This window comes from Juglans microcarpa x Juglans regia, chromosome 3D (assembly GCF_004785595.1).
Source record: "Juglans microcarpa x Juglans regia isolate MS1-56 chromosome 3D, Jm3101_v1.0, whole genome shotgun sequence".
In the NCBI taxonomy this organism is placed as follows: domain Eukaryota; kingdom Viridiplantae; phylum Streptophyta; class Magnoliopsida; order Fagales; family Juglandaceae; genus Juglans; species Juglans microcarpa x Juglans regia.
In genome coordinates this window covers 32,033,049-32,105,137 of record NC_054598.1, presented here as the reverse complement: position 1 = coordinate 32,105,137, position 72,089 = coordinate 32,033,049, and the positions used below count along the sequence as shown (strand labels likewise).

At 36.1% G+C, this 72,089-nt stretch overlaps 2 protein-coding genes across 11 annotated transcripts; both read right to left on the bottom strand.

Annotated features, from left to right (window-relative positions):
• Positions 1-31,871: 31,871 nt before the first annotated feature.
• Positions 31,872-36,350, bottom strand: LOC121256379. 4 transcript variants are annotated; one of them, XM_041157158.1, is made up of 6 exons: positions 36,270-36,350; positions 36,156-36,222; positions 35,540-35,675; positions 32,969-33,062; positions 32,314-32,394; positions 31,872-32,222 (listed from the first exon to the last, which is right to left on the bottom strand). In XM_041157158.1, the coding sequence occupies exons 2-6, from the start codon at positions 36,187-36,189 to the stop codon at positions 32,088-32,090; spliced, it is 480 nt and encodes a 159-aa protein (XP_041013092.1). In that variant the 5' UTR covers positions 36,190-36,222; positions 36,270-36,350; the 3' UTR covers positions 31,872-32,087. The 4 variants fall into 4 exon arrangements, with proteins under 4 accessions (XP_041013092.1, XP_041013091.1, XP_041013089.1 ...); XM_041157157.1 differs by having other exon boundaries at positions 31,872-32,225; positions 36,270-36,346; XM_041157155.1 differs by lacking the exon at positions 36,270-36,350 and adding an exon at positions 35,738-35,755 and having other exon boundaries at positions 31,872-32,225.
• Positions 36,351-46,674: 10,324 nt separating this feature from the next.
• On the bottom strand, positions 46,675-65,438 carry LOC121256342. 7 transcript variants are annotated; one of them, XM_041157110.1, is made up of 15 exons: positions 65,402-65,438; positions 62,128-62,269; positions 61,783-62,034; positions 61,198-61,275; positions 56,461-57,168; positions 56,044-56,367; positions 54,872-54,957; positions 54,651-54,748; positions 54,043-54,543; positions 53,291-53,803; positions 52,348-53,137; positions 51,972-52,202; positions 51,699-51,823; positions 49,076-49,491; positions 46,675-47,833 (listed from the first exon to the last, which is right to left on the bottom strand). In XM_041157110.1, exons 3-15 carry the CDS (start codon positions 61,849-61,851, stop codon positions 46,841-46,843), a joined length of 4,932 nt encoding a protein of 1,643 aa, XP_041013044.1. In that variant the 5' UTR covers positions 61,852-62,034; positions 62,128-62,269; positions 65,402-65,438; the 3' UTR covers positions 46,675-46,840. The 7 variants fall into 7 exon arrangements, with proteins under 7 accessions (XP_041013044.1, XP_041013045.1, XP_041013046.1 ...); XM_041157111.1 differs by lacking the exon at positions 65,402-65,438 and having other exon boundaries at positions 61,783-62,055; positions 62,128-62,346; XM_041157112.1 differs by lacking the exon at positions 65,402-65,438 and having other exon boundaries at positions 61,779-62,034; positions 62,128-62,346.
• Between the last annotated feature and the right edge of the window lie 6,651 nt (positions 65,439-72,089).

Here is a 72,089-nt window from a genome sequence, read left to right as displayed (position 1 = left end):
ATTCTACGTTATCTAAAAGGTACTATTGATTATGGACTTCTTTATTCATTTTCTAATGAATTTAAGCTTGTGGGGTATAGTGATAGTGATTGGGCCGGAGATTTGGATGATTGGAAGAGCACTACTGGTTTTGTGTTTTATTTGGGAAATGTGGCATTTACTTGGAGTTCTAAGAAACAACTAATTTTAACGCTCTCCACATGTGAAGCTGAATATGTTGCTGCAACATCTTGTGTTTGTCATGCAATTTGGCTGAGAAGGTTATTGAAGGAACTACTCATGCCACAAGAGGAAGCCACAGAGATTTTTGTTGATAACAAGTCGGCACTTGAATTGGCGAAAAATCCGGTCTTTCATGATAGAAGCAAGCATATTGATACAAGATTTCATTTTCTTGGAGAATGCATTGTCAAGAATGAAGTACAAGTCAAATTTGTGAAGACTCATGATCAAGTTGCAGATATTTTTACGAAGTCTCTCAAGTATGATACTTTTAACAAGTTGCGAATGCTACTCGGAGTTACCAAGAATTAAGTTTAAAGGCAGGTGTTGAATAATAAACTTAAATAAAGTTGTTTTTTAGTATATTCATGAACTAAAGTCTAGGTTCATCTTGAAAGAAGTAATTCATGTATTTAGAGATTCATATATTTGAGATATTCATGTACTTGGGTATTTGTGTACTAGGGAAGTTCATGTATTAGAGTAAATGCTAGGTGAATCTACAAGCCTATAAATACCCATGTATGCATTGGCACAAAGCAAGCCATTTGAGAAGTAATTCACTTAGAAAAATTTCAGAAATAGTCTCTCATCTCTCCCTCTAGAATAGAATATCAGTTTTTCTCCTCCAACAGTCTTCTCATGGAAATGCTTACAAATCGTAATGTTGAGAGAATAGGGCAAGTACTAGGAAATCTCATTGAGGTAGACAAAGCATCGGTTTTCGGTGTTGCTCTCAGAAGGTACCTTCAGAGGAAGGTTGAAATAAACACTGACAAACCTCTTCCAGAAGGTTTCGACTTACCTAGTCCCAACAATGGTTTGAAAAAAATCTTAATCAAATGTGAAAGACTTTCTGATTTTTGTTATGCATGTGGATGCCTAGGTCATCTAGCTCAAGCTTGCCCTTAGTTTTCGGTAATACCAGAAACTTCACAATATGGGCCATGGATGAGGATAGAGAACACCACATTTGCAAAAAAGAATGTAGAACAGATCCCACGCAAAATTTCTTTGCCACCAGTCCGAATTAGTGAGCAGCCCAATAATCGGTCTGCCAAAAATCAAGCTTGACCAAGTTTTTATCTTCACAAGGGAGAGGGGAAGATGTATGAAAAAAAAAAAGTGCAGGCCATTGTGCAGAAGAAGATATTCACAATGATGAAGATCTTATTGAAGCAAGGACAAGAGGCTTAGATCAATGGAAAGGCAAGGAAGTTCTCACTGAGATGCACGCAAATGCTATAGGAAAACATGCAGGAAAAGGTCTGGTTGAAGATGAACAGTGGCCAATGAAAGAGTTGGTGGACCCATTTATTGCAACCAACCATATTAAAGCTAGCAGCCCATCCCACACGTCTGAGGTCTTTCACCCATCGCAGCACCACAATGTATTTTCCCAAATTAATTCAAGCATTGCAAATGGATTTTTGACAGGCTCATTTAGTCAGAATAATCTGACAATCCCGTGGTTCTCAATGAAATCAATGAAAAAATGGCCACTCACGACCAACAGCCTAAAGCCCACATCCTTTGTGAAGACAAAGAAATTCTCATCCAACATCCCCTAGAGATAACCCAAAAAAGAGGAAAAATACACTTTCTGAGGTAGAGATACCACCAAAAATGAGAGTTGTGAATTTACTTGCTTTAAATCCCCACAAAAATAATACTTGCAGCTCAGAAGACAAATTTGCTAACAGGGATGAGGAAACAAGGCTGTTGGAAATAGCACAAGCAGAAGGAATTTCGAAAAAAAATGACAGTCAAAAGGAAGTCAAAAGGAAAGGAGATCTCGACCAAGGCCTCAACTGGTAACCCCACTCAGACTCAATCACATATTGTTTTTGTTGTTGAATTGGCTAAGGTGGCAGAGCCTAATCTGTCACTCAATCAAATATGAGAGTATTAAGCTGGAATTGTAGAGGGATTGCCCGACCCTCTGCAATACGTTCTTTGAGGACTCAAATCAAGTCACACCAACCTGATATAGTTTTCCTAGAGGAAACACTTTTCTCTGATGTAAATACAAATGATGTTGTTAATAGGTTAGACTTTTCTATATTTCTACATGTTCCTCCCCTGGAACAATTTTTTTTTTTTTTTTGGGGGGGGGGGGGGGGGGGGGTCTTTTGCGTATGTGGCATCCTGGATTAGATATGAAACCTATTTATATTTATATGAATGTAATGTCGTTTATGGTGTATTCAGATTCTGTGCATGTACCATGGTTGCTTATTTTAGCTTATTGGCTTGCTAATCACAGAAAAATATCTACTTTTTGGGACCTGTTGAGTACCATCACTTACAATTTCTCTGGTCCAATCTTAGGGATAGGTGATTTTAATTCTATTCTAAATCAGTCTGAAAAATAGGAGGGAAGTCCTTTGCTTCATCCTCCCACCCAAATGGTCTGAAACTTTTCGTGGACCAGCACGACTTAGCTGATTTAGGCTTCACAGGCCCCAAATTCACCTGGACCAATAAAAGGCACAAAATCTCCCATATTAGGGAAAGGATAGGCAGAGGAATTGCCAATAATGGATGGGCTATCCTCTTCCTTTATGCAAAAATTCTTCATCTCCCAATTTAGGCTTCGAATCATGCCCCACTTCTCCTAGATACCTTGAGTTTGAAGAATACAAAAAAATCTTTCAAATTTGAAGAGTTTTGGGCCAGAGACCCACCGGCATGAATGTAGTTGCTAGAGCCTAGGGTAATCCCACCATGGGCACCCCTTCTTACATCTTCTTCCAAAAGCTTATTTCAATCAAAAAAGCTTTAAAAATCTAGAACACAAATCACTTTGGGAATATTCAAACCAAAATAAGAGAGCTAAATCAGCATCTTATTGCGGTTCAAAACCAGCCTCCTTCTGACAATTCTCTTGTCATCGAAGAAAATATCGTTCTTTGCCTTAATGAGAATCTCAAAAGGGAAGAGATTTTGTGAAAACAAAAATCTAGACTGCAGTGGCTCACAACCACTGACCTCAACACGACACTGTTCCATATGACCTCCACCATGAGGTGCAGAAGAAATAGCATTCACTGTCTAAAGAATCAGGATAACAATTGGACTCAAGATCCCTCCGAAATTCAAAGTACGTTCCTAGATCATTCTCAGAACATATACAATTGAAGGGGATCATTGTACTACATGGGATCTTAAAGAAAAAAAAAAAAAAAAAAAAAAGAAGGGGTAGAAAAAATTCAGACCCCTCCCCCTTAGATATGTACTTTATTTCTTTTGACGTGGTGGTAAGACCAAACAGAAGCACTCTAGTAGCAATTTGCAGATCACACAGCAGGGAGACAATCTTCAATCTTCACATAGTGGCAGACCAGATAGGAAGCTGTAATCCAAATCTAGGGGAGGCAATGACAGCTTTAATAGGAGTAAAAGAAGCACATTCCAGATAGTTATGGAACATCACAATTGAAGGGGACTCTCAAAGAACAATATTAGAAGTGATAGAGCCAGAAGAAACTCAAGACTGGATAGCAGAAGGCACCATAAGATATGCAAGATTGCTTCTGAACAATTTATTAAAATGGGAAGCAAAAAAAATACATCATTCTCAGAATCCATATGCGCATTTCATTGTGCAATGGGCAGCTTCCAATAATTTTACTGGGAACATCCCTTTGACTAGAGTTCCACAATGTCTGTTGGAGTTTCATAGTGGCAAAGATCTGCATGTTTGTAATATTTGATGTTTTTGCATACATTTGCTTATTTATAAAAGTCTTTTTCTGAGAAAAAAGAAGAAGTCATAGATGAATTTTTGAGCTTGCAAGCATGGTGAGGATATTGTAAACTTGTGCAAACCCAACAAACAGCTAAATAGCATTTGCACTGATTAGGCAAAATACATAACTCATAGAAATTTAGCTAAAAGTCGCTTATTTTTACCCACATCAGATTAGCTAGCTATTGCTAATTAGCTAAGATAGATATGAACTAAAATGCCTCTTTGAGCTATAGGAAAAAGCTTTTATAAATTCTCTCTCTCTCTCTCTCTCTCTCTCTCTCTCTCTCTCTCTCTCTCTCTCTCTCTCTCTCATGTGGGGTACAATAAAAAATTATTTTTATTATTTTGGAAGAAAAAATAAGTAACCCTATGTGAAGTACATATCAAGTGACTTAGCCAAAGTAGAATTTAAGCTAATCTAATACTAATGGGAGAAGGAGACAAAATCCTAAGTAGTCTACGCTTGGTTAAATAGCTAGATCATAAGCATATGAGATTGTATGTTTTACCGTATTTATAGTTCATATCATATGATAAATCTGCATTTATCCGAATTAATTGTATGTTATTCCAATTGTACGATTAGGGATATTGCCCGCCCTAAATATATGGAGAGCAACCCGATCGTCGCCTAACTCGGTGCCATCTCTTTCAAGCACATTTTTAAAGATCGAAAACAAATCGGTTTTATTGAAATAATTCTAAATACTCATTAATTACATGACATTTCAAATATAAACATAAACAATAACTGCATACGAATAACAACCATCCCATCTCATGCATCATTGTTGGAAATTTTAATAGTATTGGTAAATTTATATTAAAATATTATTATGCTACATATTTCAAAAAGACAAAAAAGTGTATAATACATCATGTCCAGGAAAAAGAAACTCATCGAAGGTAATGAAGCAAGTTAAGGCTGTATTTGATTTCACAGGCAAAAGAGCCAGATCTTAATTAAAGGATTGGCTTGCTACATCTGCAATAATACTAATGAAGACCGCTGCAACAACAACGAGGGAGATTCCCAAGATAACTGCATTGATGATCTTCTCATATTTTTCATTGACTTCTTCTTCGTAAATTGACATATGCGATTAGGAATTAGCTCGATCAAAGATTGATGATTGACACAAGCAACTATGATGATCTGAAAATGCTGCTTATATTTTCTATTGTTTTATGCGCGAAATGATAATTAAACCCTTGGGAGGAGAAAATCAACAAGAGTTGAGACTTTCAAATATGGGGCAAATATGGTAACTGCTACTGGCAATTTTTAGGTGTAATGGATATTTTTACGTAGGTCTGATATATAGTAATAGCTACCTGGTTTACTTGGTCAACAACATAAATCATGCATACTCCGGCCATCTTTTTCAGCTAAAATAAGCCTAGATTTTACTTAATTAATTCAATCTGGAAGGTCAAAGAGAACCACACTATTAATTTCTAGACAACCATTTTTTGCACTTTTAACTTCATTTTGATCCATTGATTCTTGATGAATGGTATATACATATATATATATATATAACTATATTTTGAGAACTAAAACACAAATAAAACTATAGATTACAGGAGGCAAAGTTGTCCTTAACTAATAATCACCATGCTAAACTCGAATTTGCCTAACCAACAATGGCGACAAAAGCTGGTACATGTCAATAGACAGTATCTAATAAACACGTATGGAGTACGCAAAGGAGTAATAGCAATGAAAGGTGCAGAATGTAAATTACCGGCCTAGAAATAAAAATGTAAGTGAGCAATTTTCATTACTAACATTCCCTGATGTAGTTAGACGCTTTTCCAATCGTACAAGATTACAATCAATACAGAAAAAGTTGTTTGGGTGATAATTTAAGGGGTCAAGGAATAGTTTTCCATAATAATAATATTGATGATGGTCACAATGATGAAGATATTAAGGATGAGGATAATGATAATAATGGCAACGATGATGATCAGAAAAAATTCATTATAATCCAATGAGGGTTATGAGGTGATAATGTTGGCAATGGAATCTGATAACGACAAATGATGATGATTAACTATGGGGATAACGATGGTGATGAAAATTATGATAATGAAAATAGATTATTTTTAATGACGATGATATGATAATGATGGTGATGAAATCAGGATGAGATGAGATTAATGATGCAATGATATGATGATTACGTGATCATCGATGATGATGATGTGATATGATGATAATAATGTATGTTGATAATGACATGATGATGATGATGGCGAAAATAGATAATGATTAATGACGATGATATGATAATATTGATGATGATACAGTCCATGATGAGATGAGATTCATGAGGCAATGAGATGATGATTAGGTGATGATCAATGATGATGATGAAAATGATGATAATGTTGACGGTTGACGATAACGATAATGATAATGATATAATGATGATGTCATTGCTAATTCACAATGATAATGAAATGAGATCAATGATTATGTTTTAATAATGATGATTAATTACATGACAATGAAAATAGCGATGACAATAATCATATGATGGTAACGGTGATTAGTGACAACAGTTATGTTGACAATTTGCATCGTATTCTAATAATTATTTATTTCATATATCGTGAGATTAAAAAAAAAACTAACATTAATAAAGAAGAAAACAAGTAAAAATAACAATCATGTTCCTTTAATCTCGTTATAGAAATTAGAGAAGTTGATGTATTACTCCAACAATGTCACCTAAGATGAGAAATAGTAATTTTAAAGATAGCAATGCATAACTAAAAAGAATGGCATATCGTCGGCTTTTGTGGCCACAAGAAGTATTTGCACCCATAATTCAAACCTTAGAACTAGGCAAAGCACACCTCTAGATTAAAACATTTACCCAATCGAGCCAATCTCAAGGGAACTGATATCAGTTTATTAATAATATAATATTGAAAAAAAAGTAATAACAATGATAAAATTATAATTAAGAAAAAAAACAATATACCTTTTATGGCTCTCTCCATGGTTTTCTAGTCGATGCAATTAGACGTGAACAAATACATCTACTTCCAGGATAACATATAGCACATAAATCAAACATCCAATGCAAATAATCACTATGCACTCCATTCGCTATGATGAAGTGCCCAAAAAAACAAAACATATATATAACTGTATTTTGACAACTGAAACACAAATAAAACTATAGATTACAAGAGACAAAGTTGTCCTCAACTAACAACCATCATACTTAAACTCGAATCTGCCTAACCAACAATGGCGACAAGAGCTAGTCCATGTCAATAGACAGTATCTGATAAACATGAATGGAGTATGCAAAGGAGTAATAGCACTGACAAGGTGCAGAATGTAAATTACTGGCCTAGAAATATATATGTAAGTGAGCAATTTTCATTACTAACATTCCCTGGTCTACAGTTAGACGCTTTTCCACCATATATTTAATTGTACAATATTACAGTCAATACAGAAAAAGTTGTTTGGGCGATAATCTATGGGGTCTAGGAATAATTTTCTATAATAATACTAATAATGATGGCTACAATGATGAAGATACTAAAGATGGCGATTGTTAACGTCGTGTTTTGTACACCTTTAAGCCAGATTCTGGAAACTTAGGTCTTCAGAATTGGGCCTGCAAAAATAAAGAAGAGAGAAACTGGAGGAGAGGGTGGCCTTGGGGCTGAGGAGTCTCTGATGCCAAAGTTAGTAGAGTATTTTGGTAGTTTGTAAATAATGAAAGAGTCTAGGGATTAGAGAGAGTTTCTCGAACCTAGTAGTGGCTATTTATATCGGGAGTCTGGGGGAAGGGGACAGATCGTGTCTGCCCCCATGGAGTCCGTGTCCTTTCCACTGTTCTTTTTGTCAGAGTACTTTAATGCGGTGTGAAGCTGCGACGGTGTCATTAATGTGACGTGTAGCTCGGGTAGTGGTATCATTAATGTGGCACAATTCCCTCATTTATTTTACTCTGCTGGTGTCTTCAGTGGTCCATCAATATTCCCATGTCTGAAAATCAAAGGTTCTCTATCTTTCATGTTCTGCCCTGTACAAGTCCCCATGAGCAGAGTGTGGCCAAGCAACACCAGAGCTGTCCATCCCATCAGCCATCATTGTTTACTTTTCTTTACAAGCAACTTATTTTTAGGGCAAGGTCCCAGGTCGAAGCCCAATAGGCTTATGAAGTGGGGGGAAATCCCCTTCAGGTTACCCCCGACAATTCTCCTCACAGGTCCGAAGGGAATTCTGTCTTTCCTTCTCGATTTTTCAACTTTTACAATTGTGAATGTGCGGCCTTTTCTTTCTCTGGAAGGGGGTTTGCGGATTTCTTGGCGCTTGTGTGTTGCACTTCTGCTCCCCGGCTATATCCGAGTGGCCTTTTCTTCTTTACACAATATTTGGCAACATTTCACCTTCAACTTGTATGGTTGTACTTTGACAGTTTTGTTCCACATTAAATGGAGCCCTTTCTGTCCCTTCTTCATTACTGCATCAAACGGTTAATTATTTCTCACGTCACATCACTAGATAGGCTCTGCCGGAATCACAGCATTCGTGGGATTCTAATACTCCGTGTGGCGCATGGGTTCCTATTGCCTCAGGATATCAACGTCAAGCTTGCTTATATAAGGCTCATTTCCTTCTCCGCAATGGGTTACTTTGCTTATTATTTCTTCTGCTAGATATCTTGTGTTCCTCTTCCACTTTCAAGCATTTATCCTCGCGTTGTTTCCCCCGACTCCTCTTATTCTTTCAAGCACCCTTGCATTGTCCTTTCCAATTCCTTTACTTTTTCCGTGGTTGCTAAATTCCCCCAAGAAATCCTTGCACCCTTCTGGGTTGGCTAGATTTTTAGACACTATCCGTGCTGCAGATGGACACGGTGACACTGCCCCAGAGGAGTTTGCTGGTTTTTCGTGGCATTCAGACGTGACTCCCGTTGAGTTGGAGTCATTAAGGGAGATCTTCAGAGTCGTTAAGGGAGACCTTTAGGGTTCCTCAAAGTTTGGAACTTGAGGTGCCTCCTTCTACCGAAGGGGCAATAGATTCTGAGGGTTACGCCTCCAAAGTGGCGATGTACCCCTCCATGTTCTCTTGTGGCCTCAAGCTACCCTTATGTCGACTAGTGTGAGAAGTGTTGGATTTTTTCAAGTTAGCACATGCTCAGGTCCCTCCTAGTACATGGGGGATCCTTGTGTCATGCCATGTCATCTCGCGTCGTGTATTGGAGGAGGTCAGGGACTACCTGGATTTTACAGCGTGTGATTTCTTCCTCACCCACAATCTTCTGAGGCGAGGTCATCACACTTATGGCTTCAGACCAATCCAGGCGTTGGTTCGGCTAGAGCTGCAGTATACCATCGCGAAGGGTGGAATCGCCTGTTCTTCTTTTTGTCTGGCAAGGGGTGGGAGTTCCCTGTCAGCCAAGCCAATCGGTGTACGTTCCTTGTTTGTGCTTGGGTCGTGGGCGATGACAAGGGTTGTCATCCTACCGCAACCCCAGTTGAGAAACTCAAGATCGAGGTCATCCGTACTTGGGCGAAAGCCCATCCGAACGACATTCTTTCAGAGGTTCTGCAAGCCGAGGACAGCCTTCGTCGATATCTGCCCCCCAACCAATTTGCTCTCCAACATAGCCTTCCCACTAAGGGAGGTTACATCTCAGGCTCCCAGCCACTCTCCCAGCTCGTCGGTGGAGGGGAAAGGGAAAAAGTCCCAGAGGATTTCTCCTATCCGAGGTAGAGGCTACAAAAGTCTCTCGACGACTGTTAGCACAAGCTTGAACAGCTGCAGGCCGAAAACTTGGATCTGCGCAAGCGGCAAAACTCCGACGATCAGTCGTACAAGTGGCTGATGAAGCTGTTAGAGAAGACTTCCTAGTCTCTGATGGACAAGAGAAAGGCCCTGGAAGACAAAAGGAAACAGAGGGATTTGGAGACTGATCAGGCAGAGGCAAGGCATGCTTTAAAGGCCCAGGATACTACCATCTGGGGTCTACGGGAGGAGGTGTCGTATGCTCGTGGTGTCCGCGATGATGCCTAGTACTTCAGTTATATTGACAGCTTGGAAAGGATGAAAACTTATATCCTCCAGAATCCCAGATGCAATCTGAGGGCTCTGAGTTTGCAGGAACTTCCTCCGAATGAAGTGTTTGTGGAACGGGTTGTTCTCCTCGAGAGGGATCTAATCTCAAGCGCCCTTAGGGGTAGCTCTGAAGGGCATAATCCCGCTTGCTCATGGTTCATTCTCCTCGGCTGTATCCCTACCTGCTCCTCTGACGGGTCTTGATCTTCTCTGTTGTTCGCTCAAGGTTCTGGTTTCAAACCTCCTCTTCCAAAGCTCAACCTCACTTTTAGCCTTCATTTTTGCACACTCCAACGCACAACACCTCTTCTCACGCCCCAAGATTACCCTCCTATCGTCATCTCACCCTCTTATCTTCATCTCGCCTTCTTGTCTTCACTTCCTCCAACAGTTTCTCGCGCCCTCCTCGGTAGGCGAGCGACTCCTGGCAGCGTCTTGGTGGTTGTTGTCACCATACGACTCAATTAGTTGCCCCATTACATCCATGTTGATTTTCTTTAAGGTAACCTCTGGCGTTATTGGCACATCGTAATGATAGAGATCCCCATTCGCCACTTATACTGGAATATGATCTGATCAGGCTTCGGTTTGCATACACCTTTACAACTTTATGTCGTATCTAGTTGACCTATGCTGCATGTTGCTGTAATTTGCCTCTTCACGTTGTAACTTGTCTTATTCTTTGTAACATGTTCATTGTAAGCTTGCGGCTTCATGTGGTAACTTGTCTTGTTCTTTGTAACTTGTTGTTTCACGTTGTAAGTTCTGAACATTAATGAAACTAGCTTATACTTTGTTATGTCAGGCTGCTTGTCTTTCCGCATTCTTTTCCAATGTTTCCTTATTCTCTTTCTCTCTTTTTTATGGTCAGCCTGGTGGGTTTTGTCGCAAGAAATTATGGGCTTATCGTCAGGCGGGGGGGATTTCTGTCATACAGAGCTTTATGGTCCACCCCGCCAACCCCTAACCTATTCCTGGCGACCCTGCTAGCCGACGGCTCTTCTGCTTATTTTGCCTTCGTTCGCCTTTGCTAGGCAGTTGTCCTCATGGGGCCTTTAGCAATTTTGTTTGATGAGGCCGATGTCTCTCTATTTTTTCCTTATGCTGATTTCCTCCTTCTTATCGTCTGTCACTTGGATGCATTTTACCCTGCCTAGTCTTTCAGTTCATCTAATTTGTGCTACCGTGCTTTATTTTGATATGTAACTGGGAAAAAAAAAAAGGCGTCGTCAACATTCGTTGGCCTTCGATCCCCCCAAAGAGTTAAGTCACATCAGAGAGACTCTAAAGGTGGTCAATCTCGGTGTTGAAGGACAGAGTAACGGCTCACAGTTGGTCTCAAACAGTTCTACAATATCTCCAGAAGCGATTACTACTGTTTCTAAGGAGCCATTAAATACAGAGGTGGTGGATAACCTGTTACCAGCGCGCAACAGTTAAATGGGGGGGATTAATGGCAAAAACATGGCTACAATGGCAGAAGGTGAAGCAGTTGATGAGGTGCTTGATGTTAGGGGTGATTCTTGGGTTTAAAAGGAAGTTGTCATGTAGAAGACTGCTTCAGAGGGAAGTAGTTAGAAGGTGATGGGCCAGGATTATTCTCATTTTGAGATGGGCCGCTGTGATATGGGCCCATTACCTAATAACCTAGATAAGGAACTGCCTGTTGTACAAGGCCCAGCTCAGGCTTCCTGAAAATGCAAAGGGAAAGTGGTTAGGCATTTGTGCTCTAAGGTTCCCGATCCACAAGTCACATAGGCAAAACGGCACTCCACTATGAAATTGAAGGAGGTTCCAGCGAAGAAGGGGAGAAGCATTTCTAAGGATGTTTAGATTTGTGTTCTCCATGAGGTACCAATTGTGTCAACGGCAGAGGCTGAATTTCAACCCTACCAACAACCATCAAAACCAGCTACTGGAATTCACGTGGGCTTGGGAACCCACAGGGATATCGAGCTCTTTGTGATTTAATCACAATAGAAGGGCCCTAACCTGTTGTTTTTGCAGGAGACTATGCTTTCAGCGTGAGGTATGGAAGCTTGTAAATATAAATTGGATTTTACAAATTGTTTTTCTGTTGATTCTGTGGGGTGTAGCGGGGGCTTGGGTTTGTTGTGGAATTCTAACATGGGTGCTGAGATTAAGTCTTTCTCAAGATATCATATAGATGCTCACATCAAAATGGAGAATTTAACCAAGTGGAGATTTATGGGTTTGTATGGTAACCCGGAAGCCCCGAGTAGATTTTCTACCTAGAATATCATTAGAACACTTAATTCCTTTGAGCAAATTCCTTGGTTGTTAAGGGGAGATTTTAATGAAGTGTTGCATTTACATGAAAAGTGAGGTGGGAGACCATGATCTGTAACTCAAATTAGGGCTTTTAGAAATGTGTTGATGGATTGCAATTTGAGAGATTTGGGTTTTAAAGGACCTGGTGGAATGGGAGAGAAGGTAATGCTAATATCTCTGAGCATCTTGATAGGTATTTGGGAAATAATTTGTTGTGTCAATTGTTTCCACAAGCTGTGATTAGACATGGAACTGTTGCATATTCGAATCATTTGCGAGTTCTATTTGAATCCATATGTTATAGGGATATGCAACAAAAAAAAAAAAAAAAAAACAATTTCGCTTTGAGGCCATGTGGGTGGGAGAGGAGCGGTGTGAGCAAATTATTGAACAAGTTTGGGGCAATAGGGATGGCAGTCCTGGTATGGAAAGGATTTTTAGTCTCATTAAGGGATGTGGGGAAGAGTTGATAGTATGGAATAGAATCTTGTTTGGGCATGTCAGGAAAAAGCTTAATGAAGATAGGAATCAGCTTGAGAAAGTGCAGTTTATTGACTCTTGTAATCCAGATCCTGGTGGTCTCAGTCAAGCTAGAAGGGAAGTTCAGTTGTGGCTTGAAAGAGAAGAGGTGATGTGGCAACAAAGGTCTCAGGTGCAGTGGTTAAAAGAGGGGGACCAGAACACACAGTTTTTCCATTCTAAGGCATCTCTCGGGAAGAAAAGAAATTTAATAAGGGGTCTTAAGGATGAGAGGGGAATATGGCATGAGGGTGTACAGCGTGATGACCTAGTTGTTGATTTTTTCAAGAACTTTTTTACTACTTCTGTGTAGGGTGACCAAGAGGCTGTTTTAAGCTTTGTTGATAGAAGAACTGATGAAATGAATGTTGAACTCACCAAGCTCTTTGTAGTGGATGAAGTAAAGCTAGCCTTGAATCAAATGCAACCTACAAAGGCACCTAGGCCTGATGGCATGTCCACTTTGTTTTTCCAATCACACTGGCGCATCATGGGAGATTCCATTACAAATACAGTGTTGGATTCTCTTAATACAGGTAAGCTGCCCTCTCAACTCAATCATACACTTATAAGTTTGATTCCTAAGAAGAAAACTTGCGAGCTTGTTTCTGATTATCATCCAATAAGCTTGTGTAATGTGGTTTATAAGCTTGTATCTCGATTTTTTACCTGATATCATATCTGAGTCTCAGTGTGCTTTTGTGGGGGGAAAGACTGATTAGTGACACTGTATTGACAGCTTATAAATTAGTGAATTATCTGAGATATAAAAGGCATGGAAAGAAAGGGTATATATCTCCTAAATTAGACATGAGTAAGGCGTACGATAGAGTCGAATGGGGCTTTTTAGAGAAAATTATGCTCAAATTGGGGTTTGCAACTAGATTTGTTAATCTTATTATTGAATGTACTAAAACTGTCACTTTTTTAGTTTTAATTAATGGGAATACTCATGGTCTCATTTTGCCTACAAGGGATATTAGGCAAGGGGATCCGTTTTCCTCTTACATTTTTCTCTTTTGCACTAAAGGTTTAATAGCCTTATTGAGAGATATTGAGGTTAAGAGGAATTTGATATGAATGAAAGTTTGTAGAGAGGCTCCAATGGTGACACACTTCCTCTTTGCTGATGATAGCATAATTTTCTGTCAAGCTAATGTTGGTACAACCAGATTTATTCAAGGTTTGTTAGATAAATATGAAATGGCTTTTGGGCAAAAGGTGAACAAAGGGAAAACAACCATGGATTTTTCAAAAAATGTGGATGCTATTAAACAAAGAGAGCTGTTGCAATTATGGGGTGTCAGTACTTTTCAACAGTATGACAAATATTTAGGATTGTCAAATTTTGTTGGGAGATCTAAGGCTCCAGCATTTCAAGGTACTATGACTAGGGTGTGGACAAATTTGCAGAGTTGGAAAGAAAAATTGCTTTCTCAATGGAGTAGAGAGATTCTTATAAAAGTAGTGGATTTACCTATACCCACATACTCAATGAGCTATTTTAAATCACCTTTGACTTTGTGCCAGGAACTTGAAAGGATGATGGCAAGGTTTTGGTGGGGTCAAAAACAAGTAATGAGAGGAAAATTCATTGGTTAAGTTGGAAGAAATTATGCATGTCAAAATTTAGAGGTGGGATGGAGTTTCGGGATTTACACATGTTTAATATGTCATTATTGGCTAAGCAAGGGTGGAGGTTGTTGCAAAATGAGAATTCACTGATACAAAGAATATTTAAGACCAAATATTACCCTAACTGTACATTTTTCCAATCTTTTTTAGGCCCTAATCTTTCCTATGCAAGGAGATGGCTTTTGAAAGGGTGTAGATGGATTTGAAAGGATCCTTGGTTACTTGGCCTTAGACTCTTACAACTTGCTCTGGATAGCAGAAATGGGACAATTGTTGATGAAGAAAATATAGTGGACAGTTTAATAGATGCTACTGCTAAGACATGGAATGCACAGTTGGTTAGAGCTCTCTTTAATCCAAGTATAGCTAAGGAGATCCTAAAGATTCGATTGTCACCAACTCAGTGTTTGGTTAGGTGGATTTGGGATAAGGAAGCAAATGGAAAGTTCTCTATCAAGAGTGCTTATAAGCTCATTCAGAATTTAATGGCCAATTGTGATGGGGAAACATCTTTGCAAATGCAAGATAGAACTCTTTGGAGGAGAATCTGGCACATGAAAGTTCCTAGGAAGATTAAAACTTTTGCTTGGAAGGCTTGCAAGGATATATTGCCAACTCTCACTAATCTCAAGAGGAAAAAGGTTGATGTGAAGGCTCAATGCAATTTTTGCCCCGTTCATGAGGAAGATATCAACCATGCAATGCTAACTTGTTCTACTAATCATATTTTGTGGCAGAAATTCCTCCCAATGTTACAAAATTTTCAATCCTCTTTGAGTTTTATTGAAACTGTGAGAATGGTTATGATGCAAGGTAGTGAAGCTAAGTTAACTATGTTTTTTATTCTGTGTTGGAGCTTATGGTACAGGCGAAATCAGTTGTAGATGGAAAACAATTTGATACAACCTATTCAAGCAGCTGAACATGCTTTATCACTCTACAAAGCTTTCAATGATGTACGAGCAATAACAGTAAGGGATTTGCATAAGCTTTCTAAGTGGCAAGCTCCCCCATATGGTTTTCTCAAGGTAAATGTAGAAGTGGGGGAATTGTGATGGCTGCAAGTAAGAATGAGTTAGAAGTGAATGAGGCAGCCACAATTGAATCCATTGCTATTTTGGGAGGGCTATAGTTATGCCTCCCACTTGGTATTCCAAAATTAATTATCGAAAGTGATTGTCTTCATGTGGTTCATGAGCTACAATCCATAGGAGAATTTTATGTAAGTGCTGGTAATTTGATCAATGAAGCCAAGAATCTGATGATGCATTTCCAAGAAGCGCAAGTTCAACATGTTAACAGGCGGGGGAATGGGGTAGCTCACTCTTTAGCTAGACATGCTTGGAACGTTGTTGATAACAATGTATGGTGGGAGCAGATCCCTTCTTTTGTTAATCATGCTCTATGATTTGGTAACAATTGATGTATTGATGCTATGTTCAATTGAATGAAGTTCTGTTTATCAAAACAAAAATGTGGGGTACAATAAAAAAATATATATTTTTTATTATTTTGGAAAAAAAATAAGTAACCCTATGTGAAGTACAGATTAAGTGACTTAGCCAAAGTAGAATTTAAGCTAATCTAATACTAGTAATGGGAGAAGGAGACAAAATCCTAAGCAATCTACGCATGGCTAGCTAGATCATAAGCATATGAAGATTGTATGTTTTACCCTATTTATAATTCATATCATATGATAAATCTGCATTTATCCGTGTTAATTGTATGTTATTCCAAAAGTACGATTAGGGATATTGTCCGCCCTAAATGGATGGAGAGCAACCCAATCATCGCCTAACTCGTCGCCATCTCTTTCAAGCACATTTGTAACAATCGAAAACAAACCGATTTTATTGAAATAATTCTAAATACTCATTAATTACATGACATTTCAAATATAAACATAAACAATAACTACGTACATATAACAGCCATCCCATCCCATGCATCATTGTTGAAAATATTAATAGTACTGGTCAATTTATATTGAAATATTATTATACTATATATTTTAAAAAAGACAAAAAAATGTACAGTACATCATGTCCATGAAAAAGAACCTCATGGAAGGTAACGAAGCAAAGTTAAGGCTGTACTTGATTTCACAGGCAAAAAAGCCTGATCTTAATTATTACATTGGCTTGCTTACATCTGCAACAACACCAATGAAGACCACTGCAACAACAACGAGGGAGATTCCCATGATAACTATATTGCCGATCCTCTCATATTTTTCAACGATTTCTTCTTCATAAATTGCCATATTCGATTAGGAAGCTCTTTATATTTTCTATTGTTTTGTGCGCGAAATGATAATTAAGCCCTTGGAAGGAGAAAATCAACAAGAGTTGAGACTTCCAAATATAGGGCAAATATGGTAACTGCTACTGGCAATTTTTAATTTTTTAGGTGTAATGGATATTTTTAGGTGGGTATGATATATAGTAATAGCTAGCTGGTTTACCGGGTCAATAACAGAAACCATGCATATTCCCGCGGCCATCTCTTTCAACTGAAATAAACGTAGATTTTACTTAATTAATTCGATCTAGAAGGTCAAAGGGAACCACAAAATTAATTTCTTGACAACCATTTTTGCTAGGATTCTTTGCAGTTAGAACATAAGAGACATTGAGAAAGCTTAGATAGAAGAGCACATTGCGTTTAATCCATCTCTTGAAATGGATTCCTTTGGAACGAAAGGGTTTGTTGAGATCTCCAATGCTTTCCGTGGATTTTTCAGTTGCAGACTCCATGATGAATCTCCTTAAAATTCTTGGTGAAATACACAATAATAAAATAAAAATTACAATGAAATTAAAATTAAGACGAAACGTATTGGGACTGAGGCACGGAAATCTTGCTTTCTTTAAGAAGATTCAAGTCCTGATCAGTGGTATACAAAGTTTTTCAAATAAACCAGTACAACAGAACTTCTCTTGACTTATCTCTTCTAAAATACAACAACCAACTAATCGTCATATAACTCAAACCCTCTATGCACAATTGGTTGAAGCCCAACGTTAATATGTAATAGGTGATCTTTTTCAAATACAAGAACTGACAAGTAATGAAAACCTCAATGAAGCTGCAAGGAGTTATGAGTAATTAGTGATTGAAACGTACAAGAGGCCATAAAATCGATTTTTACTATTTGTTTGAAAAATAGACACTCACGTAAAGAGTTTTCGAAGGCTAATATTCCAGCTATGAGGAATTAACACCAGACGTGAAACGTTCATTTACAAGAATAAAAGGACAACGGCAACAAAATAATTGAGAAGCCAACGTTAACACATTACAAAAAACAATTAAAGCTAAAAACCGCCTGGAGTTTGAAAGAGTCTGCTGAAAGCAGAGTAAGAAATTAAGAGCATGGTTACACATTGACCAACGTTATCAACCATAAATTTTTTTTTTCAAAAAACTGATCAACTTTAAAAGACACTTAATCATGGTCAACAATAAATCCAAGGTAACTCCTAACCTTAATGGCTTAAAAGAATTTCAAAAAACACCATTAGTACTAGACAATAAACAAATGTACTTACAACTAATATTTATTAAAAAAATACCAACAAAATAGAGAACCCAAAACCAAGTATAAGATCAGGAGGCAGGAGCCTTAAGAGCAAAACCCAGACAAGAAAGCCGATTGTTGGAGTGCATTTGCTGGAGGAATGTATTGGTTTGGACGGAGTGTCTGGCTTCCGTAGGTAGGGGATGAGGGTATTTCTCTACATTTTTGTTCTTTTTTATTTTTAATCACTTCAACACGTGGCATGACCAGATCATGAAGCGGTAAGAACGAGCAGTAAAAATGAGGCGGCCTGGTAGCAGCTCTCATCTATCTACACAGTAATTTTTACACATACTCGATTAAACTCGATTCAACTCTGTTAAGGCTCGTTTAAGGCTTGCTCGTTCATGCCCGACTCAGCTCGTTATCTTGACTCGATTAGAGCTTGTCTATAAATCATTGAATATATATAATTTATTTATATATATTAGTATTCTTATACACACATATACATGTTAAATTTAATAACATAAGCATAGTTACCTTTATAATTAAATATGTAGTATGTAACCCAGTTACTTATGCCTAGTCATTTATACCTACATATTGAATATAATTCATAATTATGTGTTAGTTAATTAAGTACTTAAGTGATTAATTATAGTATATATTTTATAATGTGTAATAGTTAGTTTATAGGACTTGGTAGTTTCATTATATACTACAATGTATAACTATATAAGAAATATATTCATAAAGATGTTTTTTTTTTATCGATAATCAAGGTATTTTAATCATAAAAGTAGGCAAATCCCAAATATACAGAGAGTATATATGAGAAATACTTAACTAGAGTTTACAACTGATAGTAAAAAGTCATGGAAATTTAGTCTGTTACAAACAATGATCCCCACTCATGAGACCAATGTTTTAAAGAAAAAGACTTCCAGCTCTTCCATTGTCTAGACAATCCACCAATCTAAAAGGCATGACCCACAATACGCCAAGTCCTGTAAAAAAATAAAAATAAATAATCCCACAAAGTCCTCGCCACCTCGCAGTGTAGAAATAGATGATATACTGATTCACTATCTTTCTTACACATGTAACATCAATCCAATACCATTATATGATGTATTCTTAAGTTATCTATGGTGAAAATCTTGCCCAACGCTATTGTCCGAAAGAAAAATGCAACTTTAGAAGGAGTTTCGTCTGCCAAATGCTTTTCCATGGAAATGTGTGCTTGCATGGGCTCGTTAAAACTTTGTGGAGTGACCTGGTAGTGAATTTACCTTTCGTGGAAGGGCTCCAAATCATCCTATCCATGGTACCCTCGGTCATACATACGGAATACAGTGTTGCATAGAACTCTGTGATCACCTCCAACTCCCAATCTTAAGCTGCCACAATGAAATCAACATTCCATTGAGGGGAGACGATAGAAAAAACCAAGTGATCTGCTATCGCTGCATCCTTCACTCGTGCAAACCCAATATGGCAAGGAAAGTGTCTTGGAGACTTCGTTCACCACACCAATTATCATACCACAATCTGACATGAGAGCCGTCACCCACTACAATATATGTATGTTTTCGGAAGAACTGCCAACCCTTCTTAATTTATTTCCATAGGCCCACCCCCATATGGGCCACGTACCTCATTCGAACACCAACCACCCCATGCCTCCCTAACCTGTGCATCTATAACATTCTTTCACAAGGCCCCACTTTTGTGTTGATACCGCTACATCCATTTACCCAATAGAGCTTGTTGAACTTCATCAAGTTATGAATCTGCAGTCCACCCCCAAAAATTGGAGTACAAACCATTGACCAATTAACCAAATTGAACTTGAACTTGCTCCCCAAACCACTCCACAAAAAGTCTCATTGTAACTTTTCAATACGGTTGGGAACCTTTGCTGGTAGCGGGAGCAAGGATAAAAATAGGGTAAATTGGAAAGTGTAGTTCTAATCAAGGTGACCCTACCACCTTTAGACAAATACAAACTCTTCCAAGATGCCAGTCTACATTCCACTTTCTCAATCAATATGTTCCAAATCTACTCTGATTTAAATGGAGCACCCAAAGGTAAGCCAAGATACTTCAGAGGTAAGGAATATACCTTACATCCTAAGAGGGAGGCTAGAGCTGTCGCTTCGGGAACAGTCCCCACCAGTACCAGTTCAGACTTTGAGAGGTTAACTTTCAAAAACTCGAGACAGCTTCGAAGCAGAGAAGTAGAGCCCTCAAATATTGGATATGCTTGAGATTTGCTCCGCAGAAGATGAGAATATCATCCGCAAACAATTGGTGAGAAATATCGATAAAGCCATAATTACCATTCCCCATTGAAAAACCGTAGAGAAACCCACCTTTCTCAAGACCCACAATTATCTTGCTGAAAGCTTCCATAACAAATAAAAAGAGTAAGGGAGAGAGCGGATCCCCCTGTCTCAAGCCACAGGAGTCGTCGAAAAAACCCACTGGTGAACTATTCACCAATATAGAAAAGCGAACTATTGAGATGCAAAATTCTACCTAATTCAGTCATTTCTTACCAAAACCAAATCTTGTAAGTAGATAAAGTAAGAACTTCCAATTTACATGATCATAGGTTTTTTCCATATCTAGTTTGCAAAGTAACCCCGGTTCTCAAGATTGAGTCATCCATCCAACACTTCATTAGCAATTAAGACCGAATCCAGACTTTTTCTGCCTTTGACAAATGCATGTTGCAATTTTGAAATTAACTTGTCCATCACCGTACTCAATCGGTTCGCTAGCACCTTGGATAGAATCTTGTAGACCTCATTCACGAGGCTAAGAGCATCCTCATTGGCTTGACCAAAGTTGAAGGATAGCTAAAATTTAAATAATCTGTGTTAAAAAGACCCCACATTGGATTGGGCATCTCTAAAACAATTTGGATTTCAGCTACAGTGCTTCACCAAATATAGCTAACCACAATTGCTCCATCAAATATTAAAATATTAGTTTCTCTCTCCAAGCAAACAAATTATATTAATTGGAATATAATTAACATTTAACATTTAGAATATAATTATTATTAACATTTAATAATATTTTTTTTAATATTAATTTAATTAGAATATAATTATTATTAACATTTAATTGGTAGAACTACAAAATGTGATAAAAATCAATTTAATTAATTAATTATTAAAATAATAATATTAATTATTATATAGAGAGTAAATAAATCATCCAATGTGAGAATTGAATTTAAATGGAATAGGCAAATGTAAATTCATGTGATATTAGCTAAAATTTAAAGATGCATTTGGCCAATACAATGAGAATGCTCTAATGGGACAATAGACTCAAACATCCAATGATTCCACCTTTTTAGAAATAAGTGCTAAAAAGGTAGCATTCAGACTTTTTTCAAAACTAGCATGATTATGAAATTCTTGAAATACCTGCATAAGGTTGCCCTTTAAAACTTCTCAACAGGTTTGGAAAAAACCCATTGTGAAACCATAAGGGCCTGAGGCCTTGTCACTAGCCATACCTCAAACGACTTTGCATACTTCCTCTTCTTCAAAGGGCCTCTCGAGCCACCCTGCAGTCCTGCACTCTGTGGATCAAGTTCAAAAAAAGTCAATCCACCTACTCTTGGTCTCCATGGTTGTTGTTCAACTAGGAGATGTTCATAATATTATGCAATGTGGTTCTTGACAATTGATCGATCCAAAGAGACTGCTCCATCTATCACCAACATATCAATAGCGTTGTTCCTCCAGTGTGAATTAGCCACCCAATGGAAGAACTTTTTGCACTTGTCTCCTTCCTTGAGCCATAGTGCCCTTGATTATTGTCTTCAAGAGATCTCTTCCATCAATATGACTCTTTCAAGTTCTGTAACTGTCTAATTCTTGTGAGTTTTTTCAGATTCAAAAAGAGTTTTAGCCTCCTCCTCAACCTCCAGACCCTGTAGCTCCTCTAGAAGTGAACGTCACCATAGAATTACATTGCCAAAGACTTGTTCATTCCATTGCTTCAAATCTTGTTTCAACGCTTTTAATTTTTTTTGCCATTATAAAGCTTGGAAATCATAAGAAGACTACCATTGTAGTACCCTGTCCACAAAACTATCAGATTTCAGCCACATATTTTCGAATTTAAAATACCTTATGCCTCCACAATCTAAGAGGATGGGGAAGTGATCTGAGTATACCCTAGGTAGTCTTCACTGAGTTACATCCGGAAAATGTAACTCTCATTCTGGAGTTAGCAAAAATTTATCAATTCTCGACCATGGTGGGAGTTCACAAGTGTTAGAGCAGGTGTACGAACCTCCTGTTAACAGAATATCCATTAGTGTCTATTTTGAAATAAGTGCATGTTCACAGTTGTTCATATAGATGTTATAATTTTATAGTTCAATATAAAGTTTATATATTAATTGTAAAAATTTTATTAGATTTAATATTTTGTTTTGTAATTTGGTATTTTTAATTATTCAATTCATTCAAAATATATATATAAGAGTACAAACAAAACTCGAGTAATAACTCGGCTCGGCTCAGGCTCATTAAAGAGTACAAACAAAGATCGATAAATAACTTGACTCGATTTGAGCTCGTGTTATTTGAGTCCAACTTGACTTGATAATCCAAAAGCTCAACTCGGCCCAAATCGATTACAACCATCTGACTCTACATGGTAGTGCATGTGTCATGCTCACATGGTATGCTCACATGGTATGCTCACATGACACAAGTATCATGCCACATCACCATATAATTAAAAATTATTGATATAGAGTAATGTTACATGCAGTCATAGAATGCACAAGTGTAGTGCAATCACTTTAAAAAATAATGAGATTCACTATTAAAAAATTAATTTTTTTTATTTAAATCTCGTATATATTCTCTTTTTTCAAAATGATTGTACGGCGCTTATGCACTCATGACTAGAACTATCATTTCTCATTGATATAACATATCAATCATTCTTATACCACTGTCTGGTGCCACGTCCACCCTTGCATGATCTGTGCACTAAGCACTACTCCTATATTATGCCCATCAATGTCAGGACAGCTTTGGCATGGTTGGATTTTGTTATATAAAGAAAAGTTTTATTTATCAATTTTACATTATATATTTATTTTTATATTTTTTCGTACTTCAATAAATATATAATGTAGTGCTGCTAAATAGAATACTATAAAAGCGTTGCATTTGCCAAGCATTCAGAAACTTCTGATTATTGATGTCAAAAAAAAGAAATTCTGATTATTTAGGTTTGTTTAGAGCATTCTCATTTGGTTCCTCATCTCTCCCTCATCCCCATAATTTAGGGATAATTTTAGGATTTTGGAGAAAAACCTTCTCCATCTCAATCTTCATTTTGCGGTTTGTGTTTACAATGTGTACAGTCGTTCCCCATTCCCCATATATGGGGAACTACTGTACATCCCATCGCATTCGGTTTCTTCTTCGTCCCGCATCTTCTTCTCTCTCAGTTGGCTCCTCCCTCGCAACACCAACGAACGCAGCCCCTCTCCATCAGCAATTTTTGTAAGTTTGATTTCGGTTTTTTCAAAATCAAAACCGTTTCTCTCTTCCCTCATTTTCTTGTATTTTTCTTGGAATATCTCTCTCTTTCTCTGTTTCTCTCTTCCCCTTTTTCTTCCTCCCGACGCCATGATCAAGGTAAGTTTAAATAGAAGGTCTTCAACTCTCTCTGTATTGACAATGTATTCGTTGTTTGGCTGCCGAGAAACTTATGGGAATGCTTTCAATGATTTGCATTTTTTTCACTCTCGTTTAGATTTATGATTTTGGGCTTTATTTGAGAAAACAGCTTCTCATTTTTATTCTTGCATTGCCCTTGATTTCTCTGTATTATTTTGGCTCTCTTTACTGTTTGGCTGCCAAGAAACTTATGGGAATGCTTTCACTGATTTGCATTTTTTTTTTCACTCTCGTTTAGATTTATGATTTTGGACTTTGCTGGGGGAAACTGCTTCTCATTTATATTCTTGCGTTGCCATTGATTTCTCTGTATTATTTTGGCTCTCTTAAGTGTTTGGCTACCGAGAAAGTAATGATGCATTATCTCTTCTTTTTTTTTTAATTACTTTATTTCTCTCATTGTGAAACCAACTGTTTGGCTTGATCTAAACATTCAAATGAATTTTTTTTTTAAAATATGTTTCTCTCATTGCTATCCAACCAATTTTGTTGATGGATTGTTTGTTCTTTGCGATTGTGGCTTATTGAGGATACTCTGCGGTGGGTTTCTATCTGTGAATGTGGTTGGCTGTGTTGACTATTGAAATGCCTAGAATTTGATGATACTATCACACAGATTTATTTATTTTTTAATATGTTCCTCTCATTGTTTTCCAACCGTTTTGTGAGGTTTTTGGTTTTGAAGAGAATTTGGTGGAGTTTGTGGTTATGGAATTTGTGGGGTTATTGGTTTTGGCATGATTGGCACGATGACTGTCCATTAGCCTCGTCATTAAGAACAATATTCAACTCATCTTCAGAGGATAAGTATGTTAGCAATTTGCGAAAGAATGTAAAAGTCATTTGATGAAGGGAGTGGGAGATCAAGGAAAACTGTTGAAATTCAGTTCTTTAGATGAAATGAGACTTGAGATAGTGAGAATATGAATTAAGGCAAAATGCGTATTTATAGAGGAAAAAGTTACCGTTACATATAGGACAAAAAATGTTACCGTTTGAGACTAGAGAAAAAAAGTTACCGTTGAAGAAAAGATAAATTTAGTTACCGTTAGAGGTAAAAGTTCAAATTGATATATTTTGAGAAAGTCTTCAAAATCTTACCATTAGAAAAATGAGAAAAAATTTTACCATTATAGAAATTTTAAAAAAAATGTACATATTAAAAAAATTTACTTTCTTTATAATACGGATTTTGGTTTGAAAAATAATACTATATCTGGTAGTCAAAATCTATAAGTATTTAGTAAAATGTGATATTTGAAAAGAAGATAATAAGACAAAAGAATTAATAGTTAATATTGTAAATTGAAGTGGGGGAAAAAAGTAATAAAAAAATATTAGAGAAATATTATTTAATAGAATAGAGATAGAGATAGAGAATGGGATGTATGAGATTTTTAAAAGATGAATAAAATTTAAGAAAAATTTTTAAAAAATATAATTTTTAGTTAAATTATAAAAAATTTATGAATAATCCAATAAAAATGCTCTTAAGTAAAACCGCAAAACATTCAAATCAGTTAAAGATATCACATCAATACAAATTACGCCTTTATACACGTCACTTGAAAGACCACACGTGCACCATGCATATTAAAATAAAATAAAAAATAACTTAAAAGGTTAAGAAAAAGTTATAAAAATATTTTGAAATCCCATCAATTTATTTATTTTAAAATAAATTAGAAAATAAAACAATAAACCAAAGAAATAAAATAGAAATTAATCAAGAAAAAAAAACTCAAATAAAAATGACATCAAATATTACAACGGGATAAATCTAAAAGATATTAAACTAAAAAGAACCTAAATACACAACATCTTAAAATAAAATAAAAACATATATTAGAGATAGCTTTGCTTCAGTTTAGTTTTTTACTTCACTTACTTTAGTTCAAGTTTCACTTCTGTTAGTTTAGTTAGATTTTTTAAACTTTATTTTTTCCCGCTTGTATGCTGGTATATGAAGCAACATTTCTACTTCTTGTAAAGTAAAGTTCAGTAATACAATTCGACGCTCTACATCTTCTTGGCACAAGTCTTAATATGGTATAAGTTTGAGTAACACTTTCCTGCACAAGACATCATGTCTTCCTCATTTGTTTCATCCTCCTCTTCCCTTCCTACTGATCCTTCTAGTTGATACTATCTTCATCATGGTGATAGTCTAGGATTTGTTCTTGTCACTCAAATCCTCACAGGTGATAATTATCACACATAGCGTAGATCTATGCTCATGGCCTTGACTGCCAAGAACAAGGTGTGTTTCATTGATGACTCTGTTACTAAACCATCCGACACCTCTCCTCTTTTTTCATCTTGGACCAAATGTAATAACATGATGTTATCCTAGATTCTCATTTCTCTTTCTAAATAGATTGTTGCCAGTGTAATAGATGTTGAATCTGCCATGGAAATGTGGTCTGACCTTCGAGAAAGATTTTCTCAAGGTAATGGACCTCAAATTTTCCAATTGTAGAAGGTTATTGCTTACCTTATGTAGGATAACCTCTATGTCAGTGTATATTTCACTTAGATATAGGGTTTATGGGATGAGTTGATGAATTATAGACCCTTACCTATTTGTTCGTGTGGAGGTTTGCATATGTTGACGGATATGAACTAGCAAGAATATGTTATGCGATTCTTGATGGGGTTGAATGACTCTTTTTCTCAAGTTTGTGGCCAAATTCTCCTAATTGATCCACTTCCTCCTATCAACAAGGTTTTCTCCCTTGTTCTTCAAGAAGAGCATCAGATAGATATTGGTTCAATGAGGCTTCCTAATATTTGATCATCTGCTGCACTTTCATCTTCATCAAAACCTATCCATCAGAATAAGTCTTCTACTCAAAAAGATAGACCTATTTGCTCCCATTGCTCTGTTCCTGTGCATACCATTTAAAAATATTTCAAGTTATGCGGATATCCTCTTGGATATCGCTCCAAATGGAAATTTTCCAATCCTTCATCCTCAGCTCATCAAGTTGTTGCTGCAGATTCTCCATCTTCATGTCCACTTACACCACAACAATGTCAACAGCTTCTAGCTCTTATCAATTATGAGTCACATGTTTCTCAAACAGCAAATGTGACTTCTCCCATTGACCACCTTTCGGGTAAATCTTCTTTCTCTTTTATTTTTTCCATCAAAACAGTATCCCCTTCACATATTATTCATGAAGATTGGATCATCGATACTAGTGCTACAGATCATATGATCCATTCCACATCCATTTTTACCTCTTTTCATTCTACTCATAATTCATTTGTTAAAATGCCTAATGGAATTTCTACATCAGTTACACATATAGGATCCATTCATCTATCCCCACAGCTTATATTACATAATGTCTTGTGCGTACCTTCTTTTCAATTTAATCTCCTTTATGTCAGCCAACTAACCAAATTAGCATCTTCTTGTTTGGTTTTCTCTGGTAATGCTTGCTATATACAGGACCTCACCCACTAGAGAACAATTGGAAAGGGTAAAGCTAAAGGAGGATTATATCTACTGCACAAACTAGATAATCATGTTGCTCTTTCCAAAGATTTGTCTTTCAATTTTGCTCGTTTCACACTCTAATCATTCTGCATTTGATGTTTGGCATAAAAGGTTGGGTCATCCCTCCTTTTCTAGAATAAAATTGTTGTCTCATCTTCTACCTATTGTTTCTAATAATAATACCATACCTTGTTCTGTTTTTCCACTTGCTAAACATAAAAGGTTGCATTTTCCTTCATACAGTCAACATAGTTCCTCTTGTTCTTTTCAGCTTGTACATTGTGATATTTGGGACCCCTTTCAATCTCAGTCAATGGATGGTTTTAAGTATTTATTAACCATTATAAACGACTTTTCTCATAGCACTTGGGTTTACGTAATGAAGTATAAATCTGATGCTCAAGTGTTACTACAACATTTCATTACCATGGTGGAAAATTAGTTTGATTCTAAAATAAAAACTATTTGTACTGATAATGGTAATGAGTTTGTTATGCCTCAATTATTTTCTTTTAAAGGCATAGTTCATCAATTGTCTTATGTAGCCACTCCTCAACAAAACTCAGTGGTTGAAAGAAAGCACCAGCACATTCTCAATGTTGCTCGTGCTCTTCTCTTTCAATCCAATGGTCCTTTGATTTTTTGGTCAGATTGCATTCTTATTGCAGTATATCTTATTAATAGGATTCCTTCTCCTTTGCTAGGAAATAAAACTCCATATAAATTTCTCTTCCAAAAACCACCCACATATTCTCATCTTAAGGTTTTTGGTTCTCTTTGCTATGCCTCTACACTAGCTCATAACCGACACAAATTTGCTCTTCGAGCTAGGAGATGCATTTTTCTTGGCTACCCTCTTGCCATTAAAGGCTACAAACTTTATGATATTGATAGTCATACTGTTTTTGTTTCTCGAGATGTTGTTTTTCATGAACACATCTTTCCTTTCCATTCAATAACTCACAATATTAATTCTTTACCATATTCCTCTCTTGTTCTTCCTAAACTTGTTTTTTATCATCTTGATCCTTCTATTTCCACTCCAAACCAATTTGTTTCTTCTCCAAACCCATATGTTTCTACTCCTAATATATCTCTACTCCTAACCTGTCTCATACAGAATCTATTCCAATTGATTCTTAATTACCTGATCCATATCTTCCTAGAAGATCTTCTAGACTATACAGGCCACCTGGTTACTTGCAAGACTTTCTGGCATCTTTACAGGCTTACTCTTCTCCAACTTCAATTGGGAATTATGGTTCTATATCAGGTAAGCAATACCCTCTATCAAATTCACTTTGCTATTCTCACTTGTCATCCAAATACAAAGTTTTTACCTTAGCTCTTTCCATTTTTTTTTTAACTCAAATTTTATCATCAAGCTGTTAAATTTCTCCATTGGAGAGTTGCTATGGCTCAAGAAATTAAAGCCTTAGAAACTAACAACACTTGGACATTAACTAATCTTCCTCATGGAAAGAGTCCAATTGGATGCAAATGGGTTTATAAAGTCAAACTTAAATTTGATGGAACACTTGAAAGGTAGAAGTCAAGGTTGGTTGCCAAAGGTTTTACACAACAAAAATGAGTGGATTATTTTGATACATTCCGTCCAATTGCTAAAATGATAACTGTCAAATGCCTCCTCACTATAGCAGCTACTAAAGGTTGGTATCTAATTCAATCAGTTGTCAATAATGTCTTTCTTCATGGAGACTTGTTGGAGGAGGTCTATATGTCTTTGCCTCCTAGATTTGGTGATAAAGATGATAAAAGCGTTTGTAAATTAAAGAAGTCTTTGTATGGTTTGAAACAAGCTTCAAAACAATGGTTTGCTAAGTTCTCTTCTAACATCATTGAACTTGGTTTTACACAATCTAAAATAGACGACTACTCTCTTTTTACACGGCTTTAAGATACTAGTTTTATTGCTTTATTGGTATATGTGGACAATATCCTTATTGCTAGAAATGACATAAAATCTGTCAACATTTTCAAAGCCTTTCTTGATCAGAAATTCAAACTTAATGATCTTGGGTCTTTGAAGTATTTTTTAGGCTTGGAAGTTGCTAGAAACAATACTGGTATTTCCCTTTCTCAAAAGAAATATGCCTTAGAGATCTTATCAAATGTTGCGCTCTTAGGTTCTAAACCTGTTAAAACTCCCATGGAACAACACCTTAAACTCTCTCGGGTTGATGGCCCTCTTGTAGAGGATCCTAATGCATATAACGATTGGTGGGCAAACTGCTTTATCTTACCATCACAAGGCCAGATATCACTTTTGCAGTCCACACTTTAAGTCAGTTTATGGACTCTCCTCAACAGCCTCACCTGCATGCTACTCAAAGAGTTTTGCAGTACATTAAAGATTCACCTGGTCAAGGCTTATTCTTCTCTGCTAGTTCCAATTTTCACTTGACTGCATTTGCTAACTCGAATTGGGCTGGATGTCAAGACACCAAAAGATCCATCACAAATTTTTGTGTTTTTCTTTGCACATCTCTTATCTCATGGAAATCCAAGAAGCAGCCCATAGTCCTCAGGTCCTCAGAATATCGTGTCATGGCCAATACAATTTGTGAAATAGTGTGGCTCATTTCTTTGCTTCTTGACTTACAAGTACCTCATTCTCAAGCTGCTACTCTTTATTGTGACAACAACGCTGCCATTCACGTTGCCACTAACCCTATTTTTCACGAGCGTACAAAGCACGTAGACATATATTGTCATTTTGTACGTGACAAGATTCAAACAGGACTTGTGAAGCCCTTTCATGTTTCTTTCTCATCATCAATTAGCTGACTACTTTACTAAACCACTAGGCTTTCCTCTATTCTCTTAATATCCAAGCTGGGCATTATTAATATACATGCTCAAGCTTGAAGGAGGGATATTAGAGATAGCTTTGCTTCAGTTTAGTTTTTTACTTCACTTTACTTTAGTTCAAGTTTCACTTCTGTTAGTTTAGTTAGATTTTTTAAACTTTATTTTTTCCCGCCTGTAGGCTGGTATATAAAGCAACATTTCTACTTCTTGTAAAGTTAAGTTCAGTAATACAATTCGATGCTCTGCATCTTCTTGGTACAAGTCTTAATAACATGACAACAAATTTAATTAAAACAAAAGATAAAAATAAATAAAAATAAAAGGGTATATAGGAGAGGGTCTCCGACTCTCCCCTCCTATCGTCCAATCCAGTCTTTCTAGCCACATGATGTGGCAGCCCATATTGCATATTTGTATCCAACATTACTCGGTTAAAAATTAAATGTCTACTCAGGAAGAAAAAATGAAAAAGAAAATTGTAACTTGTATGTATGTCATACACCCACCGCCAGCTGAGAAACTCGCAGCCCATTTCCAATTGGTTCTTGTTTAAAACATCAAACATGGAATGCCCTATTCCTAAGGTATATCTCTGTCGCAAAGCAATTATGCTACTAACAAGTGCCACTGCACAAGCAGCATGTAACCGGGGGATGTGGCAAAGCTTATGTAAGGAAAAAAAATCAAAAAATCAAAAATCAAAAAGAGAAAGGCGAGAGAAGCATACCATTCGAAATCAGCCGACGTTAGAACATAGAAAAACTGACCTTTCGATGAAATGCCTCCGAAAAACATCTCTCCACCAAGAAAAACAAACCCATTTCTTAGATTTCATCTGGAAAAGAAGAAAAACGCTGGATTTCATGATTAACAGATTTCTCTCAAACCCATTTTCACGATTTTTCCCAAACCTGTTTATGTTGTTGCTTGTTGATTTCTCTGTAATTAACATATTTCTCCGTTTCCCTTGCACACTTCTCATTTGTTCATGCAACTTCATTTTTTTCATCTAAATCTTCTTATTACAAGGTGCTTTTCCCCTTCTCTGATTGACCAAAGAATCTACTAATTCATCAAAACTTCCTATACTTTTTTAGATGGCATGCAGTGGTTTATGAAAAGTTGCCTTTATCATGCTTTATCTTCTTTTTTTGAATGATAAAATAGTGTGAAGTTGCAGTGTATAATATTAGAACTGATTGCGAAATAGAGAAGGTCTTAGGGTTACTAATGGAGTAGGAGGCCTTAGGTTTACGAAAACGAAATGGAGAAAGATTTCACGAAACACTGTTTTTCTCCTCAGAAAAACGCAGATGAAACACAGTCGTTTTATTAAATGACATGGCCCACCATGTCAGCATTTGCACGCCAGTTGTGATCTGGCCGCTTGCATCCAGCGTTTTTCTGTTATTAAAATTATTCATATAAACACTAATTTCTAATGATATATGTACAAACTTCTGGATTACAATTACTAAAAAATTGTAATTTCAAACTCATGCACGCGTTTTATTTTGGACAGCAGTACTAAAGGTTCAAGCTTCAGAACCCCATACATATAATTAAATGCAGGCTCCATAGATACAATAGATGGCCGGGATCACTATTTCAATTCGAGAAGTTAGCCAAAGGCAACAGCAAACTTCCAAAACAAACCTATGCCATGCAACAGAGACGATACGAGACTATCATCCAAAAACATCTTGAGGTTTAAGTGAGAAAGCATCTAATTGCACACTATTTTCATCACCATCCTCTAATTTAACCCAAAAAGAACAATTTAGATTTTTTTTTTGTTCGTAAGAACAAAATTTAGATATTAAAAGTCCACAAACAACCTCCATTCAAAAAAAGGGGGAAGAACCCAAAAAACTTAGATATCTAACTCCGAACATATATGCGATAGTTGAGATTTAAAATCTATTATCCAAGTACCTTTGATTCAAAGACCATAATTTGGTAAATGGAAACAAATCTCACACGGTAGCTTCCACTTCAGGATCAGTTTCAACTGGCACCGAAGGGACATTATTGTTACCCCTTAAACGTGAAGATACATTATCAATGGCTGAATTGAGTTGGCTTATCTTTGCATTCAAGGTCTGCCGCGTCTTCTGGTTTCCAGGAAACAAACAAAATGGAGTATTAAATCTATTCAATTAGCCGGAAACAATGCATACGGGGTCATTAAAAAGTAATTACCTCCAAACCTTTGTCATAATAATACGGTCTCCTGGCCTTTTGGAACCCATATTCATCTTCATTCAGCAAGGATCTTCTTATCTGCATAAAACAGAGCAAACCAGGATTAGACCCAAATTTAAAACATAAACCAAAACCCAAAAGAATGAAACAGACCATCAAACATATTTTAAAGCCCAAAGGACAACATATTCATTCCAATTGCCTCCCCAAGAATCATAACGGATGATACACAGATTATCCATTTTGCTTTAGAACTTGAGATAGATTTTCAATAATGGATAATTATGAGACATAATTACAGGGATTAAAAGGGCTGCATGTACTCATTGGCATTAAAGAGAAGGAAACTACCACTTGTACAACCTTTTCATTCATGTAGATCTGGGACCACTTTGATGAGGTGCAGGAAAAATAATCAAACTTGTAAAATGAAGGCAAACAAACTTTCCATGGGATAAAGTTAAAATTAGAAGTAGCATAGTTTTGTCTATATACGAGTTGGTACCTGTAGTTTGCATGGTAATTCATAACGAGATAAATATTTGTTTCGATTGGTACATAATGAGATAAATATTGCATGCGCTTGATATTCATCAATAGAAATATTTCATGAATTCTGGTTGTTAAAACTAAAGGTAGGATATCCATTCACCTGAGGAGCGAAAATATAAGCTAGAGTTCCAAATACAGCACCACCTAGAAGAAAACCAGCAACAAAATCACCCGCACCACTTCCGCTACCATCACTGCATATATTTGAGACAACAAAAGAAAAGACTGATAAATTTACAGTACCATTAGCACCGTCAAATGATTAAAATAAACCACCTAGATACCAGGGTCTGACCATTTAGGCTCCTGATACTCAGTAAAATATTTTTTTTCAGTGATAGTATCAGTAAAATTATCAAATTAGCAAGTCCCAAACTCTATATAGCCTCTCGTTTTATGATTTTTTTTTTTTCCTTTTAATTAAGTTTTCAAATCCACCTTAACACCTAAAACACATTCGTCAACTGACCTTTAATATTTTGATTCGCATTTAATAAGAGTGAATCCATAGAACTCAATAAATCTATCACAAACAAGGATTTCTTGCTTGTACATGAATGTGCAGTGATTATAGTGAAAAAAATAAAAGATAATTAAAACCGACTGAAACAGACAATTCCAGAGTTTCTTTCTTGCTTGCTTTTTCTTGATAAGCAAAAGCCATTAAGCAAGGTAAAGTAGTCGACCGCAAGCAGAAGCATAATAAAAATCATTGATGCTTTCCAAATTTCGAAACTATGTCTTAAATACAACTATCCAACAGCTTCCCGCCAATTGAAGTAGTTCATAAAGCGCATTTAAAGGGGGCATTAACACCACTTCTGAGTAATTCGCACCTTCCCTGTGAGATAGGACTTATCAACACATGGAGTGGGAATGTACGAAAGCTTTAGAATATCATCTTAGGACACTAGAACAAAACCTTTTCTTACCCCAAGCTTCAAATAGTACAGACATTATTTGTCATTACATGTGACTATAGAAAAGAAGAAAAAAGAAAGAAGGAAAGTGCAAATCTGGTAATAAATTATAAATACTAGAAGCTGCTTTCTACAAATCATATCTATCATGTTTTTATTAGCTGTAGCAAAATATGGGAAATAAACTTCATAGAAGTTGAAATATGAAAAAAAAAAAAAAAAAAACGCAAGCCTAGAGTTTTTTTGTCTATGGATAAAGAAAGGATCTAACCAATAGAATAAGCATGGCAAAAATCAGTGAGGTTTTAGCCTACATAATAACAACAGTTTACTTGCGTCACGATATAAGAAACTATTTAGGAATCAACTCGTGTAATAGAGTCGATCACCTAGGTATTGAGCAGCAGTGTAGAATCAAATCCCAAAAATCTTTTTTTTTAATATATAAGATCCCAAATATATTAAGTCTTTTCTGAAAGGTAACTATCTTGATTTCATAAAAAAATTCCAATAGAATTTTTGAAGAAGAGTTTTTTTATGAGATATTTTCTTTGTATATATTACTTTACTCAATCAAGGATGTCAAGCGGTATTACTCATCCAAAAAAAAAAAAAGGATGTCAAGCAGTATTAAATCATTGTTTTGACTTTCTTTCCTAAGCATAATTGCTAAAAGAACATTACACTACAACCTACCGGTTTGGTGAAAACACAAGGCCACTTAAGCGCAAATGTCATCTAGAGCCTAGGCGCAAAGTGCAAGCTCATGCCTAAATAACTAAAGAGCACATTTTTAAATATGATGTAAAGTAACAAAAAACCAATAAAATACATTAAAAAAAGCTTTAAAAGGAAAATGGGTAATATATTTAGCCTATTAACTCAATTTATTACTGTATCATGCACCATATAAATCAAGTAATAAGCTAATTACATATAATTTAAACAATACATTTTAAATAAATCTCTTGTGCTTTAATAACTATACATATCTATGATATTGATAGACATAATAAATTCAATCAAAATATACCAAGAAGGCCATGAGCAAAATAGTTCAAGAATTGTAGATATTGACTTCTATTCTAACATAAGCAACAAAAAATTAATCCATCTAGAAAGCCAACTTGGATTATTATATTAGGTTCAAAACATATACATTACACATGACAACATTGGTGCCATGGCACGTAAATGATCTTCAATATCAACTAAGCTACTTAAGATTATTTGAGTACTTTATTTTTGGGTCTTACACTGATTTATATATAAATTTCCCCAAAAGAAACTACAATAGCATGATTTTCTGCGCTTTACGCTCACCCAAAAAGCTCGCTTAAAGTGCACTTTTGCATATGCACTTCGCTTTTGGTATGTGAAGTGCTTCGGCCTTGGTGCAATGTGCTTTAAGCGTGCTCCTTTTTTCTAGTTGAATATTTGCAAAAAGATTTGATTCATTGACTTTATGTCTTCCTACATCAACCTTAGCTCTCTTGAATGCTACTAAGCTCTCAAATATCCTAGATTGACCAAACCACAGTGGATACCCTTATGAGCACATAACTTTTAGATAAGTAAAATTATGGATATAACTTCACTACAACTGGCTGGCAAAGTTTGCATCAACTCACACAGAAAGCCAACAAAAAGCAAAGAAAATAAAGATTTTTTGTAACCCGGTCCGTATTCATATGCAATATAAATATACAGACATAAAATTTCACATAGATTGAAGTCCAGAAATGATATACCGGTACTCAGCACGAACAGATAGCCTTCCATTACTTCCCGCTTGGTTCGATTTCTTTTTTATTATCAGTTTCGGGGTTTTCCGAAATGCATTGGGTTTTGTGGACCAAAGCTCACGCGCATTGAGTTGAGATCCGCCTATAAGAAAGAAAAGCCATTATTTGCAAAATTCTCATCTAAAATTAAACAATTAAACCCACCACGAAACAATCTCGAAGCTCTTAGAAAACCAGCACAAAAAGAACAACATTTTATTTAGGTTCAATCTGAGTAACCCATAATTGAGAATTCAAAAAGAAAAAACCTTATTCTTTAAGATTGCATTAAACAACTCTGAAATTCACAGTATAAAAAGCTTTTAGTTTATGTGTTCTGTATAAGTTTATCACATTTTTTTTTTAAAGAAGGAATCTCATCAGAGGAATTGAATGTTGGAATCAAATATTTTGGGACTAAAGGAATTTAACCAAAAAAAAAAAACGAAAATGTAAGTTCTGCCGAAGTGAAGTCGAATTCTTTTTTTATTCGTTTTCATATAATTCCTTCTTCTTTCCCTGGCTTTCTCCGCAACTCAAACAGTTATTTGTCAAATGGAAAATGGAACCCTGGAAAATTTACCTGAGATAGACAAAGGAGCAAAGCAGGTCGCCATAAGAAAGCGTGAGATCTAGCGAGAGAGAGAGAGCGAGCGCGAAATGAAACTGGGAGAGACTCTGAGAGAGAGAGAGAGAGAGTATTCTGTGTATTCGATAATTCGATTTATTGGAATTGATCAAGTTTGTTCCAACAAATACCCCTACTTATTGTTTCAGGTAAGCAATTGAAATTGAAATTACAGCAAAGCACATTCCATTCATTTATTTATTTATTTATTTATTACAAAGAGAGGGAACTGTCTAAAAATTACCTCGGTACTATCTAAAGTTTGTCTTTTGATATAAAAAGAAAGTTCTAAACCCCTTTTTATCACATTTATGTGTTAAACTTGCGATAATTCAATGGTAACATAAGTTTTACTTTTTTTCAAACATGTACTAGCTTTGTTTTAAATCTCTCTGAGTCAAGTTTCAACAAAAATAGTTCGATATAGATCGATTGAGCTGATTCCAGTTAAATGAGTTGGGAGTTTTGATTCATCAATTGTAGCCCATTTCAAATCAATTCCAACCGAAACCAACTGATTCATAACTTTGTTTTTTTTTTTTTTTTTAATTATGTTCGATGAATGAGTTTGTTTATTGTATAATATAATAGAATTAAGCATATGTTAACTTTTTTATCCTTATCTTCAATAAGAATGGTATAAAAATTGAAAGATTAATGATAGTGTTAACGTTGTGTTTCGTACGCCTTTGAACCAGGTTCTAGTAGTTAGTCTTCATAATTGGGTCTACGAAAATAGAGAATAATGCAACTAAAAGATAGTGGCTTTGGGGCTGGAGAATCTCCGATGTCAAAATCAGTAAAGTCTCTTGAAAGTCTATAAATAAGTAAGAAAGTTTAGAGATTACAGAGAGTTTCTCATACTTAGAAATTGCTACTTATATTAAGAGTTTAGGAGGGAAACAGATCGTGTCTGCCCCTATGGAGTTTGTGTCCTTCGTAATGTTCTTTTTGTCAAAATCTTTTAATGCGGCGTGACTCTACGACGGCGTCATTAATACAGCATGTAGTTCGGATAGTGGTGTCATTAATGCAGTATGGTTCTCTAATTTGCTTTATCTTCGGTGGTCCGTCGATATTCTCATATCAGAGGATCAAGGGTTTCCTGTCTTTTCCGTTCTGCTCTGCACAAGTTCCCATGATCAGAGTGTGGCTGAGATATGTCAGGCATGTCCGTCCCATCAGCCACATATTTACTTTTTCTTGTAGGTGTCTTACTTCATGGGTAAGCTTAGACCCTAGGGTCGGGTATCAGGCTGAGGCCTAGTGGGCTTGTGAAGCGGGAAAAATCCTCTTACACATAGAGTTCTTTACTTTATTTAATTGAACAAAAATATTAGGATAGGAATTGGTATTTTGTATTCTATTTGTGACCATGCACGAAAGACTATCATTATTATGTGCTTATAATTTAATGGTGATTATATTTTTCATAGACGAGAATATATGAGATCAATTGAGATTAAATACATAAATTACATGTTTATTTAAATTATATAGATTCTTATCATATTATTATTGAAACTAGTCAATAAGTTTATATTTTAAGCTCCTTATACATGGTTTTTAAATGCTTTGATTGCATTATATATTTTTTAATATTTGTTATTCATATTAGAATAACCGATTTAAAAAATCATGAATCGCGCTATTCAATTTGTTGATTTTTCTTATCTATCGAATTACTTATTTTTCAATTTCGAAATCTAATTTTGATTCTTCGAGCCTTGCTCACTTTACATTTTACCTTTGTAATATAATTACATAATGCATAGATATTCATAATTTGAATGGAAATTTATTATAATTTCTATCTAAATTTTAGAGTACATAATTCAGAAAAAAAAAATAATACAAAATATAAATCTCGTAGCATCTATTGTTACCAGATCCTATAAATGATTTCATACTTACTCAGGCACGACTCTTTCCTAGCATTAGCATTAAAGTTTGCAGCTTTGCTCTTTCCATTCACTCAACGCTAGCGGGATATACATGGTATATAGAGATTTCCGAAGGGTACGTATGGCTTTGGATTTTCCGCCAATTATTGGTGTTAGGTTAAACTTCCTTTCCAAGACAACAAGGACAACAATAACAACAGCAAAAATATAATAACATTAATTATTGTAAAAACTATGTCTTATGTATGCAAAAAGAATCATGCAATGTTGAATGGATGTTAGGAAATAATTTTTATCTCACTTCATTTTATTTCTTTTTTAAAGATCATTTAAATATAAACATTTTCAAACTAATCATTAAAAATTTTCCAAACTTTCAAATAAAAAACAATTCAACTTTTTCAAATTTCAAACTAAAAATTATATTAAAAAATTATATTCTAATAACATTTTAACTTTATAATATTTTTTATTTAATTTTTTTCTCTCATTTCCCAAAATTCAATAAATACTTAAATACTTAATTCAAATAATCTCACTACTGTTCACAAATCATCTTATTACTATTTCTAAAATTTTCATCTTATCTCATATCATCAAATCTTCCAAGCAATTCAGATGGAGGGAGGCACATCTCCTCCATCTTGTTTCCTCATCTTCTTTCCTGCACCACCCTCCGCCACCATTCTTTCCATGCATCTCTTCAAGTTCTTCCCCACACCACCCAAATCCACCCTCGCTGGTCCTTCTACATGCGGGGCGAGGGTAGGGTAGTGGGGTACGGGCCCCTGTTGCCCTCTTGTCTCAGCCTTTTTCTTCTTCACGAAAAGCTTTTTTTTTTTTTTTTTCCTTCTAAAACTATGAAACCTTGCATTAAAAAAGTAGTACATTACAGGGATAAGAGAGCATAAACTTAAGACTAACATAAAGGAAATACAGTCATTTACAAATTAGGGTGGGTCCTTGCCACTGTGAAATTCTAACATGCAATCTGGAATTTTGATGATGGGTATATCTCCAAAAAAATTATTTGAAGATGCCCATTGCGCCAATGTATGCGCGCACCAGTTCTGGGTCCAGTGTATTTTGACTTCTTCCCACTTAACAAATATGTTGAGCATAACTTTCGTGTCCCTTATCAATCCTTCAATGGTCCAGTCTGAGATTTGATGATGGGGATTATTAAGAGCTGTGATTACCACCTGTGAGTCACCTTCAATGAAAATATTAGGCCAATTCTTTTCTGCTGTCAATTTAATACCTATGAAAGCTGCAAGAGCTTCACCTCCATTTGGGTTACTCATAGGAGAAAATTCAGTAATACCTCCAAAGAATTCTTGAGTAGGGGCAGCCTAGAAAAAGATGAGAAATTGTTTTTGTGATTATTGTGTCAATTATTTTACCATCTCTCTATATGTTACTCTAACAATTGTATATGCAGCATACTAAAAGGCAGGATACTTGGTGATAAGCAGCGGCACTTATTTGATATGCAGTGGAGAGGACATGTGCTACACACGTGAGCAACCTTTGGCTTATCTGTTTTAGTGAATAAGAGCCGCTGGATCAAAGACACGTGCCGCAATCCTTTGTGCATGTATATACATGCATTTTAGTCGTGTTAGGGTTACGAGTGATTTACATTTAAGCATTTTGGTTTCTGCCGTTTCGAGAGCTCTGTATAGAACTGAGAGATAAGCTAGGGTTTACTGAGGGATAGATGAAAGTTGTATTGAAGCTTGTATTTGGCTCAGTATTAGCTTGATCTTGTGTAAGATACATTGGCTTTTGAAGATTGCTCAATAAAGAATGATCTCTGAGGCTGTTCCTGCCGTGAATGTAGGCCATTAGGGCCGAACCACGTAATCTATGTTTGTATTTCTTATTCTTTTATTCCTTTATTTTTCTTGTTAATTTTTCTGCTTGTTCTTGTTGTTCTTGATATTTTATCTTTAATACTTGTGATTCTTGAGTTGAATTTCGAGGTATTGAGTCCTTAGGCTATAAGGGACTCTGGTTGTGTTTTTCTCACAGTTTCTTCAACCAATTAACAAATGGGACAAAGAGCCTAGTCATTACTAAGAGAAAGGCAAGGTTTAAGCATTGATCTAGTTGGAAGAATGTTGCTTAAAATTTTCCAGGTAAGAAGCTTTAGCCGATCTTGGACCTTGAGTGACCACAATATTTTCCACATAGTGGGATCATTATCCTGACTGTTGGAGTTCAAAACAATAGCAGCATATGTTGATTTGATAGGTAAAAATACCACTAGAGTGGTGAAACCATTTAAGACTATCTCTCAGATTATGAAAGTTATACTGCATAAGAGGGATTTTGGAAATCTCTCTTAACGTAAAAACTGAAAAAAGAGCCTGCAGTAAGGGGATGTTCTATCTCCTAGGTTCCTCTAAGGTAAGATCAGAAACTTTCAAATCCAGATCCTTAAAAATTTCAGAGGAAGAGGGAGTTGGAAGAGCTAGAGGGATAGAAGGGATCCAAGAGTTTCTCCAAACAAATGTGGTGGCCCCATTATTTATTTGGTAGCAGAAGCTATTGGCAATAAACTCCCTTTGTTTGGCCAAACCTTTCCAAAAACTGGAATCTTTTTTCTTGATTGGGACATCTAGCCAAGAGTCTGCTTTCAAATAAATGCTAGAGATCACCTTTTTCCAAATACACGAATCATTTTAGAGGAGAGAACATCCTAATTTGCTAAGAAGAGCTCTATTAAAGTTTGAGATAAGCCTCAAGCCCAAACCTCCCATGGATTTTAGTTTGCAAATAGATTGTCCGGACATAGGGATGAAATTATGAGACCTTTTAGGGTCAAAACCCCACCAAAATCTCATAAGAGATTTGTCAATGCTACTAGCAATGTTCTTAGGGATGAGGATACTGGACAACATGTACGCCGAAATTTAACTAGCTACAGACCTGATCAAGGTTGTTCTCCCAGTTTGGGATAAGAGTTTAGCTTTCCAACCAGCTAATTTTCCTTGAATTTTCTCCTTGACTTCCTCGAAAAACCTATTGTTATTCCTATCCATAGGTAAGGGATGACCTAGATATTTCAGATTTCTCGAGGGAGATCTAAACTCAATAATCAATCTGATGATACTGATGAAGGGGGAAGGAGTTTTTTTGCTGAAATGAATAGAGGACTTGTTTCTGTTAATCCTTTGCCCCGACCAATCAGAGTACTAATCAAGGCACTCCAGAAAAGAGAGAGCATTCCTTTCTGAGGCAGATCTAAATAAAATTAAATCGTCCACAAAGAGTAGAAAAGTTATCAAAGGCCCACCCTACCCATTTTGATGCCTTTAATGTTGCCTAAATTTTCTTCTCTATTAATCAACCTTGAGAGAACCTCATTGCCAATAATAAAGAGAAAGGGAGAGAGAGGATCTTCTTATCTTAAACCCCTAGTGGGTAGAATGTGAGCACAAGGTTCACCATTTATCATCACTGAGAAGGAGACAGAGGTGATACAAGTTCTAATCCAATGAATCCACATAACATAGAACCCTAAACATTTGAGAACAGTTAGGAGAAAATCCCATTCCATAAAATCAAAAGCCGTTTCCATGTCAATTTTAACAGCCATCAAACCTTTCTTTCTTCTAGTTTTTTTATGAAATGAAATATTTCTTAGGCTACAATAGTATTTTCTTGAATGGTTTTACCAGGAATAAAAGCAGATTGGTAAGGTGAGATAAAGGTACTGAGGACCTTTTTGAACCGATTGGCAATAATTTTTGCAATAATTTTATAGCACACATTTGAGAGACTGATCGGCCTAAACTGGTGGATAGTAGTAGGGGAGCCAGTTTTTGGAATTAGAACAATGTGAGTGTGATTTAACTCTTGTGAGAAATGCCCATTTACAAAGAAGTATTTAACAACTCTACTAAGATCATCTTTTACTATTTCCCAAAAATGTTTATAGAAGAAACCCGTAAAACCATCAGGGCTAGGAGATTTAGAAGAGAGAGTTTGTTTAATGGTCTCTAAGATTTCCTCATCAGTAAGGGATCTTGCAAAGGCACTCATTATCAGCAGAGGAGATTTTCTCAGGAAAAAGATTTTCAAGATCAAGAGGAAAGACTGGTTGAGTGGATTGATAGATATGCTTGAAATGATCAAGGAACATGGATTTGACAGCAGAGGAATCATTAATCCATTGATTATCAGAGGTTTTCAGACAGGAGATATTATTTCTTCTCCTCCTCATGGTGGATGTCATATGGAAAAACTTAGTGTTAAGATCAGTGGTTGTCAGTTACTGAATCCTCGACTTTTGTTTCCATAAAATGTCTTCCCTTTTCAATTGCTCCGAGGGACAGGCTTTCAGATTTTCTTCTAACATAATGGATGAGTCAAAGGGATCTTCAGATTGGATCTAGGCTAATTAACAGTTCAGATTTTTTATAGAAGTCTAGATATGCCCGAAGCTAGTTCTATTCCAAATTTTGAGGGCTTTTCTAACACTGTTAAGCTTTTGGGAAAAAATGAAGGAAGGAGAACCATTAAAACTGTTGTCTCAGTTATGCTTAATGATGTGTAAACAACTAGGATCCCGAGCCCAAAATTCCTCAAATTTAAACAGATGGCAAGTTTTTGTTGTAGTCGCAGTGTCAAGAAGCAAAGAAGCATGATCAGAGGTATGAATGGGCAAGTGCAAGATTTTAGTGTCGGGGAATAAAAGGGTCCAACTAGAATTTGCAATACCTCTATCTAACATTTCTCTAATGTGACCATTTCCAGATCATTTATTAGTCCAGTTAAACTTGGAACAAACATACCCTAGATCACCTAGACCATGTTGATTCATGAGAAGTCTTAGTCCAATCGGCTTAGAGGAGGAAGCAAAGGACCTACCACCAAATTTTTCGGATTGACTGATTACAAAATTGAAATCACCTAAACCTAAGATAGGACCAGGATAGGCTGCTGCGATTGAAATTACAAGAGACCAAAAATTTTGCTTATCATGCAGTTGAGCAGGGCAGTAAACAAGTAAGAGAGGCCAAGGGTTGTGCACAGGGTCCAAATACACTAACAAAGCTATAATATTATTATTAACAAAAACAGGCTCCATATCAACACCAGGACGCCACATACAAAGCAAACCTCCCCATTTCTTTAGGGGAGGGCTATGCAAATACATATGGAAACCTAGGCTATTCACAACACCAACAACATTATTGTCCAAGAGAAGAGTTTTAGAAAGGAAAATTAAATCAGGGAGGTGAGTCCTGATTTGAACCCTCAAACTACGCATTGCAAGAGGCCGGGCAATACCTCTGCAATTCCAGGCAATGAGTCTCATATATGCGGTGGTGGCAAGTTAGGGCCAGCCACCTCAACCACTTCATTAACAGAGAATGATTTATGAGTAGAGGAGGATTCATTACCAGCCTCAAGATTATGATCTAAACTGATTTCCTTTCCCTGATCTTGTTTCTCCACTTTGATATTTTCTGAGTCTCTCTTTTTCATCATGTCAATGAGCTTCTCGCCCTCATCCTCAATGTCTCCAATAGCAAAGTGTGTACGTGGACAAGCTATAATGGGGCGCTGAGCTACAGCTATCTTCTTAGGAGAGATCTCTTCATCAGGGTGTGCCAAATTCCTCTTGTTGTTTCTCACTTGGGTTTCCAAAGATGTTTTGGGTTGAGTTGATTTGGGGATTGGCTTCAGAGATGGGGAGGGATTCAGGGTTGGTTGTAGAGGTGAAGAGGGATTCAGTGAAGGATTTGTTGATTGTAGAAATGGTTCAATATCTTTGGGTTGAGTTGGTTTTGGGGTTGGCTTCAGAGGTGGGGAGGGATTCGGGGTTGGTTGCAGAGATGAAGGGGGATTCAGGATTGGTTGCAGCAATGGTTCGGGGAGAGAGATGAAAGCATCGGGAGAGAAGGTTTGTGAGCTTAGGGCAGGATTGGGGTCCTAGTTTGCTTATGAGTTGTCGGCGATTAGGGATTGTCCATGGGTTTTGGTTGGATGAGGCTTTTGAAGGAGATGAGAGGCCAAAACAAAAGGGGACAATTCAATGGACTTCTTTTAATAAGGCAAGCTTTGAGTATTGGGCCTCTCTTGGTACTTATCGGCTTGAAAATTAGGTCCCTTTAGGAAATCAAAACTCTGAAGAATTTTGGCGTAGACCGATGGACCCGATATGAAATGATTATTGGACTATGAAGAAAAGTTGGGTTGGGCTCATGTTTATTTGATTTCAACAATGATCAGGGGTCATCTTCTTTGAAAAGTTTGGACAGTTAATGGGATTTAGATCCTGAATGGACTAATATCTACTAGCAGTTTTCAAAAGGTTGACTTCATCAGGGTTTAATGCGTGGGAAGGGCTCAAAAAAAGTTTGGTGTCAGAAGGAGTAAATGGGCTGGTAGGCATTAATGGGTTACCTGACTTGGCCCACTGTTCATCATCTCCCTCCCTTGCCTTTTGCTTGTTTTCGACAGCCATTGAAGACTTGTTTCCAGGAGCTCCATTCCAGTTTTCAGCAAAAATATTGATTGTGTTGCCACTATTTTCGAGCTTAGAGAAGCAGTTCACCTTGTCCACAAACATTTTCCCTTTACGCTTGTTGAAGAATGTATTTTCAGTTGATGCCCACGCTTGAGAGTTGCTAGACTGGTTCTCTGATTTTGACTGGTGAAAGTGTTCTCCTAGCTTGTGAAGAACCAATGTTAGGTCGCAGATTTTGAGAACTCTAGACTTTGGTCGACCTCTGAGTTTCCAGGTTTAAATCATGTTGAGTACTGTATATATCACCAGTATTCTATTATGGTCTAGATACCTCTTCATTTTGTTGCAAAGCCATCAACGGAGCAATTACTGGTTCAGGTTGAATCTGCTTTTGGGTTTGCCTTGGGTTACGTCTATAGTTCAAGTTCTCAACACACAACCAAGGACCAAACCTAGAGTTTTCTGGTATGCATGCATGCATGCAGAGGACAACCTGAGCTACATGACCTAACCGACTACACCCATAGCAAAAATCTGAGAGCCTCTCATATTTGAGAATTATTTTTTTAGGAAATCAACCTGGGCAGTTGAGATCAAAGCCCTTAGACAGTGGATTTTCAATGTTGACTTCTACCATTATGCGCAGATATCTTCTTAATGCTACTCCAAAAATAGATGCACAATCAACTTCCACTAAATTACCAAGAACATTCCTTATTCTCTTTGCATTTTGGTTGGTAAGGATTTCCAGTGGGAGACCATGCACTTGCACCCAAAAAATAGAGGTTTTGAGACTTACCTCAAGGATGCACAACCCTGGAGGCCAATTTTTTAGAACCTTATGGAAACCCTTAAAGTTCCATGTTCTGTTTGCAAGGATCCTATCTTTATCTTACTAGGATGGGAAAGTGAAAAGGAACATATTTGTTTCTATGTCTTCAATCATCAGTCCCAGGACAAGCTCCAAACTGCCTTAATTGTAGCACGAAACTGATATGAGATTTCCTATCAGTGTTAGGTTCGAGTAGTGTTTCGCTACATTAGATTCTGGTTCTAGATGTAGATCTTCTCCGGATAACTCATTTGCTTGGTTGATGAGGTTGTCTATTTCTTCTTGGCTTGTAGACATTGTGATGGTTTTTTGTGGAAATCACAATGTCTACAAGCGGTTGATGGTGGGGCAGGGTGTGGGGTAGATAGGGAGGGACAAAGTGACGAGAGGGCTTCAGGTGAAAAGCTGGTGAAGGTGATTTGCTACCTCAGAAGGAAGTTTTGTGGTGAGGTTCAGATGTTGGCTGCAGTACACTTTTGGAAACGAGAGAAACTACTAAGAGAAGTCTGACTCACTTACTGAGGTAGAGAGAATCCTGAGGATTGGAGGAATTCAAACTCTTCACGAGAAGCTTATCCCAACTTGTGGTCCTCCCACCAAGGCTTCGGAAAATGAAGACCTTACACACAGTTCAATCAAGTATGGTGTGCCCCAAATGCTACTATAGCTCTCGGACCTCATTGTGAATTTCACAAGATTGTCCACGAAAGCCACTTTCATGGTCTACGAAGTAGTCTAATGATCAAGATAATATAAGATATGGAACACCCTACTAACCCACATTCTCCCTCCCTATATCATCAATATCCTAGCTTTTTTGGGTGACTGATTCTGTCCCACACACTCCTTTTGTACCTTAAGTTATATAATATTATAATAATAATAATATCATTGTGCTTGGAAAAAATAATAAAATAGAGGTTAATTTCAAGGGATCTATGTTACCTTTTTTTTAATGTATTTTGCTGAATTGAACCAATACTACCTGATAATGAGGCAAAGAACCGAGAGTCCCCGAAAATCACAAGCATCACCTGTTAGTAACCTCCTGACCCGGGGAAAATTTTGTGAAATTATGAGGGGAAAGAAAGAAAGAAAGATGACCTTTTGATGAACACATTGGTCTGCTAATTCCTACTGACATTTCGATAGTGTGCCGGCTTTCATTCTCTTTATATACAGAGCCGTAAGTATGCACTCAACAAAAAATTTAAAAAAAAAAAAAAAAAAAAAAGGGAAAATTAACAGCTAAAATGAAAAAAAGGGGCGTAAATCCTGTATGGGGGTATGAACATATGGAAAATGGGTTCACCTATGATGCCTGTGCCCACAGGAGATCAGCGTACATGATCCAGTACACATTCACCACAACCATGTGGGGCATGCTAATGTACAGACTAATGCCAACATAGCAGCATTTCTATTTGTTCCTGTAGCCCCCAAAGAAAAGCAGTGAGTTATTCAAATTTTGTCTTTCGGGCAGCAGCTGCTCCGCTTTCAAAACAGGTTTTACAGTCTGCTCTTTGTCCGGAAATGGGAACGAGAGAGAAAGGGAAAGGGATGCAGAGACACCATCATCATCCTCCCTGGTCACCGCATCCAGTGGCATGTTTTGGTTATTTTTCTTGCCTACTGCCCCAACAAAGAAAGGCAACATTCCTTTAGTTGCTGGTTTTGTCTCAGCCCCTAAAGCAAGCTCAAGATTTGGAACCTCATCATCATCCCATGTGTGCTTTTCCCTGGGAACGGAGTTCTCCCCAAGTCCAAAATCCTTTACTCTATGTGAATCCACAGGAAATAGGTACTTTTCATGAGTTCCCAAGTCCTCCAAAATCACTTTCTCATCACAAACTTCGTCAAATTTCTTCTCAATGGAAGAACAGGGGCCCGGATCAATTACCTGAGATGCAAAATTACCATTCCCAGAATGCCTACCTCTGGAATCGCTATGTCCAAGCATTACACTGAAACCTGTCTTCATCCTCTTACCACCACTTTCTCCATAAATTGACATACTACTCGCTTCATTCCAGGGCATTATCTGACTCGTGCCAGTAGAAGTTTGGGGAGACGTCTCTGAAAGATCCAAGTAGGGACGTTTCCGGTGATTTGTCAGGTCTCTTTCCAACGCTGTCTCTCTATCCACATACCCAGCATCTTCCTTCAATTCCCTCTCAACTTTAACTTGATCTAGGACTTCATTCATTCTACCTTGAATTTTGTTCCCAGCCACCCTCAAGACACAACACTCATTGCCAGCAGGAAAATTTCTGGAAGACGGCGTATTTTCTGTGTCAGAAGAATCATCCCTATGCTTTAGTATCTTCTCACCACTGTTGGAGCCACTTTTTCCAGATGCATGACACGAGGTTTTGATCTGTGCATCCAGTCTTTCTGGAAGACACTGCTCTTTCTGCATAAAGAAAAACGTTAATATGCATCACAGAGACAAGTGAGCAGGACTACTTGGAGATCTCACAGTCAAAATTAAGTTAAAAATTAAGATTTAGCAACAAATTGACATAAAATAAGGGATACGTTTCCAGGATTATTTCCTGAAAGATATTTTTTTTCTTTTATAAGTTTTTGTGAATGGTAGTTGTGAATAGTAGTGAGATAATTTGAGTTAAATATTTATTGGATTTTGGGAAATGAGAGAGAAAAAGTATGCTTGACTCAAAAGTATTTATTGAATAGTAGTGAGATAGTTTGACCCTTTGAGTTAATAAACGTGTCGACCAAAAAAATAAATGAATAACTCACAAGTATGCTTGAGTTCTCAGACCCTTAACTTTCAACCAAAAAAAAAGGAGAAAAATTTATCAAAGAAAGCATCCAGCATATATGAATATATTCAATTTATGAATAAGAAAGTTCATGGATTGTTAAAAACCCATAAAGAACGAATCAAGGCTAAACTTAGCTGACATTAACTCTAAATAATCATTACTTACTAAAAAAAAAACTTTTAACCATTTTCCATTCGTTCATATCATACAGCATTCATTAACGTGTGTCTCCATGTGTGTCTATTTGTCACAAAGGCCCATGAACAATTTACTAGTAACAACAATAAAAGTAAAAAGAAATACACAAGAAAAGATAACGATTAAGAAAAGATACAACTAAGGGGGAGGGGGGCTGGGGATGAGAGGATCCCAACAAAAATCTGAGAGACCCGCAGCCCACGGAGGAAATGGGATCCTTCCCCCCTCCTCCAGTGGTTTCCAGATCCCACCCCCTGGAGGGAGATTGCCACACCTCCACTCACCTCACAAGGGTCCTCCTTGAGGTTTCAGGGGGATCCACTGCCCCGGGCATCCCAATTTCTGTTTTATGACTTTGCTGTTTGCTTTCATGTTCATTTTTTTCCAAATGAGGAACTTCGATTGCTGGGGGCTTCAAATGTACGTTGAACCAAACTTCAAATATGAGGCCAATTTTCAAATTAAAAAAACCCCAGAATCAAAAGAAGCCTAAAAATTTACAGGGCTGCAAAAGGTAACATTGGCAGAGGAAAAAATCTATGCGGGCGCATGTGCTCCATCTGAGCGAACATAATGTGTGCGTGTGTGTGAGAGAGAGAGTATAATCTTGGATGTGTGAGAATATGCAGTTCGCATCTTATATGAATGTATAAGGAAATAAACATTACCAAGGATGGACTGCTGGGTTTCATTTCTTGGCTCGACTGCACAATGCTTGTTCGTATCTTCGAAATGGATTCCCGATATGGTCTACTATCTTGCTGCTCCAAATTTTCTTGGTATCCTGGACGTGTCTGTTCAAGCGAAGTTACATTGTTTTCACAATCCCCACTTACTGTGGCACATGGCTGATTAGGGGCATTGGATGTTGGGACCATATTGCAAGATCTGTCACATGCTAGTAGCTCTTCATCTATACACCTTTCCGAACACAAGTTCTCGGACAAGGTCATGACAGCAGGGGGAATATCTTTGTTCAGCGGAACCACATTCAAACTGGGAATTTGTAACTTCTTAGACAAATCAGTACAATTCACCCTCTTTCCCCTGAACACACCCCATAAGAAAAACAATGTATTCCAACCTGCCATCAACAGAACAAACTTCAGCAGATATGCATTCACATAAAAGTAATGGTACTTTGTATTGATGAACAATGAGATCCAAAGTCACAGAAGAAGAGGAAAGCAAAGGGAAACACTTTTCACCCTAAACATGTAAACCTCACAGCATTAAAAGCATTGCACATATTTAACTTGAATAAAATCAATTCCAACATATTGAAAAACCAACTATTTGCAGGTTGTTTGAAAAGTGCATCAAATGTCATAGTTCAAAATACCGTTGCCAACAGTAAATCTTCTTTCCTAGCATGCATTTTTGTTTCACACTTCTATAGATCAACTTAAATGTATCAAACTTTTGACAGTTTAGTCCCTCCAGCATCCATTGAAGCTGACTATAGAGTCATAGACCATAAAGAACTATAAAAAAAAAATACATGAAGCCTCAAGTTACATATGATCATCACTAATAAACAAAAAGTACCATAAGATTATCAAATGGATGAAGAGGTGGGGAAAACTAAAACTATATAAACATTAAAATATTAAAGTTCAAATATGGAATGCTAGCCTTACCACAATATAAAACTAGTTAAGATTGTAACAACCAAGACCAATGGCGGCAACAATAAAGAGTAAGAAGATGCTTGAATTGAAAGTACAAGAATAAAAACTAAAATATAAAATAAGAATAAAAGAGAAAAAGGTGAAGAAGGGCATTGTCCGTAATGGCCTACAACTGACACAGACATCAAAAGCAAACAGGGACAATGGAGCCAACCCAAGTGGTTGGATAAGGCCCTCTAAATATTGTAGCCCTCAATATTTGGCGACTGTATAAAGTTTACATATAAGAATTAAAGATTGATAACACAGCATATTAGTGTCTGCATAGCTGTCTCTTTGGTAGGTAAGACAGAAGGAGAAAGAATAGTCATGACTATATTGGATACACCTTGACACGTATCAAACACACCTAAAATGTTGGCAAAGAAGTGTGCAACCTTTTGTTAGAGTATCTAACATATACATATACACTGTCTACCACATGCATAGAACAGAAAAGTCTTGCAAGTAAAAAGGATAAGAATAGTATACACAAACTTCAAGAGGCTCAACCAAAAAAAAAAGCATAGACAGATAGGTTTATTTGTAAACCTACGCTATCTTAGGGATAGGTTTTATAACCCAATTACATGGACTTACTAGGCCTTTATGTGTGGGCTTTAGCTTAGTCTTACTGATCAAACATTTTCAATATTTCAGTTTCTAGATTAAGAGGAATAGTTCTAGGATAATCAGGAGTGCCCAGCAGCAAATAATTATAGATCTACTAATGAAATACAATGAAAGCTTAATGAAATTTCGTGTATTAAAAATTCTTCTTAAGTTAAAGCCCAATATTGTGGTTTATTTCTTCATTTTCTAAAAGGAAGACTCCACTTTCGCATTCTCATTTTCTGCAGCCACCTTCCTTTCAAAAGTCTGCCCATTAACCTTTTATTCATCGGTAAAAATAATTTATTGAGAATAAGAATAGAACAAGAGCCCAAGTACACAGGACATATACAAGACAACACGTATGCATGTTAATCTAGTGATACAAGAAATTCATAGAGTTCATGCCATTAAAATCAATTACAATCGAACAATGGAGTAAAGTATTAAAAAAAATATGTAAGTTCATCCATTGACCGCTCTCGATCTTCAAAAATCACAATTGCTTCCTAGATTGCCACAATCTGTGGGTTACCCTTGAGGTTAATGAGAAATGTTTTGACCCTGTTTTGGTGTCACCATTGCTTTCCTAAAACTCACATAATAGAAGAGCTATTAAAACTTAAAAACCAATCACTTAAAAAATGAGCCTAGGTATAGCCCTGGAAGTCTTGTCGATATTCAGAAGTCACAATATAGACATCCGCACAAGTAACCTGCACCCATATCTGAGTTTGTACAGGTGTGAGCGAATATCTATTGGCATATCATCACCATATATGATTCCAATTGTTCTAAAGTCACAGAATTCACATATCCATGCTGTGGGACATTCAGTCTTTATATTTGTTAAAATGCCTCATGGTGCAGGCCATGCACCATCAGCAACCCAATTCTTGAGCCTCAAATTAGTGTAAACATCAAGTAGTAAACCACAGAAGACCATCATAGATATTGTTACAAGATACTATAATGTGTCCCTATAATAAAATTTCCAGCTAATCCTTACGCTGTGACTTCTCAGGAAGTTGGTTGGATGGAAATATCAAAAGTTCAACGCCATCAAAGTTCCCTTTGAGGGCTAAATCATTCTTCACCATATTATCCAACAGGCTCTTGTAGTTTCTCTCAAAACTGCATCACAAGAAACAGAAAAAAAATATCTTACCATGTTGAAAACAAAGAGACAAATACATCAGGAACACACTTTCAATTATATAATAAGTGTAAGCTGAGAGAAAAAAACAAAGATTATGTAATAAGTAGATATACATATAAGTACCTCTCATTATCTTTGGCAAAGAAGTACAGAGCAATGTTATCTTCATTAGCGCCACTTTCATAAAACTGGGATGGCCATGTGCTTAAGCGAGATACTTCATGCAGGGAAATTTTGTGGGAAAACTTGTTCACCACTTCTAAAACTTTAGGTGATGCATAAGTTGATAGATGTGCTTGAAATCCACCACAAAATTCTGGAAGTTTACCACCTCTATGCAATTCAAAACCCCCCCTGCATATTAATCACAAAAGCTTTTCTAGAAAACTGATTTTGAGACTCAATATATGATGAGTGACAAAGCAAATGAAAGAAAAATGAGTGCCAAGCTCTCTCTCCAACAGACAACCATAATTTACAGAAATGTAAGGAATCTTACTGCCAGATAAATTCATGTGCAGGAATGACTGATTTCTTCAGGAGAACAGTGGAAGCTTGACAAGGAAAATGCCTTATTGTAGGCTTTCCAACAGAAACAGCATTGGAACATGAGTCCCCCACTTTGGCAGAAAAAACATCAATTGGGTGCAAACCAAACTGCTTCAAACTATTGACAGTAGTCTGTTTTGAAGATTCGGAGGTAGAACTCCCAAGAATAGCTGGCCCTTCAGAACTTCCTTCAGTGGACATGGCATCCTTCAGCTTATTGGAAACCAACATTTGATCGTGAGAAGCTATTTCGTAATTCAAGTCCGCGTTTGATATGGATAAGTCATCAGATTGATCAAGTACTCTTTTCTTCCTGTAAAATTCAGGTCTTCTAAGCAATGCAGCATGAATTGCTGCTTTCAACTTATTGCCTTCATGCATTTCCTCTTTAGAACTTCTTGCAGCAGATATATCAGTACCAGAAGCCTGTGGAATACTGACCGTGCAGAACTCTCCCACATGCCCAATTTCTTTACATTTTTGACAAACAACACCTTTAGAAGCACTTGCAGTAGTAGGCCTTGTGGCTGAGCGTATACTGGAACTCTCCCTAGTTTTCTCATGCTGATTAGTTATTTCCTGTGACCAATGCAAACCATCTTGCACAATTCCCTCAGCATTATTGGATGACCTCACAGCATTCAAAGAATGAGTGGCTACAGGTTCATCCTTAGAACAAACTTGATTCAGCTTTTGTTCAGCAGTGGAGCCACACATTCCACTAGTAGATGAAGCTCCGGCTGCATCAACAAAACACAGATACCATATTAGCTTCACATGATCCATGAAGGAAAAGTAGACTAACCACATAAAAAAGTAAAAGAGGGAACAATGAGCATAAAATAAACAAATATAGAATTAGCAGAGTTCCTACATGAAAGGCAAGATCGCACCTGAAGTAACTGGAGTTTCTACACCTTTACGACCTAGACTGCTGGTTACTTTCGAAAGACTTAATTTTCCATCTGACTGTACAACCTTTGAATCTCGGTGGTTGCTTATAAATGAAGGCAAACTGGTTTCAACACGAGATCCAAGCTTTTGGTCAACCTTAGCTGTCGAAACAGTGGAACTAGCTGTTGTTGAACCGATTAGAGGGCGTTCCAGTTTACATGAGTTTTTTCTTTCAAATGGACCACGTTCTTTTGCTTGTTTCAATCCTTTTAGATCTTGAACATGGGTAAAATTAGATGATAGCATTTTAACTTTTGATTCACTAGCATTTGTACGTCCTGAGTTTGCAGGTTTAAATGACATGGATTTGCTTATCATTCTGGCAGGCCCCTCCTTCATATCAATGGAAGTATGTTCTCTAGCACCCTTCTGCTTTTGCGGAACTTCATCTACAAGTTTAACTTTTGGTTTGGAATTAAAGGCATTGAATGAATTGGATTTAAACAATGTACCTGTATATGGAAAACAGTCAATTGGTGTTTAAAATAATAAAACATTAAAACCCAAGAAGTCAAGATGGGCACTACAACAAGTGACGCATAGCTTTTTTTTTTTTTTTTTTTTTTTTTTTTTTTTTTTTTTTGGTAAGTAACAAGTGACACATAGCTTTGCACAAGTAATGAGAGAGTGAGAGTTCAAAGAAAAAAAACAGTGAAAAAAGATGTCCAGCCAACATAACCTATTTGCTTACTCTTGGATGTTTGAAGCCGTGGACCGGTCATAGGAGAGCGCACAGTTTCTGGGATATCATTACTGGATTGATTGCGAAAAGGTGTTTGATAAGCAGACTTTGTTTTTCCCTTATCTAAGCTCTTGAATGAAGAATCCCGAGATAGAGCAACTACTGTGCTGGGGCTCAATGGCTTTGGCAATTCGGTAACTATTCTGCTGGGACTTGACGGCTTTGGTGATCCTGTAACTAATCTGCTGGGACTTGATGGCTTTGGCAATTCGGTAACTATTCTGCTGGGACTTGACGGCTTTGGTGATCCTGTAACTAATCTGCTGGGACTTGACGGCTTTGGTGATCCTGTAACTATTCTGCTGGGACTTGACGGCTTGGGTGATCCTGTACCTGTTTCTAGCTCCTGCCTTTTTGCTGAAGCCACTTCCATATTTTCTGCACACCTCTTGCCAGAAACATGTGTGCTTGAACTAACTTTTTCTGTTCTTTTTCCCTCAATTTCCGAACCTTTAAATTCAATTTAAAACTTAGATTACAGTATATTTCATAAACAAAACTCATACAGTTCCCATGTCCTCTTTTTTTCTCATTGAGATTGGATATTTAAAATTTACCTTGCTTCTGGTTTTCAGAATCCTCCTCAGCAGACTTGCATTCTTCACACAGCCAGTCACCTTCAGGAACTTTTCGGAGCATTTTTCGCATGCAATAGCTGATTGATAGCAACAACAGCATTTAGAACCATCTTGAACACAAACTTATATATCAATTCAGCATAAAGAATCAATAAAGCCTGTCAACCGAGTAATATAGATAACAGGGTGTTTATGCTTACGTGTGCTCTGCACCATCACTGCACCTACTACATATCGCAAGCAAATCCTCACGACCCGCATCCCCACAAATATCACATACTTTTACCTGTTTCCAACATAGGGAATCAGCAAAGGTGTTAAATGTTCTAGCTGAAACAAAGACTTTAATACTAAAAACAGGTATCAACAAGAAATGGGAGGGTCTTTCTGACAAAGAAAAAAAGAATGTCACAGGCAATTCTCCATCCGGCTGCGTTGAAGAAAGGGAGAAGTGTTTCTTTGTTAACTCATTTCATGCCTAGGACATCAATTTCAATAATATCAATCACATTTGAGATACATACTTCAAAATTAATAGAAGCACAACAGTATTCACATTCACGGAAACCTCACAGACAAAGCCTAAAAGAAGGCAAACTGATATTCCGTTCATGGCCTTAATGCCCAGATTCTTTGCATTCTCACATACCAACCAAAGGAAACAAAAAGGCAATTAAGACTAAAGCTGATTCAAAATAGGTAAATGTAAAGACCACGGGGTGGATTGTGCAACCACATATATGCAACCCATAAGATCAAGATGTCTGCCTTTTAGATTTTTCAGCAAGACACAATATCCAGCTTCTTTCAAAGATCGCAGTTTGATTCCATAAACCTATGCAAATCTATTCTCCACACCTCCCAAAATGAATCACACTCTTGTAAAAGCAAGTAATCAATAAAATACACATACACGGGTACTGATCCGACATTCCTGTCTGAAATTATCCGAAAAACACTAAGCTCATTTGTTTTCGCAGATGAGATGAGATAAATTGAATTGAGATTAAAGTTAAAAAGTTGAATAAAATATTGTTAGAATATATTTTTTTAATATTATTTTTGTTTTGGGATTTGAAAAAGTTGAATTGTTTATTTTATTTTATATGCGAATTTGGAAAAGTTGTAATAATGATATGAGATGAGATGAGTTGAGAAGTTTCCTGAAAACAAACGAGGCCTAAGATAGACGATAGCTAGAATGCATTGTGGAAAAGAGGATGGGGACCCACAGATACACAAGTCAAATGATTATAAACAACACACAAGTCAAATGATTGTATATACATATATATATATATATACACACATCTTCTAAGTTGAAAAATCAAAATGGAAAAAACCGGAGAGGGCAAAAAGAATTGTTACTCACATCTTGCTCCACAATGTCGGACTCATCACTCTCATCCACAGAAACAGATCGCAAAGGAGGCTCGTGCATGACAGGTAACTCAACCAACTCCTTGGAACTATCATTGCGCTCATCTTCGCCTAAAGATTTCAAAGTTTCACCTGGTGGGTTCCCATGATCCTTCTCGGTCTGTGCTTCTGACTTTGGATAAGTTTTCATTGAAGCCTCAGAATTGCCACCAATAAGGTTACCTTTATGTGCAAAACATTTCTGGACAGAAACAATATCGGAAGCTGCCTCTTTAGTTGAATTGATGAGTTCAGTTGAGCATTCCAGAACTTTGTCCTGGATATGAGGAGGATTCTGTTCTAAATATATTAAATTTGTATTGTAATTAAGAGATATAACACTATGAGAATGGGAGTATGGACTGTGCACCTTCGGTGAAGTACTGCTAGCATCTGCATCTTTTGAAGAAGGAATCTCAGATGAGGCCAACTTGTTGAATTGTGTTCCCTTCCATGATCCCTCTGGATCTAAAGTAGTGACTGAAGCTGCACTACTGTTTATATTCCTTTTATGATTACTAAACTCTACACTTGCATCTTTGGGTCTACTAACACATGCAATGTTGTCATCATGGCCTTCAACTGCCTTAATTTCCTTGTACTTATTTGAGAAGGTTCTCTGATCCAAAACACACTCTGGTTTGAAAGAAAGTTGATCCTCTGAGATTCTTTCTCCAGAAGTCAACTTTGGAAGTATCTCAAGATCTTCAGAAGCATAAGATATCACAGACGACCTTAAGGTTGATTTACTATCAGCATTTTCCGAGAAAGAATCATGACCGGAATTAAAACTGACTACGTTACTGGTTTCACTGGTGGTATGCTGTAAGCTATCAGATGCTCGACACTTAAGAGAAGATAAAGGACCACTCTCATTGAAAGAATACTGGCTAGCAACATTTCCACGACAGCTTTCATCAGAAAACTCCTCAGTCTTTGACCCCATGAGAGCTTGGTTCAGATGCATACAAGATGAACAAGGAGCAGAGCACACGTTACAAGTCCCAGACTCGCCTCTCATAGGAACTTTCTTACTCAAGGAACACTTCCCAAATTTTTTTTCTGGTCGAGAAGATACCTGATAAAACCAAAGAACTAATTGAGGAATAAACAGGGGAAAAAAAGAAATGAGTGCATTTTTAACTTTCTGACTCTATCACCCAAAAACATATACAATTAACATTAATTTTTTTATATGTATAATCAACATCAAATTTTGCAGCATTGAAAACATTAACAGGGGTAAATAAAACTATAATGAAGGTAAAAGAAGAAGATTGAAGGTTAACTTGACTAGGGGATGCTTGGAGAATGAGAATGAGAATGAGAATGAGATGAGATGAGAAATCTGTGAATAGTAGTGAAATGGTTTATGAATAGTAGTAAAATGGTTTGCGTTATAATGTTTTATTGGGTTTAGGGAAATGAGAGAAAAATTTTAATAAAATATTATAAAACTAAAATATTGTTAGAATATAATTTTTTAATATTATATTTGTTTTGAAATTTGAAAAAGTTAAATTGTTTTTTGTGTTTTGTTTGGAAGTTTGGGAAAGTTGTAATAATTAGATGAAAAAGTTAAAAATTTAAAATTGAAAAGTGCTTGTATTTGAGTGATGTTTGGGAATGAGATGAGATGGGATGGGATGGGATGGGATGGGATGGGATGGAACCTCTTCCAGACAACCCATAAGAGAACATGAAAAGAATCAACCATATCATATGTAGCACTCAAACATTCTAAAGAGTGGGAGTTCATGCACTAATCAGATGCCTTTGGTTCAGCTAACTTGGAGTTCATCTGATTCTCAATATCTATCAAAATATATAAATCATCAAAGTTAAATATTAGTCAAATGATTCACATGTTTGTAACGCCCTAATGGAAGGACCAAACCACATGGTCTATACTCCAAAATGGCTAGTCAATGATACAATTGGAGCCACATTGAAACCTTATACAAAGCAAGGACTTCTCCTTCCCAAACAATGCGGGATCTCATACACCACTTATCCTTATCCTTATCATATGGGGTATCACAATTCCCCCCCCCCCTAAATTCTCAATGTCCTCGTCGGGCCCGTCCATCATAGATGGCACGGCTCAAGTCCCACATTTCTGGTTGGAATAGGCTCTCCAATGGAAGGCCCAAACGACATGACTTATACTCCAAAAAACTAGTCAATGATACAAATAGAGTCTCATTGGAACCTTATAAAGAGCAAGGATTTCTCCTTCCCAAACAATGTGAGATCTAATACACCACCTACCCTTATCTTTATCATATGGGGTATCACAATGTTCCACTGGATTTGGGATAATATAAGCCTAGGGTTCACCCTTTAGTACTTGTTTTGAAAAAATCGTGTCCTTTCATCTCCATGACGACAGCAAGATGAAGGGAAACACAACACAACATTGAACAAGTTACACACTAATTAGTGCATAGAAAAACAACAGGATATCAAATTAGAATTTAGTAACACAACACATACAAGGCAAAGCCATTTCACCTCATTCCTCATGCACCATAGAATATAATGCAAAAAGAGCACTTCTCTTGGTAGCTAATCCTAGAGGCAATGGAATGGAACAAAAATATACCTACATTCTGAAACCCCTTAAATATACATAATCACACTCATCTTCAAGTGATTTTTTATAGAGTGGATTAGGTGATGAATCCAAATTCTACCTAGTCAAATGGGGAAAGGTTTGTTCTTTGATATCAAGGGTGGATTGGGGGTTTGAAATTTAAGGATGTTCAACCGGACACTTCTAGGGAAATGGTAGCAGCATTATCACCAAGAGATGGATGCATTGTGGAGAGCCATAATTGATTCCAAGTAGGGTGGAGAATGGGGGTGGTGCTCTAATGAAGTACATGGAGCATATGTCGTGAAGTTGTGGAAGAATATTCTATGATGCTATCAATAGTCAGCACCACAAACCGTTTCCTTGGAGGAGTAAGGTGCCTCTCAAGGCAGCTTTCTTTGCTTGGACAGCTTACTTAGGGAAGATTCTGACCACGGACAACTTAAGGAAATGACAGATCACAGTAATTAACTGGTGTTGCATGTGTAGGAAAAGTGGAGGGACAATGGCAAAACGTATTGAGAAACCTCAAGGTGATTTTTAGTGCAGTAGATTTGGTAATGAATTCAAATTCCACCTAATCCATATGCACAAGGAAGTTATCATCTAAAATGAAGGAAAAAGGTGAATATCAAAGGCTACCTTACCTGAAGAAACAATTAAATCCCACATTAAAATTAAACGTTCTAAAGCCTAGAAGCTCAAGCACCAACATATGAACTTTGGTTTGGCTAACTTGGAGTTTGTTTGATTATCAACCTCTAAGGCCTGGGTAACACCGCAAAGACTTCAACTTTGTTTGGAAGGGTCTCCCTCTGGCTATTGATTGAGTTTGAGGGACTTTCGCTGAAGGAATCCATCCATAAACCTAGAACCCAGCAAATATTTGTCAAGTTTGACTTGATAACTTAATCCATATATCCATGTTCCACTAGATTTGAGATTAAGTATGCCTAGGGATCACCATTTTGCACTTGTTTAAAAAATCAATGAACCCAACGTCAAATAGTAGAAACCTAAAATAATAATTCATCTTCTTTCTGTCCATAGCATGAAGCAGGGACCACAACACAACATAGAACAAGTTGCATACATTAAACACAAGGAAAAGCATTGAAATATTAACTTTTTCAAACTTTGGTAACACAACCACATACAACTAAAAGCCATTTCACCTTGTTCTTCATGCACTTTAGAATATAATGCAAAAAGAATCACTTCACTTGGTAGCTAATCCTAGAGGGTATGGAACAGGAACAATGACATATCAACGAGCCGAAAACCCTAAGATATACACAATATTACACTCATCTTCAACTGTAACCGTTATCTCCATACACAAAAGTTAACATCTAAAAAATTTTAGAAGTAAAATAAAAGTATCATCTACTGGAAGGGGTGTAACAGGTCCGATTTGGTCCAGTTTTGGACCTTTTTTATAAGCGAACCGGTATACACCGGTTTTGGAATTTAAGGACCGATTCACCACCGAAACCGGAACTTCCGGTTTTTCCAGTTTTGGTCCAGTCAGGTCCCATTTTTTCTGTTTTACAGATAAACAAAATCATACTCCAACAAAACTTTAGCAAGTGATTGGCCCATATTCCTCATTTTATGTTATATTAATTTTATGTTATAAAATTAAAATTTATATGTTATATCAAAATTCAAATGTTATATTAAAAAGTATATGATTAATTTATGTTATATCATAATCAAATATTATATTAAGATTTATAGGATTAATTTTATATTGTATCAAATGTTATATTAATTTTATGTTATAAGACTAATAGACATGAATAATAAGATTTTAAAATTCCACGTTATATTAATTAGCAATTTAGCATATAATATAATATAAAAATTTATATATAATATAAAAAAAATTATATATAATATAAAAAATTCAAAATGATATATATATACCGGTCCTGTTCAGTTCGAATCAGTGTTCTAAAAACCAAAACCGGAACTGGACCAGTTTTGCTAAATAGGAACGGGTACCAAACCGGTCCGGTTCACCGGTTTCCCTGTTTTTATTTTTACAGCCCTATCTACTGGTTAATTATTATTTCACTAGTTACATTTGAAAAAGGAGGTGCACCTAACTAAGAAAAAGATAGAAAATCTTATGTGTTCCAGAAATTAAAAAACAGGACATCCTCACCCTATCCAAAGTTTAGAACAAGATAACCCTCCAAATACACAGCATATACTTGTCAAACCAGTTTTACTTGCCATTATTTAGAGTTTTAAGGCTTGTCGACTTGGTGGACAAAAAATACTAAGAATGCTCAAAGTTTCATTTGCTTGTGTTCCATAAACTTTCTTTTACCTATAAAAATAATGGTCCGTAAACACAAACTGAGAAACACTTATTCTAAAAATGTTGCAATCAAAATAAATGAAAACTGCATCAGAAGGAAAAGAAAAGCTAGAATGTAACTTTTTTGGGGATAAATAAATAGAAGATAAGAACAGCAGATGTAAATTACCCTGCTATCTCACCGTATTCTTCTCAATATCATGATCTGTCTCATCAACAGGTCCTTGCATCCGATAACTCCCTTTCAAGACTGGTGTTATCTAAAAGCATGCCCAAATACATTAGTTACTATTACCAAAATCCAAAAAAAAAAAAGTGTCAAATTCCATAAACCTAATAATTATATAAATAGAACTCACTGGTTGCAACCAAAAAGAAATGTCATGCTTAAAGAAGCCACAAAACCAACAAACAAAAGACCGAAATATGGGCAAATGACCTTCACACTAGTGTCTAACATACATACGTACATATACACAAGAGAATGTATAGGAAAAGAAAACTTAATTCAAAGTTAAACAAAACATCGCATGAGGACAAAAAACTGAAGGAAAATTACTCATAACCCAAAAACTTAATTTCTAAATATATAACCGAACAAACCCTAAACCAACTAATACACTGTATTCGCTCATGGGAAATTCGTGACTATCAATCCCAAAAAAGATTCAACCCGAAGAATGGAAGTTTAAAATCGAAAGCATAATTAGTTAAAACCATTGCACTGACAAACAACCGCGAAAACCCTAATTTAGAATTTTACATGCCTCCAGTTTGGCAATCGACTCGGTCGCATTGTACAGCTCCTCCACAGTCCGTTCTGACCGCTCGGCCATTGACGCCGCAACGATCAATCGGCAGCACAATCAAACGCAAACTCCAATATCCCAATTCCAAAAATCAGTCTCTCTGAAAAATCCCACTCTCTGATTGCAGAGAAAAATCCACTCTTCGATTACTATCCAGCAAGTTGTAGCCAATCTTCAGGTCTCGTACAGCACAACCAGATGAGCTTCCTTCTGTATATTATTACAAAAGATCTGATACATATATCACCATTCATTACGTGTAAAGAAGGATAAATACAGACATGAAATTATAAAATTGTATACCCTCGCTCTCTCTGATCTGAGAAAAAAATCTTGAAAAGTCTCTGAGAATCAACCGTCATGTAAGCTTAAATTGCTCCTCTCTGCCCCCCTTCTCTCTCTTAAATTCTTCTCTCTCTACCATGAGGAAAACTCTATTCTCTCTCTCCCTCTAAATTTTCTCGCCGTTTCGCTCTCTAGATTTTCTAGGGAAAATGTGTAAAATGAGATAAATATTCGTAGATTAGAAAAACAAAAAATAAACAAAATAAAATTATATGCTGCGGCCCGCGGGGATACAGCAAATTGAGCGAGACTGACACTTCACACGTGCGAATCCGATATACGGTCAGTTTCGTCGTACGTGTGGGCTTCGGATTTCTGTGCTGTTCTGACTTCTGCGTGTGAATTGCGAATGCGCTCTTGCTAGCGCTAGGCCTCCACGGTACATGTGGCAAGATCGCAGTGGAAGCCTGGAAGGGGTCTGGGTTTGGCTATCGTGCGCCCATAGCGTGTCTCAGTAGTTTGTGTGCGCCTCACATTTCATAGTCAGCACCTATCTTTCCGGACTAAAATGCGCGGGATTCAATTCATGGGTTAATTAATTTTCTAACGCCAAAAAAAAATTGTAAAAATCAAATAATTTAATGTGTTATATTAAGATTATTTTAAAATTAAAGAATTTATAATCTAAAGAGTTATACAAAATCATGTTAATTTATAAAATAATATTTTATAATTTTTTTGTGAACGAGGTATTTCTCTAATTATATATTTTTTATTTTTAAGTTTTAGGGTCTGAAAATTTATCATGATAGAAAAATGTTTTTTCTTGCACTTTTGTTAAAAATGATTTGCTTTTCAAATTGTCAAATTTATAACATGTCCCTTGATATCTCATGCCAATACATTTTCAGTAGGAAAATTATATACACAATACTATCATCTCATTTTCATTTTACTATATAAAATATTACACATTTATCATTATTAGATAATTCTTTATTAGATGATTATTTATCATCTAACAGTGATAAATATGTCACATTTTGTATAATAGGATGTATAGCATTATTTCATTGTAAATTTGTAATTTATTTTGTGACTTTATGTATGTATATTAACGAAAAGAATAATTCTATTTGGAAAGTTGTCAATCATAAATCATCAACGTAATATAAGTTAATTTGGAAGATAAATTTTAAAATTTGAGTTTTACAATTCAAATTATATCATGTGAATGATTCATGATATAAAGGCGATAGAGTACTATTATTCTAAGACTTCTACATCACACACTGTTTATGTGACATAATTTAATTTCGAAGATAAATTTTAAATTTTGAATATTACAAATCATATCTTATCATTTAAGTAATGTGAATTATGTGTTCGACACACCAGTTTAAGAATAGAATAATTCTAGAAGATAATTTGTATAAACAAATGAAAGATTAGAAGCATCAAGTGTAAGGAGAATTATTCTATTTTAAAGTTGGTATGTAGAGTACATCGTCCACATCACTTAAATAGTAAAATTTAATTCGTAATATTCAAATTATAAAATTGAATCTTCTAAATTAAAGTAAAAGCCTGACCTCGTTTTGATGTTGAGATGAGTTGATAAATCTGTTCATAATAGTAAGATATTTTATAAATAATAGTTAAATGGTTTAAGTTAAAATGTTTTATGGGATTTTGAGAAATGAGAGAGAGAAAACGTTGAATAAAAATTATAAAGTTAAAATAATGTTATAATATTATTTTTATTTTGGAATTTGAAAAAATTGATTTTTTTTAAATGTAATGATTAGGTAATAATTAGATGAAAAAAATTAAAATTTGAAAATTTGAAATTCATTTGTATTTGTATTTAAATAGTATTTAGATGTTGAGAGAAAATGAGATACATCTAAACATCCAAGTGAGACTTTAGATGTAGGTCCAAAACGTGGCGTGTAGAAGGTGGTGTAGGCTTCGTGGAGCCCAAGAATCATACCTCAATCATTCACAAATTTTTCCATTTGATCGGTACACTCTTAAGCCTAGTTTGTTTTCACAACTCCTCTCAACTCACCTCATATCATCTCATCTAATCATTACAATTTTCTCAAATTCTCACACAAAATAAAATAAACAATTCAATTTTTTCAAATCCCAAAACAAAAATAATATTAAAAAATATATTCTGACAATATTATTTTTAATTTTTAACTTTAATCTCAATTTATCTCATCTCATCTGCGAAAATAAACGAGACTTATAATTACGTACCTTCAAGCAACGAAGGAAGTAGGGCTCAAGTTTTCTTATATATAAATAAAAGATAAATGTTATAATAATTCTTACAATACATATTTATATTTAATCAATATGTGATTTGTTATTTTTATATTTTTATTTAAACACACATATTTAAACATTAAGATAAAATGGTAAAAATAACAAATCACATGTTGATTAAGTAAAATATATAGTGTAAGGCTTTTATGTAATCAGGTCCAAAAGATGGTTATTTGAATTCTTAATGTCTGAATTGGAAAACTAACTAAAATTATCAAGTGATCCTTTGTATTCTTGGAAAAGAGCGCAAAAGTTATTCTTAGACAACCAACTACAATCCTCCATGAAGAGAGTTTATGTGGATTGGCATACTCATATGTTTGATTATCCAAGAGTTTTCATTTAAAAAAAAATATATATGGCCCTTTTAGATAGTGAAATGATTTGTGAATAGTAATAAAATTATTAGTTGAAATTAAATGAGATAAGATTGTTTCATCTCACCTCTGTATCCAAAAGGGCCCTAATCTTTCTTCCTAATAGTCTACATAATCAGTCGAGTATACTTATCTTTTAAGCAAGATAATAGTATATTATGAAGTTTCCAAACACGTGTTCCACGTCTCAATTTCAATAGAAATTAGACTCAAGTTTAAGGCCTTGTTTAATTAACGAGATATTCTCAATATTCCCAAAATTTATCGTAATTTTCTTCTCTTCTTTTTCTTTTAAGGGAAATTTATCGAAATTTAACGCTTCGGGCCGATGTCTCCTATAAGGAGCTGTTATCAGAGACGAATATAGAGTTGTCACGTAAGGGTTCCTCAAGAAATCGTGGGCGACGCATAGCAAGGGATCAACTCTGCTATCTCTCTCTCTTTCCCTTTCCCGCTCGAACTCACTCTCCCGAACTTGATTCTCCTTCCTTTCCCAGTCTCTCGATAGATCTCTCCCTTTCCTTCCCGAGTCTCTTCTTCCATCTCCCTCACGAAAACCCTAACTCGAAATCCCTAACCCCTCTCTCTCTCTCTCTCTCTTCTTCTCTCTCTCTCCTTCCCTCTCCCTCAAGAAAATGAACCCAAAATCAAGACCTATAACTTCACCGTCGAGGACATCAATACCTAGGTAGTTCACGCCGACGGGTGGGTTATTTTCTCTAATCCCTAATTTGTAATGATTTGTATTTTGTTATAGGGTTTTTGACTTTGATTTTCCACTGTCCACACAACGACGAACCAATCAAAATCATGGTTTTTATTTTGTTATTCCCTAGTTTCTAGTTGTAATCTAGAATGAAAAATCTGTTTGTGTCTGTTATTGGTTCAAAATACTAAGTTATATAAATGCAAGCTTTGTCTATGTAGATTTCTATGTAACGGTTCAACTCCTTCTGTAAGTTTGATTCACGATGCCCGTGCATCACCATTTGTGTTCCTGCAAAGTCAGCATAAGTATGATATGAAATGACGTGCTACCATTTTTGTAACTAAAATGTTATCTATCATTGCAGATCATATGCCAATTAAATATATAAGACATATTCCAAACCCATGCCATCCATTTACCATCTGTCTCTTAAGCAACAAGTAGTTGCTCAACTATTATCCCTAAGTCTCAGTTTAAATGGTAAAAATATAGGTTGAAAACAGGGGGACTTCTAAATTCTATACGTCTTATAGCACTTTTTTTTCTTCCAACTTCAAAAAAGTGGAGAAAATATTACTTCATCCATATAATGACATTAAAAAGTTTGACATTCTCACTTTCCCACATTCTAAATAATGTCATTTACGAAAATGTCAAAACATCAATGGTACAAGCAGAAGCTGTGCAACACACCCAACTTTAAATTGCAACCCTATCTTTCAGCCCTATAATATTTTTGTAACAAACTTCTATAATTCAAATTTCTATCATTAGCTTTTAAATAGGTTTCAGTATTTTTGTAACAAACTTCTATAGTTCAAAATGTTATATACATATATCTTAAATATGAGTAGCTAGGTGGATATAGTCCAGATGGGAAGCTCAAATGACCCCAAAATACATTCAGACAGTCGTAACAAAATCATTTTGATAGGATTACCTCACTAATTTAGAGTCAAGCCAATTTCTATTCCTTAAGATATTGCCAACTTCAAATTCAAAACAAGAAAAATTCAATCTCCATGAACACATAGACACAGATACACAGAGCTACGCATACAAAATACAGAAGAGAAACTTCAATTCAAGAATCTTACCTTGAGCTACTTGGCAATGCTTGTCTATGTATAGATTTCTATGTAAATCTAATTGGATTAATTTTAGATAACTCATGAATAGACTATGAATTGATGAAATTGAAGTAGGTTCAGTGGCGAGTTGTAACTATTTGAATAGTAATTTGATAATATTGTGATTTTTTTAGGGACTGATCTTTTATTGATTACATTGTTTTATGTTGGGATAAAAGATTTTGGGTGAAGTTCGGATAGTGATGATGTTGAGATACTAACAACTAGAAATTGTCCACAAGTTGTAAATGAAACTATTGAGGATAAAACCGTGGAATATCAATGTGATATGAATGTGGGAGATGGATTGGATATGGGAGATTACGTTAATTTGGGAGATGGTGATGGAGATGGAGTGAATGTGGAAGATGGAGATGTAATCAATTTCATTTCCACTTCTAGTAGTAGACTTTTTGAACTGTTTATTAGAAAGAAATTTGATGAAGTTACGGATGTCCAAACATTTTACAAGGCATATACAAGATAAAAAGGTTTTGTAATGAGGATCAACCATACACAATTATCAAGAGAGGGCAAAAAATTAATTGGAGTATACTATATTTGTACAAGAGAAGGATTTAGGCGTAAAAGTCTCAAACAAAAAGAAAAACAAATTCCCAAATCCGCTGAAACAAAAATTGTATATAAAGCTACCATGTGCATAAAAAATGAAGGTGAAAGGTGGATAGTATACAAGTTTATGCCTGAACACAATCATGAGCTATTTACACTAAGAAGTACCAGTATGCTCCGTGGTCATAGAAGAGTGACATGCATGAAAAAAACCTCCTTCTCACTTTGAATAAGTTTGGTATACCGATAAAGAAGATAATATCGATGTTAAACAAGGAAGCAAGTGGTGATTTTAACATTGGTTGTATTAGAAAGTATGTCAATGAACTTGGATTTATGTACTCCATGCAGGTCGATGAGAATGGGTGTATGAGAAGCTGTTTTTGGGCAGATGCAAGATCAAGATCTGCATATCAATATTTCAGTGATGTTGTCATGTTTGATGCGACGTACCTCACAAATATTTATAAGATGTCATTTGTGTCGTTTTTAGGAGTTAATTATCATCACCAAACCATAATTTTTTGTTGTGCGTTGCTAATCAATGAGACAACTGAATCCTATATATGATTACTGAGAACATGGCAGGAAACAATACTTGGACGTGCCCCTTCAACCATTATTACCGATGATGACAAAGTTATGGTCAAGGTCATTGCAGAGGTACTCCCAAATACAATTCACTGGTTGTGCTTTTGACATATTTTACAATAATAAATAGAACATTTGGCACATGTTTATAACAAGTTTCCAGACCTTCAAAAAGAGTTTCATCATTATATCCATAATACAGTAACATCTGATGAGTTAGAGGAGGAATGGGTTTCAATACTAGTGAATTATGGCCTAGTAGGTAATGATTGGCTGCAAAATCTTTCCAACCGATGAGAGAAGTGGGTTCTAACTTACTTGCGAACCACATTTTATGCCGATATGTCAACCGCGCAAAGAAGCAAAAGCATGAAAAATTTTTCAAGGATTATATGTAATCGAGCACGATGGTGTGTGACTTTGTGCATCAATACGAGAAAGGCTTAGATGTACGTTATTTTATAGAGAAATAGAAGGATGTGAGAACGAAATCGACTAGGCTAGTTTTGAAAACATGTTGAAAAATTGAAGAAGATGTTGCCAAAGTGTATACAAGAAAGTCCTTCAGTATCTTTCAAGACGAGCTATTTAATTGCCAACGGTACAAAGCAACAAAAGCTCAGCAAGAAATTGAAAGTAAAATATACGAGGTGGCACCTAAGAGTAAAGAAAAACGTAGTTATTATGTGACTTTGGATTGTAGAGAAGCAAAGGTAATATGTATATATCATATATTTGGGTTTTTGGGTATTCTTTGTAGGCATATCCTATGTGTCTTCATGAAGAAATCAAATTTAGATTTTTTGTCACATCACTATGTTCTAGAGCAATGGACCATCAATGCTAAGAGTCGAGTTATTCGTGAAATACCAAATTCCGAGGGGCATGTGTCGACACAAGAAGATTCGATAATGCTAAAAAGTCATTTGATGATGCAATTTTACAATATTGCAGAACTTGGCTCACAATCAAGGTTTAAAATGAACCACTTTTCTCTTGTCCTAGACAAGGTACACAACAAGTTGCTTTTATAGATAGTATTGAAGAACAAAATTTGGAAGGCGGAGACAAATCATGTAATAATTCCCATGTGTTAAAGATCATAAGTAATATCAAATTTCTCACAAACTTTACAAGATCCTCAGCGGGTGCCAACGAAAGGAATACCAAAATCTTTGAGAGCAAAGAACCCGAGAGTGACTAAATCAGTGAAGAAAATGTGTTGTAGCATTTGTAAGATTGAGGCTCATACGAAGAACAACTGTCCTTCGTTGGGGTATAGTACAAAGATCCAAATTTTTGTTTATGTTTTAATCTAATAACTTCTTTTTTTGTCTTTCATGTATATTATAAATGACAACATATCACAAAGGGTGAATCTTGAACAAAAAAGATGATGTTGGTGTTCAAGTATGCAATTTTTATGTATGAAACATGATGGTACTCTTATTGCCAAAATTTATTTGGTTTTTTTTATTGTTACAAAAAATGCCTATGGAGATAAAGGCATTGTTTCCATGGAGTCTGTTATTATTTTGAACTATTGAATTTTTGAGCTTAATGTATTTGTATTTTGCCTATTTTGAATATTTGTATTTGTATTTTTATTTGTATTTTTCGGTTGGACGTGCAAAGTCGTGAGTATAATAGATGTAGCACTATTATTTATTGGAGACATCATCTTGAAAGGAATCTGGTAGAGCATTGTAGTTATGCTACTGCTAAGTGTACAATAGGAAAATATCAAACTGTATTATTAGGGACAATGTTGTCCTAAGCTTTCTCCATCCAAAATTATGTGATAGGAATCTTCATATGTTCTAAACCTTTTCTTCAGTATCAAATTAGTTGAAGAGCAAAGGTTATGGTATCAATCTATATTTATTGTCTCATTTGAGGAATAGGTTATCAAACTAGCGCATCTTACTTTCAACATTCTGTTTGCACTTCCGGTTAGGGCTGCTAGTATGGTGTAGTCCTGATTGTGGCTGCTTATTCTATATCAGTAACAAGATAAGCAAGGGTGGGTAACAATTTGGATGGCTGTAGGGAACCTTCCATTAGATTCCTAAATATAAATAGGGTTGAGCTTATTGTTTTTTTTTAGTGTCATTTTATTAATTAATAATCTGTATCCATTTGGTGATATGATCTACAATGGAATCAAGCAATTTTCTATTTTGGGCAAATAGATAAGGATCAATTGGTTTAGCTCACAAGAATATAGAGGCAATGAGTATAATTCCTCTATAAAAATATATCAGTATCATCTTAGCATTGGCCGACGTACATGATTATCGTTCAAATAAAAAACAATTACAACACAAAGTATAACAATACAAAATCATGACAAGAATAGAACTTTTAATGTTTCCTTGTACTTCTTTTCCATAATTTTGAATTTTGCTTCTTCAGCCATTACACGTTCTTAATTGATTATGTCGTTCCTTCTTTGAGCTAACTCTAATGTCATTTTGCAACAACTATTTTGTTTTATTTCAAAATCAATCCATTGAAAAACTTCGTATTGTTTGTCCACCTTATAGTTTGGACAATTGAAAAACCGCTTGCTAAAACTAATATATTTGGCAGAAGTCCTTAGCTTTGATGGAATCCCATAGTGACAAAGTGATCACTCCAACCCAGATTCATCTTTTGCTCTTGAAGTCCAAGAACTAGAACTAGCACCACTGTTAGACTGCATTTTACACATTAATTATACGATGGAATCGTGGGAAATGAATATTAGAAGATAGTTGAATTTGAGAGGCAACAACATCAAGTTCAAGAGCAAGAAAGTAATTGAAACTAGAAATACAACAAAAATACATCACGGGGAATCATTTTACAGAATGTAATTGAAACTAGAAAGTAAGGACTAATCATTTATTTCCCTCCAAATGCATCACCACATCAAACATGATGGAATCATTTTCCAGAATGTTGCATTCTAAGGATTTCCAACCTGGCCTTCCCAACATGGCAAGAAAAATTTACAACCCATCAATTCATAACCCGATTTTAGTCCAAACAGACTGATAATAATCTTATTGACATCTCAATGACTACATCTCTATCACCATATGCACATGCAATCACCTAATCAAATACATAATAATAATAATAATAACTACTCAGGAACATAGAGCTTGGTCTAAAAAAGGTATAATGGCACTCAAATTTTTGTTTTTATCGAGAAAAAAAAAAGCATGGTAAAAACCAGTAGCTTTAATCCAAGTATCTAGAATAAACTTGAAGGATTTAATTGTAGTGCATTGAGGTATAAAGACTGAAGTTATCTATCGCACTGTCAACTTGATTCACCCCACTATGAATTAATGTCAAATTCTCCAGAGCCAAGTTCGGGCACTAGAGGGGCCTGTCACAACTATTGGCCAAAACTACTTATAGCCTGCATGAACCTATCTTTTTAACTCATTTTAAACTTAAATAAACAACGTGGGGCTCTACAAAAGGGTCTTGTCATGGAGGTTGAGAGACCCAGTACATTATAGATACCTACATACATGTCTAGAACATTAAAAATTGTCATTGCTCATCATGCCCAAGCTATTTATAAATTCTCCTTCTAAGTAGAAAAATGATATTTAAATGTTATCTTATCTACTTGGAGTGTTCCAGAAAGTAGGACAGGTGAGCCAACCTTAACACCTCATGACCCAATTTTAGTCCAAGCAGATTGAAAATAGAATTTACTTGAGCCATGTATCACAAATAAAGATGATCACAACTAAGATTTCTATGAAACTGTAATGTCGTAATTAATGGATGCATGAGTTGGGGTTGCAGATCGAATTGTGGAGAAAAGTACCTTCATTCTTTGGAGGAGTCGAGGGAGGGTTAGAGTTTTGTGGGAAATTGATTTGTAAAAAAAACCCTACAAAAATAAACAACCGAAAATTAGGGATTAGAAAAAATAAAACCCTAATCTACTGTTAGGAGAATAAAAGATGAAAATCAAAATCCAAAAGATGATTTCGTTGCACTACCTTGATGTCTTTCTTGTAGGTTTCGTGGCAATACATGGACGTCTTTTTTGCAAGTCTTGGAAGTCACATTAGGTTTCGGTCACGAGAGAGAAGGAGAGAGACGGAAGGAGAGAGATGGACGAAGATGGAGTGAAGGAGCGAGAGAGGCAGTGTGAGGGAGGGTTTTCGCCTTCCCGTTCGAGAGAGTGAGAGAGCAAAGAGAGAAAGGGAGGGTTTTCATTTTCGACTTTGGTCCGATCCCCTGTTTTTGCGC

What these genes read in the sequence shown, in the direction of transcription:
- LOC121256342 (XM_041157110.1), bottom strand. Translation starts at nt 61,851, where the DNA reads ATGGCCGAGCGGTCAGAACGGACTGTGGAGGAGCTGTACAATGCGACC. An exon ending in CCGACATTGTGGAGCAAGAT is followed by an intron (nt 54,958 to 56,043) that starts GTGAGTAACAAT and finishes TGTTGGAAACAG; the next exon opens with GTAAAAGTATGTGATATTTG. An exon ending in TTCTGAAAACCAGAAGCAAG is followed by an intron (nt 54,544 to 54,650) that starts GTAAATTTTAAA and finishes TTGAATTTAAAG; the next exon opens with GTTCGGAAATTGAGGGAAAA.
- LOC121256379 (XM_041157155.1), bottom strand. Translation starts at nt 36,189, where the DNA reads ATGGCGACCTGCTTTGCTCCTTTGTCTATCTCAG. An exon ending in TCTGTTCGTGCTGAGTACCG is followed by an intron (nt 33,063 to 35,539) that starts GTATATCATTTC and finishes AAATATATGCAG; the next exon opens with TGATGGTAGCGGAAGTGGTG. An exon ending in ATTATGACAAAGGTTTGGAG is followed by an intron (nt 32,226 to 32,313) that starts GTAATTACTTTT and finishes CCTGGAAACCAG; the next exon opens with AAGACGCGGCAGACCTTGAA.